Source organism: Ursus arctos, unplaced genomic scaffold, assembly GCF_023065955.2.
Source record: "Ursus arctos isolate Adak ecotype North America unplaced genomic scaffold, UrsArc2.0 scaffold_15, whole genome shotgun sequence".
Taxonomy (NCBI): domain Eukaryota; kingdom Metazoa; phylum Chordata; class Mammalia; order Carnivora; family Ursidae; genus Ursus; species Ursus arctos.
This window is the reverse complement of record NW_026622819.1, coordinates 51,175,928-51,248,016: the sequence shown is the minus strand read 5'-3', so window position 1 is coordinate 51,248,016 and position 72,089 is coordinate 51,175,928.

The window sequence follows — 72,089 nt, the reverse complement described above, 5'->3', positions numbered from 1 at the left end:
ACATATTGGCTTGATGGGACTAAGGGTGGGTTGGGGGGAGAAAAAAGTTGATGTCACCAGGATCTCTGCACACTTAAGAGTTCAGTATTATCATTATGTAGGAAAAGCTAGGTTTCGGTTTAGAAGAGAACATAGAGGAAGTGTTGCCAGAAAGGTTGAGTGAGAATGTGTGTCCAGTGGTTCAAAGAGCCCAGTGAAGGGTAACTAGGGGAGTCGAGGAGATGTGGGGAGGACGACTGAGCGGGAGAGAACACAAGTGCTAGCAGGCTGGAAGAAGGGGCTTTCTGGTCAATGTATCAAAATGAACAAGGCGGGGAATTACGGGAAGGGAAGAGGCTGTTTCCAGACTGAACTGCTTCCCAGGTTGTATTTACATACATGGGCTCCTTCATAATTCTGACTCTCAGTGCATGAGTCCTATGGTTGAAGGGAACTGAGGTGGCCATGGCAACCTGACAGACCTCAAACAATGTTACTATTCGCAAACATTTGGAGGCTGCAATTCTTTAAAAACAACAATCACATCAGCAGTGGCAGCGGCAACAACCGTAATAATTTGTAACTCTCCCCTCTGGAGAACCACAGAGATGCATATATTATTTTTTAATAATCAGTGACAAATTAACTAATTGCTACCATCCTTAAACCTGTTTTTCCCTGTAGCTTGTCATTATCTGCAGATGTCAAAACAAGTACAATAAATGCACTAGATTTCCTTCAGATGTTTGTTGATAATAACTGTTCCCCTAAAAAAAATTAAAATTGTAACAAGGCTGACATCTTCCTGGGTGTTACTTTACAAAGCTCCTTCCTGGGTTGTTACTTGACAATGCCTTTTTTATCTGTGAATTTCTGGTAGAGATTTTTTTTTTTTTTTAAGATTTTTATTTATTTATTTATTCGACAGAGATAGAGACAGCCAGCGAGAGAGGGAACGCAAGCAGGGGGAGTGGGAGAGAAAGAAGCAGACTCCCAGCGGAGGAGCCTGATGTGGGGGCCTCGATCCCAGGACTCTGGGATCACGTCCTGAGCCAAAGGCAGACGCTTAACAACTGAGCCACCCAGGTGCCTCTCTGGTAGAGATTGTTAGACTCTGCCTTGTTCCTTTTCTGAATCATCAAATACAATGGTTCACCTGGAGAACTAGTTAAAATTCCCTGTGGGAGCATAAGTAAAAATGCACATTGCCAGTCCCTACCTTAGAGATGTGGGTTCATGAGAGCGGGACTAGGGCCCAGGAATCTGCATTTTAAATGATTGCCTCCAGGTGATTCCGATACAGGGTTGCTAGGTAAGAATGTGAAAACAGCTCAAGTCTTCTTGGTGGACTGGGGCCTGGAGCTTAAATAGGGAGGCATGTGTCTCTGCTCTGAAAGTTGTTTCAGTTCTTTTCTCCAACCCTCATTACGTTCCTCTTCACCACAAATCTTTTGTCTTTGAGATACAGTATTATGAAAAACACTCAGGCACTGGAATAAGGTCTGGATTTGAATCCTGGGTGTGGTATTCACTAAAGATGGACTCTTGACAGAGGCAGGTAAATTCATTCTGTCTCATTTTTTCTGTCTGTGAGATTTTTTTTTAGAATTCTAGAGATGACGTTCAGAGAGTGCCTTATTTAATATCTAGTCCATAATAAGTGCTTACACATTTACTGTTATTATGACCTTGATTTCTACTTTGCACTAATTTATTGTACCTGCCTGTGGGCTTGCCCACTTATGTGAGCTAATGGAAGATCACATGGGATTGTGTATACACTACAACGATTTTTCTGTTCTTCTACTGCCTCCTTTTCCCTTTCACTTTGGCTCTGAAAAGACCCATCAGTGAATTGCTGAAGATTCTCAGAAACTCTCATGCGGGTGCTAAATAGAAAAAGCACAAGACAAGATAAAGGTATGGTGTCTGTCTACATTTGTGTTGTCTGCTGGGGGCACTGAGCAAAGAAAGTAGACCCAGCTATCTGTTTCATAGCTGTCTTTCCTTCTTGAAGTGGACAAGGTGGGGTCGGGTGGGGACAGAGTTTAGAAAAGGATTTTCTTGTTAGCGCTGTCCCTGCTGTGTCCCCTCTGTATACTGTAGACACAGAGACTTGATGAAATGTTGGAGTGAGAGGGCATTCTCTAAGTTCTGTGTGTATGGCTATGCATTCCACAAAACCTGTTACCTATCCACTCTTTTGGCATGATAGGACTTTTTAATTTCACAATAATCATTGGACAGGGATCCATGGATAGGAGTAGATGTTTTAATTCTTTGCTTCTGTTGTAGGAGATCGTTAAGAGGATGTAAACTCCAGTTGACCTGAGAGCTAGCTACATCTGGGTGATCAGAGCCTCCTCGGCCCGTCCCCTATACTTGGAATGCATACCCTGGCCACTGTTTCCTACAGCTGGAGCTGTTTTTCAAGGACCTGACCTTGAGAAGGCAATGTGTTGTTGAGGCCATTGTTGGTGTATGTGACTGAACCTAGTGAAGGCCTCTATATAAACTTTTAAGATTCTGGCAGGCCAGTGCAGAGATCTGCTCTTTTTCCAGCCTCCCCGATGAGCCTCATGTGTAAGTTCCCTTGCTTATTCAAATAGCCACTTACCAGTCTGGAGAGGTCTGCTTCTTTCTCTGGTCTCTCTTTGCCCTTAAGGTACAGGGGCCAGTTTGTGAACCAACAGCGTGGATCATAGGTCCCCAAAAGAGAATTTCTTGGAAATTCTTAATGTATTTCTTAATGCACCAGTGTCAAGGGGCTTTAATATTTTGTCATAGATTGCAAACTGGCAGCTCTGGGCAAACCACTTTAATAGGTGTGCTCCTATTTTATTTATTTATTTAGATTTTTTTTTTGACATGTGTGTTTTTGTTTTTATGACATTGACTTTTGAAGACTCCAAGAAAGGTATCTTGTATAACAGTCCATATTTAGGAGTTTTTGAAAGCATTTTAAAGGACATTACATTGGACCCTTTTATTTCCCAGCCTTTGGTGGGCAATCGTTTGTTGATTTGTGGTAATTAACTCCAGGTGAGAGTGAATGGAAGGTGTGACGCATTTGCCCAAGGCATGCTACTGGGGATTTGTCTCATGAATATTTATTTTGGGAAAATCAATATTAAATCCTTTTTCGTTCTGATCCTATAGGAAAGTTCAAACTTTGTCCAGCTTTAGACTTTAAAATAGAAGTAGAATATCTTGAGCAGCATACCTACTTTGCTTAAACTGTTATTTGTGTATGATAAGCCTTAAGCTAATATAATAGCAGTTAATTGATGAAGCAAAAATAGTTATTTTTGTCTTAAGACTTTTCTCTTCTTGTCCTGACTGGGGCGGGGGGGGGGGGTAAGTGGACTGTGAAATGTATGACTTCATGAACATGACTCCTTTTGACTAGTTCGTCCACTAAGGATGGTAAACTGTCTGGCATGAGTGCACTTTAGAAATATTGCCTCATATTGTAAGCTATTTAGGATTATATCCTCTTCCCATTTTACAAATGTACTTTGGAATTATAGAAGAAATACGTATTAGAAAACTCAGAAACCTTAAATGTAAGGACTTCTCTATTCTCTTTTTGCTCTTTTTAAAAATGTTATAAACTCCGTAGTTAAAATGAATCCTTGAAACAAATTAATAGATATTTAAGGTTTGATATTTAAAACCTGTTTCCCTGTCTCTTTCAGCTACTTAGCATAAAATTTACCCTAGTTTTATTCTAGAATGTGAAGAGCAAGAAATCAGAAAAAGCTTTTTTGTTTATTGGTATGGAATTTTAAAAATAAGCCGGTGCTCTTCATAACTCACACAGGTGACCTTGGAAACTGAAAATTGTCATTCTTTTTGGGATAGAAGCGTTTACAGCAAAGCCTTAAACTAAAAAGAATGGTCATAGATCACTAAGAGCAACCTCTTTCTATTGTAGGATGAATAAAATTTTTAAAATGGCAATAGGTTATAATATTCTATAGCTAGAATGAATATCAGATATTAAAAAAAAGAATAGCTAGCAAGATTGAGTGCTTTCCTATGTAACAGGAACTACTTTGCATGTCTTATTTCATTTCATTCTCTCAACAGCCCTGCCCTATGTACTATTATTTCCCCCATTTTAATGAGGAACTGAAAAGCTAGACAGGTTAAGGAACTTGATCAAGGTCATATACCTCATTTATTTAACACTCATCTTGGAAGTATGGGTTGATTAGATATCTCTCAAGGTCATGTGTAAGTAGCAATTTATTAGAAATTATTTTCGGACATCAGATTTAAAAAGCTAAAAATTTCTTGTTGTATAACCTTTTTGCATAAATTGTTGATTTTCAGGCTTTTCATGATTTAATCTGCCTCCTGAGAAATCGTTTTTCTTATTGCAAGGGTTCATAATATGTGCAGATTTCAGAGCTTGGCTTGAGTGCCCTGTAAGATGCTATTGACTGAACCATGGAAAATTCTATTATTAAAGAAAAATTAAGTGAGATCTTATGTGAATAAGTCTCATGTTAGTTGCTGAGGTAGTGGCTAATGCTTGTTGGTGGTTTTTAGCCCTCTGTATAGGTCATGTCTACGTTCTGGCAGCCGGCAAGAAAAGCAAAAGAGAGAATGTATGCGTAGGACAGATAATTTGTCAAACAATTTCCTCTAAGCATAGAAAGGCAATTAATTAAAGTAAATTATATCAAGTGTCCTGCATGTAATATGAGAACTTCATTAAAGGTAATAATTCTTTGACTAGCTTCCCCTCTAAAGAGAATGTTCTGTAGACAAAATGCAGGCTGTTTCTTGGCCTTAGCTCATGTTGCTTTTGGAGCCTGTTGATTGGTATTAATCATTCTCCTTAATGTAAAAATCCCATAGGCTGTAAGGGTTGTGAGGACTAGCACCCATGGATATGCTCAAGATTGAAGAAGCTTCCAAAATAGCAATATCACAAAAGGATTTCTGGTAAGAGAATAACAATAATAATAACTCATGTAATAGCTTTCTGTTTCACTTTGAATGATTACTTCAGTCCTCTAATAACTGCATTGGTTATAAAGTAAATGAAGGTGCTTCTCTGACAGGTAAGGAACTTGGTAAGCAACTCTGCTACCATGTGCAGAGATTGGATTAAACCCCAGGTCTGCCTAACCTCCAGTCCCTTCTCTGAAAAATTATGCCATATTGTGCTTTAAATAAAACATAAATGGTATATTGATTTGAATATTTTTTTTAAACAATAGTTTATTCTAATTTTCTAAGTCATAATCTGTCATTATGTAGAAGTTACAAGTTCATGAAAAATTATAAGTGCAAACAAATGGAAATTAAAGGTACATATTTTGCATTAGTAAGGATCTCAGCAGGACAGTGATGGCAACTCATAGTAGGTAATTTGAGAAGAATTTAATAAAGGGATTCTTATAAATGTATAGGCTAGTGTGTCTGCCCAGGCTGCCATCACAAAGTACCATAGACTGGGTGGTTTAGACAACAGAAATTTATTTTCTTACAGTTGTGGAGGCTGGAAGTCTGAGGTCAGGTGGCCAGCATGGTTGAGTTGTGGTAAGGGCTCTCTACCTGGCTTATACAGGGCTGCCTTCTCACTGGGTCCTAACATATGAATTTAGGGGAGCATGATTCAGTCCATAACCAGTTAGGGAAGCCACTGGATAGTGTAGTACCTGGGACTAGAAACATCAGGGGGTTACCACTCTTAGGCCAGAGGAACTAGGGAAGGTTTGACCACTACTCTAGGCAGAGAGAGAACGCATGTGACAGGAGTCATAGCCATAGCTGGGGATTGCACCCAACCAGCAGCATCCCCACCCCAAAAAGGAGTGAAGACTTAATTTTCCTGCCTTTCCCTGATTTAACCCATATGCTTCTCAGCAGTGAAACTAACTGGAAGCCAGAGGGGGAAAACAAGCCCATTGATGCAGTCTGTACATACATAGGGGAAGAAAAATAATGTTTCCTCTACCTTTTTGGGTTCTTAGCTGAGACCTCTGTAATAAAAGACAGATTAATAGGAGAAAAAAAACAGAAGTTTTTTTTGACACAAGTATCTTATGTATACATGGGAAATACCCATGAATATACTCCCTGAAGTGTCTTAGAATTCAGACTTAAACACTATCTTTATTGGGGACGGGGAGGGATGTGGGCCTCTTAGGGGAGAGTAAATGATTTTTAGGAAAGATGAATGGGCCCTTAGAAGAACAGAGGGGAGGTATGTTAGTCTGTGACAAAGTTGTTCTAGTTTTCTTTCTTGTGATAAGAGTCAGTCTTCTTTTGGTTTGAGTCTGAAGGCAGGAAAGAATCTATGTCCCAGCTCAAGGCAGTCAGGCAGGAGGGGTTCCCTCTTACTTGCAAAATGGGTAGGCTTTTTGTTCTATTTAGGCCTTCAACTGATTGGATGGGACCCACTTAGACTGCTTTTACTCCATCTACTGATTCAAATTCTAATCTTACCCAGAAAGATTGTCACAGACATACCCAGAATAATGTTTGACCAAATGCCTGGGCATTCTGTGGCCCAGTCATTTGACACATAAACTTACTGTCTTACCAGTCTACTATCTGCCTAAGGCTAGTCAGATGAGGTTTCCTGTCTGAGAACCTGTTTCTTCTCTAGGGAACTGAAACTAGCAGGATGTTTACCTGAGATTACCACCTGTATAATTCATGAGGGTGAGGCCTTAACCTAGCACAGATCTGCTAAATAGCTTACTCTTAAGGAGGACCCCCTTCTTCTCATCCTTCTCCTCTCATTTATCCAGACTCCCATCTCTCTTTCTTTCCCCTTAGCAGCCCCTGATCTATCGCTTCTTGATCCCTAACTTCTGACCCTGTGTCTTGAATTAAGGACCAATTCTCTACCAAGAATCCATTAACTCAATTACATGCTCATCCTAAACATTTGTATTTAAAGCCTGACCTTCATTATCTTATCCCAAAGATACTGTTATACCAACACTTTTCTCTTCCAGTCACAGCTATCCCCATGCCCCCACAACAATGGACTTATTTCAGGTCCTTCTTTGCGGAATTGGTATTTCAAAACCAAAAAAGAGGTCAATCTTCCCTGCATGATAAAACTCCTGGAAAGGAGATTTATGACAACTGAGTTCCTTTTGGAGGATCTGTCTTTAGGCAGATAAGGGGAGTTCAGAGAACATCTGTCCCTGAATTTGCTGTGTTTGAAGTGACTATAACTCAAACTAATCAATATATACCAAAGAGGCATATTTTGCTATCTTTCACATGTCAACTCTCAAAGCACAGAGCAGGGTGGAAAAGACAGAGTAGATCTTGAAGAGCAAAGGGAAGATATCAAATGCACCTATCGTTTATTTTATCTTGTAAAAAATCATCTTTTCATGATTTTTTTCCTCTTGCTTTCTTTTTATTTTTTTCCTCCAAATTTTTATTTAAATTCTAGTGAGTTAACATATAGTGTAATATTGGTTTCAGGAGTAGACTTCAGTGATTCATCACTTACATATTCTACCCAATGTTTATCATAACAAGTGCCCTTAATACCCATCTCCCACCCACCTTCCGACATCAACTCTTAGTTTGTTCTGCATTGTTGAGTCTGTCATGATTTGCTTGCCTCTCTTTTTTTCCCCTTTCCCAAATGTTCATCTGTTTTGTTTCCTAAATTCCACATATGAGTGAAATCTTGTGTAATTTGTCCTCTGACTGACTTATTTCACTTAACATAATACACTCTGGCTCCATCCACATTGCTGCAAATGGCAAGATTTCATTCTTTTTGATGGCTGAGTAATATTCCAGTGTGTGTGTGTGCGTGTGTGTGTGTGTGTGTGTGTGTGTAGCTATTTATATATATATACACCACTTCTTTATCCATTCATCAGTCGATGGACACTTGGGCTCTTTCCATAGTTCGGCTATTGTTGATAATGCTACTATAAACGTCAGGGTGCACGTATCCCTTTGAATCTATATTTTTGCATCCTTTAGGTAAATGCCTAGTAGTACAATTGCTGGATCATAGGGTAGTTCTATTTTTAACTTTTCAAGAAACCTCCACACTGTTTTCCAGAGTGACTGCACCAGTTTGCTTTCCCACCAGCAGTGTAAGAGGGTTTCCCTTTCTCCACATCTTTGACAATATCCGTTGTTTCCTGTGTTCATTTTAGCCATTCTGACAGGTGTGAGGTGATATCTCATTGTGCCTACCACATCTTTGGTTATCTCCTCTGTGTCACTTACTACAGTGAGAAGTTATCACCTCCATTTATTTCTGTATTTTGTATGTGTATGACTCCCTTCACTAGTTCTAAGTTTCTAAGGACAGGGACTTTTGTTGTTGTTGTTAAAAATTGTACTTCCCTTCTCCATTATGGTTGGGTGCAGTCATATGGTTTGTTTCAGCCAACAAGTTGTAAGAGATGTGAGAGACGTTTCTAGGCAGAAATCGTTAATCACTGGTACCATACAGTCTAGACCTAATTTTTTTCCCATTGTCAGAGTGACCAGCAACCTTTGAGATGGTTGCTGCTCTGTCACTTGGCACCAGGAATGAAAAGACCTGAAATGGCAGCTATGTGGTATGAGGGAGAAATAGACTTGTTTTTATAAATCAGTGATATTTTAGGATTGTTTGCCAGCAGAATATAACATAGCCCTATTCTGACAAATCCTTAATTGTGGAAAGAAGGAACAAACTTGTCTCTTTTAATTTGAGCTGATTTGTAGAGTCTGTGATTATCCAAGTAGCTAATTTACATAGTTTTGAAACTTTAGCTTGTCAATATGTCCTTGTTATGACCTTGAAATTCGCAAGTTTAATATTGTATTCTATCTCCCAGTAGAAGGATTTCTAAATATAACTCTCATTAACGCCAACGCTCCTTTGCATATTGGAATGACACTCTAGCCCTTGAAATTGTAAGTTTTAGTGAGAACGACACATGAAAGACAGATCAGAATCATGCAGGCTGTCTCTCCTGGGAGGACAGGACCTAATTTGAGTTTTGAATTTATCCTTTTGATGTTCTAATATTCCCAACAATAGTAAGTCATTTTAAAATGGAGAATTGGAGCTGTCTATGCCTGTTCTATTCTCTCATGTCTAGTCCACTCTTGTTATTCAAATGTGACTCTCGTTCATTACTTTTATTTCTTGACAAATAGGTCTGTAGACATGTACATGTTTTTGTCCTGAATGTTGAACAGGAAAAAGAAAAGGTTCCCAGCACAGCAAATTTACAAAAAATATAAAAAATTTGAAGTTGAGTGCATCTTAAGCCAAGACCATGCTTTAATTGCCTATTTTACTTTATCTTGCTTTGGGTAAAAAGATTATTTTATAGGTTTAAAGTTAAACCTAACTAATAAAAATATTAACCAACCACAACTGTTAATGTCTTTTGGAGAAGAGATACTTCGGGGGACATAGTAAAGGTATGATGAAGGTCATCTGTCTGTTTCAGTGAAAAACTTACAAACCCACTGCCGATCCCAGAGTAGGAAAAATGGGATCAGACATGAATGTGGACTGATAATTTCTCTATTTTGTCCAGTGTATCCAAGGACCATCATTTAAGTACTAAGCTCAAGAATCATGTGCAAGTGGCCAGAGATTTCAGAATAGGCTCTAGGATACATGAAATATAAAAAGACTTTTCTAAGTGATTACTGAAAATAATGAATATATGTCTCCAAAAATTAGAAGCAATTAGAGTCATACAAATTCCTGGGAATAAGTTATTTAAATGAAATTGGGATAAAGAGTTGTTAATTGTGTAGGGAGAAATCTGGGTGCTGTATAAAAGCTGGGTTCATGGTCTGATAAAGAGAAAGACGTCATATTTGTTTTGTCCGGTGGAGTTAGGGGAAAAGGGTTATGGGAGATGTTGCTCCTGAGGGGTTCATACATAGGAAACCGAATCAAGTAGATTCCTATGAATTAACCCTCATTATATTCAAGACTGACTGATTAGACTTTATATATTCTTAACCTTGCTTCACAGAAATTCACACCAACTGTTTACTCTTCTACCTCAGTCCCAGCCATACTTACAGAATGCTGTTAGGCAAATGGATGATTGAGTCAGGGACTAGGAACTGTAGATGGGATGGATATGAAAGGAATCTGTTGCTTCCCAGATAGCTCTGGATTGGGATTGAGTAGATAAGTGGGAGGGTTAATACAACCTTTTCTTATTGAATGTCCTCAATCAAATCCTCACTTAAGGGAAGTGTAAATGCTGGGCAAAGAAATATAATTTAGGTTTTTAAGCTTGAATTTGTCATATCTTTCAAGACCAAACAACTGTTATTGCTAAAGACTGCTGAATATTCTGTATCTGGGAGTACCAAAGCCAAGATGACTATACTATTACAATTAATTTCATCTGCTTTATGATATTGTGATTATTTGTGATAAGCTTCTGTTATTCTAGGTTAACAGAAAGGCATTTCTCTTGGTGACCCTGGTATACCTGATTGGTTGGACTTGTACGTGTTCTTTATCAATATGTACTACATCCATTTAATGGAGAACTCTAATAAATTATTTTCCATTTCCTTTTTAGAAGATGAAAAATACACAAACCTACTCCGATATGCACAGGACAGACTGATGTTGACCATCTGCATTTATAGTATAATATTATTTCTTTTTTAAAAGATTTATTTATTTGAGAGAGAGAAAGTAATAGAGAGAGAGAATGTGTGCAGGGGGAGGGAGGTAGAGCGAGAAGGAGAGAGAGTCCTAAGCAGACTCTGTGCTGATCACAGAGCCTGATGTGGGGCTCGCTCTCAGGGCACTGAGATCATGACCTGAGCCAAAACCAAGAGTCAGATGCTTAACTGACTATGCCATCCAGGCGCCCCTATAGCATAATAGTATTATTTCAGACCAAAGTTTTCTTAAAGCTTGATAAGATGCTGAGGCACCAAGAAAGATTAACTTATATATGTTTATTTAACTATACAGCTATAGATAGATATAGCGTGTGTGTGTGTTCAGAACTTGGTGAATTAAAGGATCTTTTGCCTTAATATTTAGTTAACCAAGCAATTAAATTAACCACAGTTTCTCAATACTTGAGCTTTCTGCATAGTGTGAAATGTTTAGATTAGCGATAAAATAGCTAATTAAAGTACAAAATGAAATTCAAGACCACAGCACAAAAAGTGTTTATCTAACCAGTTATTTATCATTAAAATTATGTTTAAAAATAGTTGTTAAAGGGGTGCCTGGGTAGTGCAGTCGTTAAGCGTCTGCCTTCGGCTCAGGGCGTGATCCCGGCGTTCCGGGATCAAGTCCCACATCAGGCTCCTCGGCTGGGAGCCTGCTTCTTCCTCTCCCACTCCCCCTGCTTGTGTTCCCTCTCTCGCTGGCTGTCTCTCTGTCACATAAATAAATAAAATCTTAAAAAAAAAAGTTGTTAAAATATACTTTTGTGACCAGTTTTAATTTTTGTATAATAAGGCAGCTAATGTGGGTAGGCATTCATTTAATTGCCTGAAGACAGCCTTGAAATACTGAATTTTGAATCTCTCAGTGTGTTAGTATTATAGACTGATTATGTCCTCCCCAAATTTATATGCTGAAGTTCTAAGCCCCAATGTGTTGGTATTTGGGGGTGAGGCTTTTGAGAGGTAATTAGGTTTAGATGAGGTCATGAAGGTGGGGGCTCCCATCATGGGATTGGTGTCCATATAAGAAGGGAGGAGAGACCAAAGCTCTCTCTGTGCCATATGAGGACACAGCAAGAAGATGGCTAACTGCAAACCAGGATGTCCTTACTACTAGGAAGTGAATAGGCTAGTACCCTTGATCTTGGACTTCTCAGCCTCCAGAACTGTGAGAGAGTAAATTTTTGTTGGTTAAGCCACTCAGTCCATGATATTTTGTTATGGAATCTTGAGTAGACTTATGAAGTTATCTTATTACCCTGGTGTTAGTGACCCAAATATCAAGATTCTATGGTGATTTTTTTGGAATATAAAAGCAGGTGTTATTTCACTTCTGACACTCTTTGGAAATTTGGTGGTCCTATTATATGAATTTCATGGCATGCACTTTGTCAAAGCTTACTTTGGAGGGGTAGTTGGAATGTGTGATGGTTTCTTGTTACTTTGTTAGGTACCCTGTAGAACATGTAGGAGATGAGTTCTTGGTGAGTTGTATTTGAACTAGAATTTAGAATAAAACTACTTTTAGTCAGGGAAATGAAACTGTCTGATACATTTGGTTTTTGAGCAGTTCTTTGCTTTTGGATAGGTCTGTCTCATATTAACTCTAAAAGAGAAGAGCTTCCTTGTGAGAAGACTTGAGTTAAATGGAGGCAGAAAGAAGTTGCAATCCAGGAATACTTATTTCACATGATGATTATTTGGAAAAAATTCAGACAGACAAGTTTTTGTCTACACATTAAAAAACATGACTTCGACAGAATTATTTTTGGATTGAGTAGACCAATCTTCCCATCTGGGTCCAAAATGAAGTAGAAGCATTGAGCTCATGTTGACAATAGAGAGAAATTATCACTTGGGAAGTAGTTTTGTTTCATCTGAAAATGAGTATTGGCTAGATTCTTTGTTTCCCTTTTCTCCCTGATGGACTGATATGTCCATCTATCAACCTGAGGTAAAAAAACTTGCATCTATAATAACTGCATAGCCATTTGACAACTATTGAATACAAGGGATATATTCTTTTAGATTCTTTTGGAAAAAGATGCCAAAAATTCCTACTTTTTGGAAAAAGATGCAAAAATCTTTGCTCATTATCATCTTCCTGTCCCCCCAAGAAAGTCAGGCATCAGTGGTACTTTTTTGTTGTTGTTTTTATGTAGCTCATGAATCTCTAAGAATAGAAACAAAATTATTTTTTTCTCTTTTCACTCCATATTGCTTTGTGGTAGATCTATGGTGTGCTACCTATATTCCCCACCTGCCCACTTCTTTTTCTCCAGCATCTTCTACCATCAGAATCAAGGCACCAAATTCACTTAGCTGTTATTGTAGAAGTTGAGTTAAGGTTTATAGTACACATGTTTAATTTGTCACAGTCTACTTTACTGATAGCTCACATTGGAGTGCCTACCTTACCTTCAGCAAAGGAGAAACTTTTTGCCCAAGATTATGACCCACCTTCAGGAAGAGCCCATATGCAAAGATTGGCCAATATAGGGCATAAGAGCTTGTCCTCTTGCTTCTGATTGGGACATACAGCTTCAGAATTCTCTATGGGATCAGCTGCAACCTCTGTTGGAACTACACCACAGTTTTATCTTGAAAGCCTTCTCTAATAAACTACTTGAATACAAATATCTTAGAATCTGTCTCCTGGGGATCCTGACCCAATGCAGTTAGAACCAGCAGACTAAAGGAGAAGTAGGCTCTATGATGAAATTTTGGAGCTGATTATTTCCTGGTCAGCTGGCAATGAAGACCCCAATCCTGATGGTAGGTGGAGAGTAGGTAGAGTGTGATATGATGTTAGTGAAATTATTCAGATTCTAATAGTGGTGAACCCAGAGCTGATGCTGGTAGAAGGAAATACACTAGAAGATTCAATAGCCAGGTATTTGAAAGGTTTAGGGGAAGTAGTAATCATAAAACTCGTGAAACTGGTTATCCTTGAGTGCCATGGAGGCATTGCAGAAAGATAATGAAAGTCTGTGGGTGATTGATCACTGATTTAAGTGTGAAAGTCAAAGGACCTCAATAATAAGATATAAAGAAACTCTTATTTCTCAAAGCCAGGAAATGGGAACACTGGGTATCAGGATCAGAATCAGGTTCCATAAGTGCAGAGTTGTAGAGAATTTGAATTCTCAAAGCCATCAATTCTGCTATCCAAGGTAAAGATCCTGGTTGGGAGGGAATGGGCTGCTGACTATTGGGATGGGGTATTTAAGTTAAAATACCCAAGAAGCTTAGAACTTAATATTTTCCTGAATCCTCTGAGCCTGTAGAAATGGCCCATTCCATCCTGTTAAAAGCTAGCACAGTCCGTTTGCTTGAAGATGATGCCAAAATTCATACACTCAACACAGCTTTCTTTTGATTAGTGTTATCAAAGTATCTTTTTTCATCCATCTAATTTTAATCTATTTGTATTTATATATTTAAAGTTCATTTCTTATAAGCAGCATGTAGTTGGATCTTACTTCCCTCCTCCAATCTCTGTCTTATTAGAATGTTTAGACCATTTGCATTTAATGTGATTATTGATATGGTTAAGTTTTTCTGTCCTCTTGATGCTCATCTACTATATGCCCATCTGTTCTTTGATTTCTTTTCCTCTTCTTATGCTTTCATTTGGATTAATTGTAGCTTTTTTGGGGCTCCATTTTATCTTTTCTATTGGCTTATTGGCTTTACTTTTTTGTTATTTTAGTGGCTGACTTAGGGTTTAAAGTGCACATGTTTAATTTATCACAATCTGTGTTCAAGTGGTAGTATACCACTTCATCTATAGTGTAAATCACATAAGAATCTTAAGATACTATCCTTTCATTTGTCTCCTTCCAACTTTATGCTATTGTTTCACACTTTCACATATGTTACAAATCCTGAAGTACACTGATACTCTTTTTATTCGGTCACTTGTTATAGTGATATTTAACTAATAAGAAAAAAATCACAAATACCTACCCATGTGGTTGCCATTTCTGCTCTTCTTAATTTCTTTGTATAGATCCATGTTTCCATAAGATATCATTCTACTACTGCCTCAGGGACTTCCTTTACCACTTTTTGTAGTGCAGGTCTTCTGTTGATGAATTCTTTCAGTTGTTATATGTTTGAAAGAGACTTTATTTCATCTTCAGTTTTAAAAGATATTGTAACTGGGTATATAATTTTGGGTTGACAGTTGCTTTCTTTCCATACTTTAAATATGGACTCTCAGCTGGATCTCTTTAACTCATTGCATCACTGCCATTTGCCTAATGTCTAATGTTTTGAAACTGTGGTTTCATATATTTTATCTTTTTTTAAAAAAAATTATTGCTTCAAGTGGGAGTATAAATTAAGTCTCTAACTTCATCTTGTCTGAAAGCTTTTGTATTATATATTAATATTTACCAGAGAACATTCATACAGAAGTGACACTAAAAAATTAAGTGGACAACAATGGTTTGGCCAGGAGATATCAACCAGCTTTTGTCATCACTACCTCAGTTCTGGGAGTAGCCATAATGGCAAGGATGGAGGCTCACATGAGCCCCAGTTTGGGATTTAACTCACCAGCTTAGTCTTACTCTGTTGCTGCTTAATGTCTAAACTGCCAGCAACAGAGATAATGCTGAGCCCTTGATATGGCACTGTTCCTTGAGGAGACCAACTAACCATTTGGTAATCATTACTATAAGTTGATTACATTGAACCCCTTACACCTTGGAATGAGAAGAGACTAATGTTGACTGGAATTGGAACATATTTGGGGTATGTTTTTTACTTTCGTACATATAGGGCTTTATCTAGCTCTACTATACAAAATGTTGGTAGCGTTTGATCCATGGATATAGGATTCCACATAACCCTGCATCAGATCTAGGGGCCCACTTAATAATGAAGGAGGTGCACATGAGCACATGACCATGTTACTCACTGTTTTATCCTATACCACACCACTGAGAAAATGTGGTCTGCCAGAATAATGAAGTGATGAGTGAACAACTTTTTAAGGGCATAGCACACCATATATACTCTTAATCATAATCATTTCATGATGCTATGTCCCCAGTAAGTAGACTATATAGGTCTGGGAAGCAAGGAGTGGTAGTAGGAGTTGACCTGCTTCCTATCATTCCCATTGACCCTCTTATGGAATTTGTCATTCATATTCCTACAAATGTGGGCTCTGCAGGTCTAGAGATTATGGTTTTCTAAGAAAGAATCCTTCCACCAGGGGACATAGTAAGTTCCCATTAAGTTCTAATCTATGGCTAAGTGTCCAGTCACTTTGGTAACCTTGTACCAAGAAACTAGAAGGCAGGGAAAGAAGGCACCATTCTGGCATGGGTAATTGACCATTATCATCAGGAGAAGATAGGATTGCTGTTATACAATAACACATCCCGATAATCCATTGGGTGTCTTTTGGTATACCTATGCCTGATTTTGACCACACACGGGCAAATGCAGTAACTAGTCTGAGAAGGGTATGGTGAACAGAGGCTTAAATCTTGGGGTATAGACTGATGGAGGTGCTAGTTGAGGTGGAGAGGAATCTAGAACTGGTAGTAGAGGAAGAAGATGATAAATATCTTTTGAGTCCCTAAGAACAGTTACAGTGGTAGAGAGGCTGTAGTTTATCCAACTAACTTTCCACTTGCAAGTTTTCCCAGGAAAAGAGACCAACCATAATCCTGGAGGAAGTTTTTCCAAATGAAGTGAACTAATTTACTACCAGTGGGTCTAGGTAGCACAAGGGGCAAACCCATGATTGTTCTGGTGTGCTGTCTAGATCATGTACATCAATATCATGGCCCTCATTCCCTGGCTCTTGGTAGGGTTATCTGTGGAAAGTGTACAACTGAGGCTCTCCCCAAAACTGCCCTCAGTGGAAGGCCGTTTTGTCCAAGGTTGTGTCCCCTCCCAGAAGCTTATATCCAATTACTGGACGATGTAGGGGAAAAAGGTCTGGTTCCCTGGTCTCAGTTCAGGAGAACTGAGAGTTTCCTCTGGGTTTGGCTGAGACCAACTTTTGCAGAGTTTAACTTTCTCCACTGCTCGATACTGCTTCCTTTACCCACTTATGAGTGTTGATGAATGCATATCCCAATGAACTTCGTGCATGCAATATTCATTTCAGAGTGTGCTTCCCAGGGAACTTGATCTATATAGCACCTTTTCTTGTTATTAGGTAGCTTTATGCTATAAAACCAACTCTCAGTCTTCAGTTAATAAAATTGAGCTTAGGGTTTAATATAAGACCTATATGGAACTGTCATGAATGACTATTGTTTCTGCCATTCAGAATCTGTAAAGCTTTCTTCTGGCAACTGTATACTGATTTTCCTGTGAGGATACACTTTGTTTTCCCGCTCATTTTGTATGCTTTGCATGACATAGACTCATGTCTAGCTTAAGGGATTGACTTGAGATTTATACCTAACCATTCAAAGTATCACTTTTCTCTGGCCAAAGTTCAGGAACAAGCACGTCACTCAATAAGAGCCAGTGAGGCAAAACAAAACAAATAAAAGCACTAAGGAAAAGGTATATGCACTTTTCCTACTGTACTTGAACCTGGAAGCATTTGGTCTGGAACTACTGGTTATTATTTTGTTCCCTGAGATTGAAGCCAACATTGAGGAGAGCCGAACCAGTAGGAGAAAAGGATCTGGGTCCTTATGTCATTATTTGAGCCCCTGGATCAAGACATACTTGAAGCAAACATATTCTTGGAATTTATGTTATGTGATCTCAATACTTCTCCTTTTTAGAATAAATTCTTTTGTGTTGAATTTACTGAAAATCTCTTGGTTGATGTAGTATCTTCCTGAACTAAGTTGTGGAAATGGAAAATTAAATTACTAAAAGCTCTTTATATGGAGGGAACAATTTGCATGAAGGAGCTTAGATCTGAAAAGAATAAAGTGCCATTTTGAGCATTTAAAATGCTCAAAGTTCTAAGTTGCTAGAAGTTCTAAGGAAAATTTAGGCTGATATTTCCCCCTTTTCTTACAGTATGTTCTATTCTTGTTACCATGATAATTACTGTAATCATATCAGCATGGTATAAAAAGGTCCTGCTGTTAATTATGGAGAAAACAGGAACACTTTGTTATATTTTCTCTAATTATTAAATTTTGTATTGCAAATCCAGCATCTTCCTTCAGATGAAGAAAAATGCCCCATTTATTTTTCAATGTCATCTGTCTAGGGACAGTCTATTATAACCTCTTTAAACCTCCATTCTCTGATCTGTGCAATGGGAAAAATTCCTCCCATCTAACAACAAATTGTAATGATAAAATAAGATGATGTACCTGTAGGTGCTTTGTAAACTATAAATGACTGAATAATTGCCAATGGCTTTTATTGGTGGGAACTATTCAGCAATAAACAAACAAACAAGCAAACAAATAAAGAAATGATGTAACCCTGAATCTTTTAATTTCTTCATAGTAAGCTAAAATACAACATGGTGTTGACATGGATATTGACCTTCTACATCGTAAGTAAAATAATGTATTAAAGAATTATTAAGGCCTCCATGGCCTCTTCAGTGTATTTTAAAAATTGGGCTTATTTTTAGTTAAATGGATGAGTCTCCATTCCTAGAGATTAATAACTTGGAGTCTAGGAACAAACATCATCCAGACTTCCCTTCTGGAACTCCTCTTCACTGTTCTTATAGCCTCTTGATGCTTCAATTACTGTACTTATCTCAGGATATTGAAACAATTAATATGTCAAGTGCTTCTACTAAACGGAGAACTCCTTGAGGCCAGGGCTTATATTTGTTTTAAGAATCTCTCAATGCTAAGCAACTCATGGGGATTGCTACATTGTTAGTATTAAATGAATGTTTGTTGAATTCAAATTGAGGCTATTCATTGTTTGATTTTTATATTTCTTCTAACAATTTTTTTGTGCTTTCCTTTATTTTTTAAAGTTGGCAGTAATTTTTCTATGTGATTAATTTGTATTGATGGAAGAGGTCTTGATTATTAAATCAAACTTCTAGGGCTGTATCTGGACAAAATCAGAAAGATAGATATCAAATCTATTGGTAACGATTCAAAATACCTTTAATCACAAAAGTAATGTATGTGTGATGGAGATTTTTAAATAATTTAAGGGCTAGATTGGTGATGGGTATTAAGGAAGGCACTTATGATGGGCACTGTGCAATGTTGTATAAATGATGAACCACTGAATTCTACTCCTGATATTGCACTGTATGTTAACCAGCTAGAATTTATTTATTTACTCTTAAAGATTTTATTTATTTACTTGAGAGAGAGAGAGAGAGAGAGAGAATGAGTGCAGGGGTGGGGAGAGGGAGAGGGAGAGGGAGAAGCAGACTCCCCGCTGAATGGGGAACATGATGTGGGGCTCCATCCCAGGACCCTGAGATCATGACCTGAACTGAAGGCAGATGCTTAACTGACTGAGCCACCCAGGTGCCCCTAACTAACTAGAATTTAAATAAAAATTTGAAAAAAAAGAGAAGCAGATACTGAGACTCTGATGGCTTCCTTTCTGGAACACTTTTCCAAGTAACTTCTGGACTCTCTTCTAAGTACTGAATACTTCAGGGCTTCTAAAACTCTTATAACAAGAAAGACCTAGGGGAAGGGGGTCTTCAAGAATGGACTCTGACAGAGCTCCTGTTGCTGAAGTCTTAAATGAATGTTTGAAAGTGTAGATAAAAATGTAAACAACTGGATGACTTAGGAAAAAATTATTTTAAAATAATTAGTAAATAGGGTATAAAAATTGTTAATTCCCTTCTTGTTCACCTTTTCCCAATTTCATCTCTTTTCCCAGGGAGAATTCCTATCATTTCTTTGATATATATCTTTCCATATATTTTTCTTTGCATTTGGAATCACTTGTGTGCATGTGTATGCACAAATACACCCTATCTATATGAAGAATGTTTACATAAACAAAATCATAGAACAAACAAAATCATTTTCTGTACCCCCCCCTTTTCAATTAGTATACCTGGGACCACTTTGCAAATCAGCCTATAGAAATTATTTCATGATTTAAAATGGCTGTATTTCATCTGTAGCATATTGTAATCGTAATTAATGTGTGTTTTTCCCTGTTGATAAAATTCTTATTTGTTTTTGATTGCAAAAAAGAGGCAGTAGTATTTTTGAACGTGTTGTTTTGAACATGTCAGGGTTCTGTAGCATGGATTCATAGAAGTAGAATCACTGAGTGAAAAGATAAGCACATAAAATAGATGCCAAATTGCCCTCTAAAAGGGTTGTACCAATTTATGCATCTATCAGTATGAGAGTATTTCTCTTCATGCCACTGGCAACAATGGATATTTTATATATATATGTAAATATCTCCAGCTAATATGTGAAAAATGTTATTTCCTTGTTATTTTATTTACATTTCCCTAATTACCAGTGACATTTTTGTGAAGGATGAAAACTCTTCTAACTTTCTCAACAAAGTCTGTAAGCTGTGGTATTTCTGTTAACATTTGAATCATTATTTAAAAAATCCAGACATTATGAAAAAGAATGAAGTTTTGACATTTGCAATGACATGGATGGAGCTAGAGAGTATTTTGCTAAGTGAAATAAGTCACTCAGAGAAAGACAAATACCATACGATTTCAGTCATATGTGGAATTTAAGAAGCAATGAACATAGGGGAAAAAAAAAGAGGCAAGCCAGGAAACAGACTCTTAACTACATTGAAGAAATTGGAGGGGAGGTGAGTGGGAGGATGGGTTAAATGGGTGATGGGTATTAAGGAGGGCATTTGTGGTGAGCACTGGGTGTTGTATGTAAGTGATGAATCACTAAATTCTACATGTAAAACTAATATTACACTGTATGTTAACTAACTGGAATTTAAATAAAAACTTGAAGAAAAAAATCCAGGCATTACAAAATTACATTATTTTTCTAGTAGAGGATGTAAGAATAGTTGTTTAAATCATTGTTTAAATTGTTGAATTATTTAACTGTAATTTACTTGAAAATCTAAATGTTATTTCCAGGCACTTTCTCCATTTTTAAGCCAATTTCCATTTTCTGAACATTCTGCTCACTCAGTCTCTGCTCATTCTGTTCACTTCACTGGTTGGCCATTATGATGTGGTGCATTTAAAACAAGGTGGTTCTTTCTGCTAGAAAATTTTGAGAACTGGATGTAATAGTTATAACCATTAAAAATTAATAGCCATTATCCTTTACTGAGCCCCTATTAATTTGAACGCACTTAGCAAGCATTATTGCATTTAGTTTCCCAAAGCCTCACAATTAGTAGGTGTCTGACACCAGAGCTATGATGATCGTATGGTTTCTTTATAATTTCTTAACCTAGTTTGTTTGTCTCTAGTTCATACCCCACAGACACTTCTTGATGTTCAAAGTTCAGGACAGAGAGTAGGGCTTTTATAGGTCCTTTCAAGAAAATATGACTGAGTCATAGTCCCTCAATCCCCTATCTCACAGCTTTTGTTAGAGAAAATTTTTGAGAAAATTAAGGTGTATAGAAAATCCTCAGTTCTCCTAAGGATAGTATGTTAGTACCCATCTAGATGCATAGGAGATAAGTTAATTCATTATATATGACAAATGTCTTGAGCCATTAGGGTTTAATGCTCTCATGGAATGAATCCTGGTTGAGAAAGGCTGGTAGACTGTCATCTTCCATGAGTTTCTGTCACTTGAACAGTCTTGTTAAACACACAGGAGTCTTCGTGCCTGTGACATAACATTTCTTGTGACTTTTTGATACCTAGTTATCATTCAAGTGACAAGTCTATTTAGGAATAAACTTTACTTTGATGAATTACCTGTATGTTGATAATTTCAGTTGGCAAATATGTTAAGAAAGCTTTATTTTATTTTCAGCCCCCACCCCACATCAAAATGTAGACTTCCTTAGAAATTTTTAAAAAACCCAGCAGAACAGATCAACAAAACTTGGAGCTGGTTCTTTGAAAGAATTAATAAGATATATAAACTGCTAGCCAGACTTACCAAAAAGAAAAGAGAAAGGACACAAATAAATAATATCATAAATGAAAGAGGAGGGATCACAACCAGCACAGAAGAAATACAAACAATTTTAAGAGCATATTATGAGCAACTATACGCCAAAAATTAGGCAATCTGGAAGAAATGGGTGCATTCCTAGAAACATATAAACTACCAAACTGAAGCAGGAAGAAATAGAAAATTTGAACAGACCCATAACCAGCAAAGAAATTGAAGCAGTAATAGAAAAATCTCCCAAAAAACAAGGGTCCAGGGCTGGTTGGCTTCCCAGGGTAATTCTATTTAACTTTTAAAGAACAATTTATACCTATTCTTCTTAAACTGTTCCACAAAATAGAAATGGAAGGTAAGCTTCCAAACTCATTCTATGAGGCTAGCATAACTTTGATTCCAAAACCAGACAATGACCCCACTAAAAAGGAGAATGACAGACCAGTATCCCTGATGAACACGAATGCAAAAATTTTCACCAAGATACTAGGTAATCAAATCCAACAGTACATTAAAAGGGTTATTCACCATGATCAAGTGGGATTTATTCCTGGGCTATAAGGGTGGTTCAGCATCAGCAAAACAATCAATGTGATACACCACACTAATACAAGAAATGACAAGAACCATATGATCCTCTCAATAGATGCAGGAAAAGCATTTGACAAAATACAACATTCTCTCTTGATTAAAACTCTCTGCAGTATAGGGATAGAGGGAACATGCTTCAATATCATAAAAGCCGTATACGAAAAACCCACAGTGAATATCATCCTCAATGGGGAAGAACACAGAACATTTTCCCTAAAGTCAGGAACACAGCAGGGATGTCCACTCTCGCCACTGTTCTTCAACATAGTACTGGAAGTCTTAGCCTCAGCAATCAGACAACAAAAAGAAATAAAAGGCATCCAAACTGGCAAAGGAGAAGTCAAACTCTCACTCTTTCAGATAACATGACACTCCATGTTGAAAACTCAAAGACTCTACCCCAAAATTGCTAGAACTCATACAGAAATTCAGCAAATGGCAGGATATAAAGTCAAGGCCCAGAAGTCAATTGCATTTGTATACACTAACAATGAGACAAAAGAAAGAGAAATCAAGGAATCAATCCCATTTACAATTGCACCCAAATCCATAAGAACCAAAGAGGTAAAGGATCTGTAGTCTGAAAACTATAGAACAATCATGAAAAAAATTGAGGAAGACACAGAGAAATGGAAACCATTCCATGCACATGGGTTGGAAGAATAAATGTTGTTAAAATGTCTATGCTACCCAGAACAATCTACACATTCAGTGCAATCCCTATCAAACACTATCGACATTTTTCACAGAGCTGGAACAAACAATCCTAAAATTTGTATCAACCAGAAAAGACCCTGAATAGCCAGGGGAATTTTGATAAAGAAAACCAAAGCTGGGAGCATGACAATGCCTGACTTCAATCTATATTACAAAGCAGTGATCATCAAAACAGTATGGTACTGGCACAAAAACAGACGCATAGATCAATGGAACAGAATAGAGAGCCCAGAAATGGACATTTAACTCTACGGTCAACTAATCTTGGACAAAGCAGAAAATAATGGAAAAAAGACAGTCTCTTCAACAAGTAGTGTTGGGAAAATTGGACAGCCACATGCAGAAGAATGAAACTGGACCATTTTCCTACACCATACACAAAATCAGACTCAAAATGGATGGATAAAAAACCTAAATGTGAGACAGGAATCCATCAAAATCCTAGAGGAGAACATAGGCAGTAACCTCTTTGACATCAGGCACAGCAACTTCTTTCAAGACACGTCTCCAAAGGTAAGGGAAACAAAAGCAAAAGTGTACTTTTGGGACTTCATCAAGATAAAAAGCTTCTGCACAGCAAAGGAAACAGCTGACAAAACTAAAAAACAACCTATAGAATGGGAGAAGATATTTGCAAATGTCTTATCAGATAAAAATCTTACCAAACTCAACACCCCAAAACCAAAAAATCCGGTCAAGAAATGGGCAGAAGACATGAACAGACATTTCTCCAAGGAAGACTTGCAAATGGCTAACAGACACATGAAGAAATGCTCAACATCACTCAGCATCAGGGAAATACAAATCAAAATTACAATGAGATATCACCTCACACTAGTCAGAATGGCTAAAGTTAACAAGTAAGGAAACGACAGATGTTGGCAATGATGAGGACAAAGGAGAACCCTCTTAAACTGTTGGGAATGCAAGTTGGTGTAGCCACTCTGGAAAATAGTATGGAGTTTCCTCAAAAATTTAATAGAGCTACTCTACAACCCAGCAATTACACTACTAGGTATTTATCCAAAGGATACAAGCATAGTGATTTGAAGGGGCCCCTGCACCCTAATGTTTATAGCAGCACTGTCCACAATAGCTAAACTATGGAAAGAGCCCAGATCTCCATTGACAGGTGAAAGTCTAAGGAAGATGAGACACACACACACACACACACACACACACACACACACACAGTGGAATGTTACTCAGCCATCGAAAAGGATGAAATCTTACCATTTACATTGACAGGGATGTAACTAGAGGGTACTAGGTTAAGCAAAATAAGTCAGTCAGAGAAAGACAAATATCATATGATTTCACTCATATGTGGAAATTAAGAAACAAAACAGATGAACATAGGGGAAAAATGAAATAGATGAAATCAGAGGGATTGATAAGAGACTCTATAGGAAGCAAACTGAGGGTTGTTGGAGGGGAGGTGGGGGGATGGGGTAACTGGATAATGGATATTAATGAGGGCACTTGATGTAATGAGCACTGGATGTTTTATGCAACCAATGAATCACTGACCTCTACTTCTGAAAGTAATAATACACCATATGTTAATTAATTGATTTTAAATAATAAAAAATCACACAAAATGTAGACATTCCAAGAAATTCCACTAGAACATATCCATGACATATTCTTTTGGAATTTTTGTCAGAGACTTGGTAGTTAACAGCTAGTTTATTTGTTTTTTTTTTTCCCCTACTCATAATTTCTTCTCTTAGTTGGTTAAATTTGAATGCTTAAGCTTGACATTACCTACAAAACTAAATGGGTTTTGATACCGATTTTGCTGTATGTGCCTGTATAGTGAGCTCTACTCTCAGGAGGAGTAGATAAACTTTTCCTGTAAAGGCCCAGATAGTAAAGATTTTTGGCTTTACAGGTCATAAATTTCTGTCACACCTACTTAACTCTGCCTTTGCAGTGCAAAAGCAGTCATAGTATGTAAATGACTGGATGTGCTGCGTTCTAATAAGATTTTATTTGCAGAAACAGGTGATAGATTGGGTTGTCTCTTTGCCGATAGTGTGTTCACACCTGCCTGTAGAAGAGACAGTAAGAACTGAAAACTCTTAATGTAATGCAATTTTTCTAAAATTTTAATTTTTCCAGAACACATGAATTAGAATTACAGGAGCCAGGCAATTCCTAAAGATCAAACATTCAGCTTTGATTTTGAAAATATCTCTTTATTTGTCTTACTGAATGTGCTCTCTCAGTCAGGCTCTATCATAAACAGTTTATATATGCTATTTCTTTAAATCATCTCTCTAGCCCTGTAGATAGGGTATCATCACTATCCTCCAGAGGCTCAGAGAGACTAAGGAAATTGCCCCAGTGTTCATAGCTGGTTAGTGACAAAGTCTAGACTTCTACTTAAGTCTGTTGACCTTAAAGTTCTTTGCATTAGAACATTATTTTTCAAGGTAACATTGAAAAAGTTTGAAATAAGTGCAGAAACCTTATTGTCATCTTAATGATGGCTAGCTTCATGATTTGACAAAAAACAACTCTCAAAAGCAGTGGTAATATCAACATCAACAACTAAAAAGTAAACACCAACTAAAAAGTAAATGAAAACACCAGACTGTAATCTGCTGTAGTGAAAAAATAATTTCTGAATGTTCATGAAATATGAACTGGGTATTATCTAGGAGAGTGAACAAAGAAGTTTGCTTCTCTTTCCTTGTGAAAAGGAGAACTACTCTCATTGAGAAATATGAGGTCATTATGAGAGATGCCCTATGGACACTCTCCTTACTCCTGGCTGCTTGTAACATTGATGATGCAGGTTTGAGCTCTGTACCTTCAAAATGTAGAATAGCAAACCAGGAATGCTGCTTTTATTCCCTATGCAGAACCATTTTAAAAGTTTAATCCGTGCTGACAGCCCCATATCTGTCTTAAATTGAATGTGACTAAGAATTTTTCTTTTATAATTTCTCACTGCTTTTTAGTTTCATTCTGAAAAACAGGAAAATGCCACTTTTTCTTACAAAATCAGGAATCAAACTCTAGTGTTAAAGATCTTTGTATTTCGCTTAGCATTATCTCCTCCAGTCCTGTCCATGTTGCAGCAAATGTTGAGAAATCATTCTTTTTGATGGCTGAGTAATATTCCATTGTATATATGGACCACATCTTCTTAATCCAGTCATCTGTTGAAGGGCATCTCGGCTCCTTCCACAGAGAAAGACAATTATCATATGGTTTCACTCGTTTATGGAACATAAGAAGTAGGAAGTTCAGTAGGAAAAGAAAGGGAAGAAGAAAGGCTGGGGGGTAAACAGAAGGGGGAATGAACCATGAGAGTCTATGGACTCTGGGAAACAAACTGAGGGCTTCGGGCTGGGGGGAATGGGATAGGCTGGTGATAGGTAGTAAGGAGGGCACATATTGCATGGTGCACTGGGTGTTATACGCAAGTAATGAATCATGGAACTTTACATCAAAAACTAGGGATGTACTGTATGGTGACTAACATAATATAATAAAAAAATTAAAATAAATATTAGATTTGGAAAAAAAAAAGATCTTTGTAATCTCTCAGACCTGTTAAAGAAGGTCCATTTGTTGCTAAATACCATGATACTCCCCCTGTAACTGAAGCTCGTAAGAATCCTGGGTAAACCAAGGCAAAAACAGAGTTAAGACTGGCTTTCATGGGGCACCTGGGTGGCGCAGTCGTTAAGCGTCTGCCTTCGGCTCAGGGAGTGATCCCAGAGTCCTGGGATCGAGCCCCCACATCGGGTTCCCTGCTGGGAGACTGCTTCTTCCTCTCCCACTCCCCCTGCTTGTGTTCCCTCTCTCGCTGGTTGTCTCTCTCTCTGTCAAATAAAGAAATAAAATCTTAAAAAAATAATAAAAACCTCACAGTTGATCGATTTTTTGGCTAGGACAGAGAGAAAGATGCAAAGTGTGAATATTTAAATTTTCTGACTTTTCTCCTGAGAGTTTCAATTATTCACTCATATTCTTTTTGATGTTAGCACTAGGACCCAGAGATATCCACATTCATGGTTTCATCCATTTATCATCTGCTTTGCATATTATTTAAGTGGAGTGACATGAGATTTGGTGTTCAGTGACCTACATGTGATCTTGATCTTATTATGTCGTGTGTTGTGACTTAGTTTTTTATTCTTTCAAACCTCTTGCTCGTTTATCTCCTTTATTCAGTTCAGTTCCCAAATTTCCTCCCAAATCATGATTTGAAATTGATAGAGGACTGATTGAACCATCCCCTACTGTAAGGGATATGAAGAAATGGTAGAAGTTGTTTTACATTTCTATACGTAATTTTAGTGCATATTATTTGCAAGTGGCATGAATTATGTTTCCAGTCACTTAACTTTTTTTATCTATCTAATCTATCATCTATCTATCTATCAATCATCTATCATCTATCTATCTATCATCTATCTATCATCTAGCATCTATCTAGCATCTTATCTAGCCTCTTATTTATTTTAGTAGCTTTATTGAAGTAAAATTTACATACCATAACATTCACTAGTTTAAATATAAAATATAATGGTGTTAGTCAATTTATAGAGTTGTGCCATAATCATCATAATCCAGTTTTAGAACATTTGTATCAACTCTAAAAGATTCCTGTGCCTACTGACAGTCAGTTTCTGCTCCCACTTCCAGCATCAGGTGACCCTTGATCTGCTATTTCTATAATTTTTCTGTTCTGGACATTATATATAAATCGATTTATACAATACATGATCTTTTGCATCTTTTGTGTAATGTTTTTGAGCATATTGTAGCACGGACAAGTAGTTCATTTCTTTTTATTTCAGAATAGCATTCCATTGAGTGGATATAGTACAATTTCTTGATCCATTCTCTAGTTGGTAGGCATTTTTTCTAGTTTTTGACTATCGTTAATAATACTGCCATGAACATTTGTGTATAAGTCTTTATGTGGGTATGTTTTTGTTTCTCTTAGGTAGGAACAAGCTTATTGGGTCATATAGTAAGTTTACTGTTTAACTTTTTAAGAAGCTGACAAATTGTTTTCCAGTGTCTGTGCCATTTTACATTCTCACCAGTGATGCATGAGAATTCTAGTTTCTCCACATACTTGTCAACACTTGTGATTGTCTGCTTTGGAATATACTCATTTTAGTGGGTCTAGAGGGGTATCTTATTGTGTTTTTAATTCACATTTCACAAATGGCTAATAATATTGAACACATTTTCATGTGATTATTAGATATTTGTATGTTGTTAGTGAAATATCTATTCAGATCTTTTGCTCATTTTTAAATTAGTTGTTTGCATTTGAAATTTTGAGTTGTAAGTTTTTCTTTTTTTCTCTTTTAGATACAAGAGGTTCATCAGATACATGATTATTTTCTCCCAATTGGTGCCTTAAAATTTTTTTTTTCTTAATGGAGTCTTTTGAGGTATAAAAGTTTTACGTTTTGATGAAATTAAATTAACCAAATCATGCTTTGGTGTTTAAGAACACTTGGCAGAAACTGATGTCACAATGATCTTCCCTATGCTTTTTTAATTCAAGTTTTATAATTTTAGGTCTTACATTTAATTAATTAATTAATTAATTAATTTTTGAGAGAGAGACGGAGAGCGTGCATGCACAAGGAAGGGCAGAGGTACAGGGAGAGAGAGAATCCCAAGCAAGCTCGATGCTCAGTGTGGAGTCCCATGTGGGGCTCAGTCTCACAACCCTGAGATCATGATTAGGTCTTATGTTTAAATCTCTTATTCACTTTAAATTAATCTTTGTATGGTGTAGAGAAAGGATCTCAATTCATCATTTTACTTATTGGTATCAAATTGTCCCGCTAGTATCCTTTCCTATTCTTGACAACTTTATTGAAAACCATAATGTAAAGATTTGTCTCTGGACTCTCAATTCTGTTCCACTGATCTGTATGTCTCCCCTTATGCCTGTACCATACAGTCTTAATTGCTGCAGTTTTATTGTATGCTTCAAAATTAGAATAAGTAAGTCCTCCCACTCTTTTTTTTTTTTTTTCAAATTGTCTTGGTTATTCTGGATCCTTTGTTTATCTGTATAAATTTTAGGGTCAACCTGTTAAATTCTGCAAGAAATCCTACTGAAATGTTGATAGAGATTGTATTAAAACTAAAGATAAAGGGGGTGCCTGGGTGGCTCAGTCAGTTTAGCGTCTGACTCTTTGATTTTGGCTCAGGTCATGATCTCAGGGTTCTGACATCCAACCTGGCATCAGGCGTCCTGCTTGAAGATTCTCTCTCTCCCTCTCCCTCTGCCCTTCACTCTTCCCCCCATTCTCTTTTTCTTTATTTCTAAAAAACAAAAACAAAAACAAAAACAAAAACAAAAAAAAAGCCCTAAAGTTAAGTTTGGGAAAAATTACCATCTAAACACTATTGAACCTTTTAATCCATTAATATAGGTTGTCCCTCCATTTATATAGATAATTTTTCTTAGCTGTGTTTTGTAGCTTTCAGGAAACTAGTCTTGCACTTCTTTTGTTAAATTTATTTCCAAGTATTTTATTCTTTTTTGATGCTATTATAGATGGAATTTCTTTCTTATTTGCTTTTCTGATTGCTAATTATTAGTGTATAAAATGCAATGAATTATTAAATATTAATCTTGTATTCTGTGAGCTTGCTGATTTTATTTGTTTTAGCAATAATTTTGTAGATTCCTTAGGATTTTCTACAAGATTTTATTGTCTGTAGGTAAAAAAAAGCTTTACAGCTTTATTTCTTCTTTACCTTTCTTTTTATTCTTATAAATATAATAATAATAATTATTTGCTTTATTGCACTGTCCAGAGCCTCCAGTACAATGCTGAATAGAAGTGGTGACAGCAGAGCAGACAGTGACAGTCTTGCTTTGTTCCCAAACTTAGGAAGAAAGCAAAGTCTAGTTTGATGTTAGCTATAGATTTTCTTAAATACTCTATCAAGTTGAAGAAGGTTCCCTTCTTGAGAGTTTAGATAATGAGTATGTTGAATTTTTGTCAGATGCCTTTTCTATGTTTATTAAGATGATCATGTGATTTTTTTTGTCCTTTAGTCTAATAAACATGTTACATTAATTGATCTTGAAATGTTAAACCAAATTTACATTTCTGGGACGAATCCCACTTGGTCATGGTATATAATCATCATCATCAATCATCATCATCATCATCATCATCATCATTACTGGATTTGGCTTAGTAGGATTTTGTGGAGGAATTTTTCATCTATATTCATAAGGGATATTGGTCTGCAACTTTTTTTTTGTTTGTGTCTTTGTTTGGCCCTGGTAGTACTGGCCTCATGAAATAAGTTACATGGAAAAGTTAGTAAAAAATACTATTTTTTTTCTAGAGTCAGATTTAGTCATTGAGTCAGTTATTATACATTTCAACTCGAATTTCCAATTAAAAAATTTCTTTTGAAATTCTCTATTTAATATATAATTGTCATAATTTCCTTTAATTTTTTAAAGCATGGTTCTTTTAGTATTTTGAACATATTTATGATAGTTGTTTTGTAGTCTTTTTCTGCCAAGTCCACTATCTGGGAACCCTCAGAAACCGTTCCAATTGTCTGACTTTTTTCTTTCCCCAGTAGGAATCAAACTTTCCTATTTCTTTTCAGAGCTCATTTTTTTTTTTTTTTTTTTTTTTTTTTGGCCTGCTGCTATTTGTTTCTTTGCTTAGTAAGTTGCCTGGACTAGTTCTGTGAAGTATACCTCTCCTTTGATGTGTAGCCACTGATGTCTCCTCAGTGTTTTTGTTGTTTTTTTCTTAATTCTTTTTATTTTAAAATCTGGTTTCCTAGAGGTCATCCTTGAGTCAGCATGACTTGGTGTTCTGCCAGTGATTGGTCAGAGGTTGTGTCTGTAGGGGCGGAAGACAAATTTTTCCTCTGTTCATCTTAGGTTCTTGGCTGGGGTTCTGTAATAAAAGACAGATTAGCAAGACAAAAACAAACAGAAATTTGTTAACCTGCATATATATGAGGAACTCAGGGAAGAGTAACTCAAAGAGGTGGTTTAGAATTCAGGTTTGTATAGCATATTTAACAAAGTACAATAAATTTGTAAGGAAATGACAGGACATGGTGCTCCTGGGTGGCTCTGTCGGGTAAGCATCTGCCTTTAGCTCAGGTCATGATCCCAGGGTCCTGGGATCGAGCCCTACATCGGGCTCTCTGCTCAGCTGAGAGCCTGCTTCTCCTTCTCCCTCTTCTGCTCCCCCTGCTTGTGCTCTCTCTCTCTGTGTGTGTCAAATAAATAAAATCTCATTAAAAAAAAAACAAAAACGGAAATGACAGAACAAAGGAAAGCCATTTTAGACTTCTGAGACCAGCAAACTATGGGAAGGTAAAATAGATGAAAAATTACTGGTAGGTGAAGGCTACTAGGCTATTATGATCTATAGTTGTCACCAGTGATTAGCTTTTGTCCTTCCTGGTGGAAAGGGGAGGAGGAACACCTTTGAAATTTTATGTCCTGCTTTCAGACAAATAGGGAGAAGGCAAGTAACTTTTCTTATATCTACTTCTCAAATGCCTTCAGCTTAAAATAATCCTTGTGCTAAAGTAGCATATTTTGGTGTGACATATTTTGATTTCCTTCATGTTCAAAGACCACAAGCCAATAACATTTCCACCCTTTGCCCATGGATATATGTGTGGTTTGGGGAATACATTCAATGTACCATCAGTTTACAAGTCTTCCCTGACTTTACTTGCCCTCTTGTTTCATCTTTACGTAGGTGCATGGCTTCATGATCACCAGGGATTAGGTGAATTGGTCCCTAGTCTCACTTTGTACTAGTGTGCAGCCTCGAAGTTTACCAAAGGGATATGTAATCTCTTATCAAGGCCTCATATGTATGTCTCATTCTCTCAATCTCCTTGTTAAATTTCTAGCTAGTCAGCCAGTTTATTACTAGATCCAACTGTCGTCACCTTAGGCCAGCTGTGACCTTGGTCTTCCCCATTCTCTTAACATCAAGATAGCTACTCTTTCTGACAGTGCCCAGGAGCATGGGCTTTTTCTGACCTTTCCTCCAAAACAAGACATCCCTCTCAGGCAATAAAACTGCTGGTTTTCACAGCTCACCTCACCCCAGTAGAGCTAGGAAACTGGTGGTGCTGGTTGGGGGGGGTTGAAAGCAGCTCCAGGCTAAAACACCATGGACTCCCAATATTATTACCCAAAATTTAGGATTTTTCTTCTTGAATAAACATTTCTCCATTTGTTGTATGCCTTTGGTCCATTTACAATGAAATTGTATCTTTGGTCCATTTCAGAATTCTGAAATATTAGTTTTTGACAATTTCATTCCATTTTATCATTGCTTTTTGAGAAGGTCTGTTGAGATCCTTACTCCGGCATTCCAAAAGTCCTGCTCACGTCACTTTTTAGCAGTTGTTCTTCGTCCATAAAGATAAGGTTACAGAGGCTGTTTACTTAAGATTTTTTGAAAATTTTTGTAATTAAACAAAAGTGGTTTGTTCATTTTTCTAGGCATTCGGCACATAGTTGCCTACTAATAATCATCTTCTCCTTGTTTAGAATTTGCTGGCAGTTACTCAAAATAGTTGTAGGGTGTGATGACATTTCATTTAACATTTTCCTTATCAACTGCTAATTGAATAACCTTATATTGGTTAGTAAAGTGAATATTTTCATTGAATTCTAGTATTTAGTTCTCTCTTTGACTTACACCTACCTGATTCTTTGTAGATAGTGATGTGCTGTCTTTGTGAATGTGGAGATTATTGAGTGACAATTCTCTGAGGCTCTCTTTCCCTTTCTGCTCTTCCATTCATCTCTGTGGTTAATGGCTTTCCCGAGTCTCCCTTCTCAAGGACATCTTTTCTGCCAGTTTCAGATCTAGATCATTTGTGTTCAGTCCTGCCTTGTACATCTTTCTTTTTTTTCTTATTTATGGTTGTCTTCCTTTGTGGTGGAGAGACTTAATCCTGCCTTGAACAATAACTTTTAAATCTTTAAAAATCTCTCACTTAAGTGGAATGGCAGAATAGAAGTTCAGGCCTAGAAAATATGGATTTCATTCTGATTCTCCTCATCTGTAAAATGAAGAGGTTGGGCTAGTTCAATTCTAAGCTTACCTCGGTCTCCATTGCTCTGTGATCCTGTGGATTTGAATTCCCATATTAACTGTGAAATATGCCTATTTAATGGATTTGGTCTTATACATTAAAACCCAATTAACATACTTGTGCAACTAATAAGAAAGACAGGTATGTGTTAATTAATTGCTCATTTAATAAAATTGTCCTGGGATGTGAGGTGAAATTTAAAGATTGAAATAAACCTTCTTCCTTTTCATGTCATGTACTCAAACTCAGGCTGTCTTTTGGACGTGATTAGGGCCCAGCAGTTCCTTCTTTTGCATATGAGGAAAGCATTGAGAAGTTAATAGACTGGCAGGCAAGGTCACAGAGGAGGTTAGTGTGAGAGCCAGAAATGAGATTTCAAATTCTAAATAGCCTTCCATCCCCTGCTCATCCATAAGCCTTTGCTGCTGCCTTCTCCTTCTTCTGTTTTTAGAAACACATTTAGCCCATTTTGAGTTGTGCTAATTATTCAGTGTGTATTAAATATCAATGTGAATATTGAGACTGAAAAATTTGCCACATATTTATTACATCTACACACTCTGAGCACACGTTCGATTTGTAAATGAGTCATTGTATTACTTTACCATTTAACAATACATTGATACTTAAATAGTTGCTATTTTATAAGTTCATGCTAATTTTTATTTGAAATAGTTCAAAACAAATATGGTTGTTTATTTACTCCCTGTTAGAGAAAGTACACTTTATTTTTTATCATATCTTTTCAACTCTCTATTTCCTTTTGGTTGAGATTTAGAATTAATCTTGGCTCCTTTACCTCACCTAAGTAATAAAAAATACCTTTTCCTGAACATCTACTATCTGACCAGCTCCGTGCTATGTGCTTTACAAAGAGGACATCTAATTCTTGAAATAATCCTGGAAATGAGAACTTACTTCACAGATGGGAAGACTGGCTTAGAGAGATGGCTTAGGCACTCACTGCTAGTAGATGGTAGGAACAGTTTTCAAAGACAGAACTCTGGCTGCAAAACATGCATCCTTTTCATTACCCCACCTATATCTTCCCTGCCTACCACTGCTATTGGATCCTTTAAGGCATATTTGTGGATGTTGGCTGTTTTATTTTATTTGTTTTTTGGTCTGTTCTGCATCTGTTTTATGTTTTGTTTTGTTTTGTTTTAGAACTGTCTTTTCCCCCCATACCCTGCAATCCTGAAAATGTTCTTAATTATATGGCCCTGAGTTTCCTGTCAAAAGCATGGGCATATAACCCAAATTGGGATGACACAATTAAGAAGCTGACATAGACATTCAAAGGCATTCTTTTTGTTGAATTTGAGGTCCACATACATTATCTCTGCCTTTATATAGTGAGGGTTATCTGGGAGAGCAGACATAAGGGAAAGATTGAGAGACATGATAACACTGTGTGAAACCCTCAACCATCTGTGCTTGCCTGAGACCAGTCCATCCCTCTGTAACTTCCAGGTTAAGCGTAACAATATATTCCTGCTGTTGCTTAAACCAGCTTCAGTTGGATTTCTAATACTTGCAACTAAACAATCCTAATTGAGAATTCCTAACACATACTTACTCGACTTGAACAGTATTGTGAAGCTTGTCAGTGATAACTTTATCCCATGCAACACTGAGTATTTGATGGTTACATGCTGTTCCAGGTGACCAGCCCAAGCTCCTCATTCTGGAGCCCCATTGAAGACAACCGTTTGCCTCTTCACTCAGGTATGTAAAATTCATGCTGGCTGGGTAGAGATGCCCACTCATCTTCCACAGTTGGGAAGGGAAGTCTGGGGGGAAAAGATGCAAATGACTTAAAAATGATAAGCTCTTCTTAAGGTTGCATTTAATTTGATGTGCTGAAGCTTCTGTTCTTGGTGCTGAATATTCATGTTTAGTGAGGAGTCCCAGAGGCTTTGCAACAGTGTCATTTTCTACAATTTTAGAGGGAAGAGAAATGTGCCTTTTGCTGATAATGTACCTGAAGAGTGATGAAGGTGAGTTGTGGAATCTTTTTTAACCATTTACATTCTGACAAGTCATTTTATAAAAAGCTCACAATTCAGAAAATATTGAGAGCGCTATGAGAGCTTTTGCTTAATTCCTGGTAAACTTGTTTTTAAAGGAGGATACGTGGAGGGCATAAAGGCATAAGTAACCCATCTTTTAATAAACCTTGGTTAAACTCAGTGTGAGATGCATGCATTATTTCAAAGTTATTAACTTCTTGACTCAGTTTAAATTGCCATAAATTACATCTGCACCAATGACTTAGCCACCCTCTCCCCCCAGTAGTACAAAATGTCATGGGATGATAACAGGGTTAGAAGTAAATTGAAGTCAGAATGAATTCTTAATTCATGCAGGTTGATAGGATTTCTTATCACTACTCACTGTTAAAATGCAAAGACTTGCTGTCTTTTTACTTGCCAGCATTTGCCATCATGCTACAGGGAGATTTCTTAATAAATACTATTCTGAGGCATTTGCCTTCAGGTAAGCAGAGTTAACAGGAGAAAGTGAAATGTGGTTAGGTTAAAAAAACAGAAGCAGGCTTCTTACCTGAAGCAATTAGGAACAATGGATGATAGGTTAATTGAAAAAGTCATTTAGAGAGGGAATCATAAAAAATGAAATGTGCACACTTAAATATTTTATTTTAATGTAAAACATTTTGGTATATATTCATTTGCCGATTTCATCAACATAATCTGAAGCTTTCTTTGAGGGGTGCTCCACTACTTGAAGTTCTATATCTATTTTCTTGACTAAACTGCATTCATGAGGCTGTATCTCTCATATTCTGTTTCCAGGTTCCATTTCTTTAGAAAGAACCAGAATTTAAAAATATTTATGAGGCTGCCTATTTCCAGATTCCATCTGGATTTTTATGATTTCCCCATTTCATTGACACTAATTCAATAGCAATTTTTGATAGTGGTCCTTTTTTGAACATCTTTTCATAACATTCAACTTGGTTTTCATGGAAAAATACCTTTCATTGTTTTTGAACTCATATTTCAGGGGTTTATGCTAGAACTCATTTTAATTACCTTGATGACTTTAGCTGGTATGAACAGGGTAGGGACAAACACAATTGACTCTTAATAAAGGTACAGCCCAACTGGTGAGCCCATAATTGGGTGGAGGGCTAGGAAGATGCTTCTAAGTTTATCTTGCCCTGAATGTTAGTTCAGTGAGTTTATCAGATGGAAGAACACAGGTCTGTTAATCTAGTGAATAGTTTAGATGAAGGTTAATTAGAGACTTTCTAAAGTGAAATGCTTTCAGAGAAGGAACTAGATGGGACCTTGTACTCAACAGACTTTTTTTTTTTTTTTTTTAGATTGCTGATCTTTGCCTCAATGAACAAGGAAAAAAACCCCACAAGAAACTTGAACCTCATTAAAAGTAAACTTTCTTTCTCTGTGTGTGTGTTTTCAGTGAATAAGCCAATTAGAAGTGAACTCTGGTTTCCAATGTAACCACCAGGAGTGGGATGGAAAGGTGATAGGTGGATCCCTGCTGTGGCTGAAAGAAGTGCGGGTAAGACTATAACCAGACTGGGATTGCTGGGATACACACTTGTTTAAATTCTGCTTTGAGACCTGACTCAATCCCAAAGACAATCTCCAGTGAACTAGTTATCTCACAAATGTCATTGCCTTATTCCCTGTGGCCTTATAGGGAGGAATGTCAAAGTGATAAACTGGAAAGTGTATGCTGCCCTTGACCGGCTGCTGTAAACATGTATCTAGCTTTCCCTTTATCAAAATCCCATAGCACTTGTTTGCAATCATGTTCCATCCCCATATCCTAGCAAGGGAACTTGAAAAATGACAGGATTGTAATTATAAACATTTGGTAGCTTGGGGTAGGCTATAGGTCTTTGATCATAAGTGCCATCTTTTTCCAACTAAACTATGTTGCCTTTAAAATTTATAAAAACCAGTTTGTAATGCATTACTGATTAATGGGGGAACAATACAATTATACCTTTTAATGAAAAATACTGCTGTGTGTGTTTCGGCCTATGAAATTATTGAATATGTCATCTACTGAATATCTATAGGCTATAACCTTATTGGAGCGTAGAGTAAAGGCAAGAGGGAAAGGAATTATGTTCATATTTTGGTAGATACTAAGCAATATCTTGCTCTGACCCTGTATGCCATGTGTGAACAATCACCAGGGCTTTATTGCAATGGATGTTACAAGCTGTTGTCAGTATTCATACCACAAACGGACACTCAAAAGCATTTCCATTTATTCTGCTTTCTGAATGTTGCCTTAATAGGAACATGAATCATAAATAATGAAATCTAAGCCATGCAGTTCTCAAGAGCTGTGGGACTGAGCTCCTCCTAATGGAAAAGGCAGATTCCAGATAAACAGGCCTTGTTCTGATGTGTGATCAATGCTGAGAATTCTGCACCCTCCACCCACTCCCCAACAACAAACAGGGCATGAGGAGTGAAGAAAGAGGGTCTGAACTCAAAAGAAATGTTTCTAGAATTAGTGAAAAGCTTTTGACTTATGCTATTAACTTTGTATAGTATTAGATGACATTATGGGGACAGAACTGTTTTCTATTAATATGGATAAGGAGATGAGGTACTTTTTTTTTTCTTTAACTTTTTTTCAAAGGCTTCTTGACTCATTTCCCTCCTTGCTTTCTTTTGAGTTCCAGCTCTGACTCACCTGTGAAGTTTATAGTTAGGAAAAAAGTGAGAATAGCTAGATTTGGTCCCATAGGTAGAAAACCATGATTAGAAACATTTATGTGGTTATTTTATGATATTTAACATGTGGAATTACATATCAGGTAATTATAGTGGGCATAATTATATTTCCAGTTATTTCTGCTGCAGTCCTTTATGACACAGTTATTTAAAAATGCTAAAATGACCTTTTTTGATATCTTTGGAGATTAATAAAAATAAATTGGTTAATGTCACAAAATCTGCACTGTGTATTTGGTCTTTAGTATCAGAATGTGATTGTGGGTACATATATAAAACAAGACATATTCTTATTTAGGTAAACAGAAGTGTTATTGTAGCCACTAAAAAGACTATTATAAATCTTCTCATGATGCCTTCAGTGAAAAATAAAAATTGTGTCCTAAATAATTGAAGATATATTAATGTTTCATACATGTTAGATCACTTGAAAAGCTCAACTTGTCCTTTAAGGCACCATCTCTACTGATTGCCAGGTGCTTTCATTTTTTCAAATATTTCCTGTGCTTTTCTAATGTCATATACGTTGTGCAGATTTGTGTATTTATTAATGACTCATCAAGTAATGCACAAAAGGTGACAATATTGCATATTACATAATTACATTTCTTTTTTTCAGAGCTAAGTAGTTTATATTCTCAGCTGTAGTGAAGGATAGAAAACTATATGGTGGGTAAAGTTTAGGTTCGATTTATAAGAGTGTTCAATATTTGGAGATTTAACAATTTAATTTTGTACTGCAAAAATGAAAAATTGGTCTGCTTTTAGGGTGACCCTGGGTCTGCTAATTTGGAAAGAGACAGAAGCAATATAACACTTACCTCAGAAGCAGAAGAATGACTGATTTCTAACAACTCATGGGAATAAAGTAATTGTGAGCCTTGGCTTAGACATAATTTTTGGATCCAATGTGAAAAGCTTTTGGTTCTGTATGTAAATATCAGATATTTTCAAATAGAGCAAAGATGTTTTTGCATTTAGAGGTGCTATTATTAAGCTATTGAATATTGAAAATATGTTGCATATACTTGTGATCTATGGAAAAATCAGCTTAAAGTTTAAGACTGTGTAGTTTCATTATTGTTTTTTTGTTAGCTCATCAGAATGAGAAATGTAAACCTCAATTGTTTTCAAGGGCTTAGCGGCCAACCTTGTTCAATTTTTCCTATATCATTGATTTATTTTGGACATTTATCAAGTCTGACCCTGATCTAAGAAGTGATGTTTCAGCATTCCAGGGGCTTTGTCCTGAAGTGGGGTAGTAGGCAAAGCTAATCACCTTTGAATCTCATCCAGATATGAACCCTTTCAGTGTATTATGTTTCCATAGGCTTTTAAAATATCATTTCAATAACAAATTTACCATGACCCAGGGACTCCTCAGTCAAATTGCATTAGAAAGTTGAAAGAAATATGTCATTATTGACTAAGTCAGGCCACAACTGATTGCCTCATCCTGGACAAACTATAGTCAGAATGAAATGATATATTATTGAGTTATGTTGTTATTAATTGTATGGATAACATGAAAAATAGTAAGAGTGGTATACTCAAGTGGAAGAAGGCCTTTAAACTTTGTTCCTTCCTTCCTTCATTATTAGGAAACATTCGGAGGCAATATAGTTTTGATTGACTACATATCTGAATATTACATTTTTTTGTAGTTTCTTTGCGGCTAATTGAGTTAGAATACCTCTGTAAAACTATATTCATTCAGAATTTGAATTCAATTAAAATTATCTAATAAAGGCCATTGGTGGAAGAATAGAATAATGGCCCTCCTTTCTTGTCAAATGAAAGGTGGACTTTGAGGATTTTTGAGGTCTGGTATGGGGTACCATTCAATGCTACCACATGTATGAGCCCAAATACACTGGTACCCACTTATCCTGCCTTTCCTTCTGTTACTATGGAAGACTATCTATTTTTCTACTTAAGACCAACACTTCCCCCTTGGCCCCATTTTCCTGTGCTTTTTCAAGAATTCTAGCAATTCTCTTTTTCCTATAAGCAATTTTCCCACTATGATTTTTATCAGTATCATGGTATGATGGAATATTATCCACTAAAAAGGAAATCTCTTGTATTTACTTTCTCTTCTAGCTCCCATCCCATTCCTTAGCTTCTCTATAACAAAACTTCCAGAAAAACAATCTATTATCACCTGTGAGCAATCTCTTTCCTCTGATTCTTTTCTGGCATTTCTCCCCTCATTCCATCAAAGTTTTGTCAAAGTCATCAATGACTGCTTTTGCTCATCTAATGACCAATCCCTAGTTCCTATCTTACTTATCCTTTCAGATCGTTTGACACAGGTGTTTATTCCCTAATTTTCAATTTAGTTTTGGGAATACCATCCTTCCTTGATTCTTCTACCTCACTGGATATTTTTTATGTCTTCAATAGCTTCTTCTCATCTTCCTAACCTCTTTAGGATACCTCAGGGCTATCTATACCCTTAGACCATGCCTTTTCTTTACTCACAGTCTTTCACTTTGTGATTTCATCAGACCTCATGGCTTTAATACCTTCTGAATATTAACAATTCCAAAATTTCTCTCTAACCTTGACCTTCTTACCTGAACTCTGAACTCATAGATTCAAATGCCTACTTGTCATTTCCACTTCATTGTATTGCAAACTTCCCAAACTTAATAGTATATGTCCCAAACTGCACTCCAATTTCTGCCTTTTGCTCCCTAACATTACTATTTTAATAAAGGGAAACTCCTTTCTTCCAGTTGCTCAGGCAAAAGTTTAAAAAAAGGAAAAAAGAAGCAAAACTAAGGAACAAAAACCAAAACCAGAGTTTTCCTTTGCTCTATTTTTCCCAAACCCCACTTCTAATCTTTCAGGAAATCCTATTGGCTCTACTGTCAACATACATACAGAATTAATCCATTTGTTATGATTTTCATTGTGATCATCTTAGTTCAACCTGCCAAATATTTTGTCCACATTACTGTCTTGGTCATTTAACTGGTCTCCCTACTTCCACACTTGCTTCTCCGATGATTTATACTCAACATATCATTTTTTTGTTGTGTTGGTCTATACTCAACAGAATAATTTTTTTAAAGCATAAATTATATCATGCTCTTCTCTTCAGAATCACCAATTGTCATCCCATTTCAGTCAGAATAAATATCACAGACTTTTCAATGGCCTAATAAGTTTTTCAGTCTTTCACTACTTTTTAAACCTCATTTTCTACTTCTCTTCCTTTGTCTTAACTTCCCTGTCTGGTGTCCTTCCTGTTCCTTAAACATTCCATTTAAGCTTCTGCTCCAGAGCGTTCCCTGATCCCTCTTCTTGGAACATTCTTTCCCCAGATACCCCATGAGTCACTTCCTTCCTTTTGTCAGATCTTGCTCAAATGCCATCTTATTAGTGGAACATTCTTGGTTACTGGATATAAAATAACACCACCTGCCCTAAATTTTTATTACCGTGATTTATTTTTCTGTAGAGTATTTATCATTATTTACCATAGTAGGCATTTATTTGTTAATTTGTTTGTTGTCTACATGGAAAATATATGTTCTATGAGGCCAGCATTACTGAACATATGACATAATATCCATGTAACACAGAGTAGTGCTTCCTAAACCTGAAGGATCATTACAGTCATCTGAACAGCCTTTTAAAAATGAAAAATTTCAGATTTTTTTTTGCTTAGTCACTGTAGCATTCAAATGGCTGATAGAACAAATTTTGCTGCATAGCAAATGCTCAATAATTATTTGTCGAATGAATGAAGGACTGCATGTGTGAATAACCACAAAGATTCCCTCCCCACTCTTTAGGGGTGAAATGTGTGATTTTATTTTCCTTTTTACTAATGCATTTCTTACTGTTTAACACTTGGTAAAACGCACCAAAGCCTTTTTTTTTTTTTTAAGATTTTATTTATTTATTTGAGAGAGAGAGACACAGAGAGACAGAGAGAGCATAAGCAGGGGGAGCAGCAGGCAGAGGGACAGGGAGAAGCAGACTCTCCGCTGAACAGGGAGCCCAATGTGGGACTCAATCCCAGGGCCCCCAGGATCATGACCTGAGCCAAAGTCAGATGCTTAACTGACTGAGTCATTCAGACACCACTAGAAAGATAGATTATATTTCACTTTATTTTGTTTGTTTGTTTTTAGTTAATTAAAGGGATTGCTGTCACGGTTAATAAAATTAAGCCTATGTACCACAGTCTCACAGAGCAATCAATCTTCCTCAGTCTTCAACCATTTGAGTTATACCTACCCCCTTTTTTACATATCATTTTTGCTTAAATTAACATTATATATAATGAGTAGAAGGTATATATAAGTTCTGAGGAATTCTTGGTGTCTGATGGAACAAGATGATTTTCATAGAACTCTTTTTTAAATTTAGTTTTTTGTAGATAATTTTACCCCTACTACTTCTTAAAGGCTGTCTTGAAATTATATTTCAGGTCACATCTTTAAGATAAGTATACCACATTATTCCATTTCATATAATGCTCCACCTAAAATAGTCTCTAGACCTACCACGGACTTGTTCTATGCTTTGAATTATACTGTCTCAGAAGAACAAAGGAAATATACCAGAAAAACTAAGACACATCACCTAAGCCTTAGTTTCTGCCCTCTAGAGGCTTACAAATCTGGTTTATGGGGTTAGATAATGAACATATGAACTAAGAATCAATGTGATATGTACCAGTACTTCCTAAATTTAGAGGATTACCACGGTTATTCTAGTAGTTTGGTAAAAATGCAAATTTCCAGATTTCTTTCAAAGACTGATTTAGTAAGTCTGAAGTAGAAGCTGGGAAGCCAAATGTTTAACAAGTTCCTCAGATGATTCTAATGGGCAATGAACTGTTTGCACCCCTACTTTGGATAATAAAGGAACTAGAATGAGAGCAGGGCTATCTTTCCTTGGAATGAGATTGTCAGGTGTTGAAAATTCCATTGGACTTTGAATAATATAGGTTAGGTTCAGGTAGACAAACACAGCTGGAGTGGGGAAGAGCACATTTATGGAACAGTATAGTTAGATGTATAATAGTCACAGTGCTGTCCTCTCTAACAATATACAACTAAAATAATCTGAAATCATAGGGATATTTAACAAGAATTCTGGATATGGGGCAGATTTTAGGATTTGCTAATTTAGCAGGTCAATGATGCCATCAAAGGATGACACTTTTCTAGCCATGAATGAACCACTATTTTTGGTGGTTTGACTTTTCATTGTTAGGATTACTGCTTCATGGTTGCTACATGGCTACTCTATCTCTAGACATTGAGATGTATGCATATGTAAGAGGAAATATGGGGAATTTCTCCTTTCATACCTTTTGGTTAGGAAGGAAAACTATTCCCAAAGCCTCTTAGCCTAATTCCCCAGATGGTGTCACATGCCCAAGTCTGAACGTCAAAGCATCTGATAAGCCGAGTTTCTGATGGTTTCGGCTTTTATAATGCAAGGCAGACTGTGCCAGGAAATAAGGAAACAGGGCTAATTCCTGGTAGATGGGCAACCAGAAGTGCCGGAACAAACATGGTGAATACCTAGTATAAAAATAGAGGAGTGTGTAATTTTTTTAAAATTTGTAAACACCGTTCTCCCTTTCAACCCTTCTTTCTCTGGATCGCAGGAGTATGGAGGAACATTTTTGTGAGTAAAAGAATAAAGATAAGAATGTGATTTTGAGGAGTAATTGCTTTGGTATCCCTAACCTTAAATGAGTTTTGGTAGTCTTTTTCTTTTATACCTATTTGGAAGTGTTATAGAACTAGGGTTTTTGATGATATATGTAAGATCTTGTTCATGAGTGGTCATTGAAAATATTCATTTGTTTTTTTTTTTTTAAGTAGGCTTCATGCCCAGTGTGGAGCCTAATGCAGGGCTCAAACTCACAACCCTGAGATATCTGAACTGAGATCAAGAGTTGATGCTTAACCAACTAAGCCACCCAGGTGCCCCTAATTATTAATATTATTTTTAAAGATTTTATTTATTTGAGAGAGAGAAAGCAAGAGACAGAGCATGAGTTGAGAGGGAGTGGCAGAGGGAGAGGGAGAAGCAGACTCCCTGCCCAGCAGGGACCCTGATGTGGGGCTCTATTGATCTCAGGACCCTGGGATCATGACCTGAGCTGAAAGCAGATGCTTAACCTACTGAGCCACCCAGGCGTTCCTCCCCGGCAACCAAATATTTTTTGAAGTAAGCTTTTAACCTTAGAATAATCAGATTTACAGAATATTTGTGAAAACAGTATGGAGAGTTCCTTATATCCTACACTCAACTTCCTCTGTTATTAATATCTAAGTATCACACATTTGTTGCAATTCATGGATCAATATTGATACATTGGTATTAACTAAAGTCCATACTTTATTCAGATTTTTCTTTGTTTTACCCTAATGTCTTTTTGTTGGCATTGTTCCAGGACCCCACCTAGCATACCACATTAATTTTTATGTCTCCTCAGGTACTTTTGGCCATTAAAGTTTCTTGGACTTTCCTTGTTTTTAGTGTTTTACAGCTTTAAGGAGTACTGGTCAGGTACTTTGTAGAAATCCCTCAGTTGGGATTTGTCTGATGTTTTGCTCATGATTGGCCTGGAGGGTTGTGCTCTTGGGAAAAAGAACACAGAGGAAAAGTTTGATTCTCATCACATCATATCAAGGGAACACTATCAACATGAGTTATCACTGTTTGATATTTACCTTGGTCACCTGGCACAGTCAGTGTTCCTCAGGTTTCTCCAATATAAAATTATCCTTTTTCCCTCTTGTCATACTCTGCTCTTTGGGAAACAGCCACTATGAATAGCTTACAGAGTGGGCAGTTAGTGTTCATCTCCTTGAGGGAACAATAGCCATATAAACTATGTGGAATTCTGAACAGATTTCTCTCTTCTCCATTTGTTTATTTAACCATTTATTAATATCAGTATGGACTGGTGAATATGCATTTTATACTTTGGGTTATAATTCAGTATTACTTTAGTTTGCTCAGATCTTTCTAGCTTCAGCCACTGGGCGCTCTTTTAGTTGGTCCTGTTCCCTTGGACATACTTCCATTATTGTGTATGTGTGTGTGTGTGTGTGTGTGTGTGTGTGTGTGTGTAGCCCTTGCTTTCAGGCACTACAAGGTGCTCCAGGTTCATCTTGTATATTTCCTGCCATATTCTTAGAGTCATGTCATTTCTCTAAGGGGCCCTATTCCTATCATTGAGAATGGTGTTAGAAGCCAAAATCTGCATGCTAGCTACCATGGCCTCCAGGCTCTCTCAGCCAACAGACCAAGGAAATATATATGTGTATATACATATCTATAAATATTTCTATATTGTAATAATCTCTTATTAAACTAAACTTGAGCTCATATGGTATCTTCAACTCTATTACTGCATGGATCACGCTAGTCTCTCCTATTGCTTGTCTTTAATATCCCATTCTAACAAGGAAAAACCTGGCTCCTACTATCCACCTTCCATTTACTTAATTTTTCCATTACAGTGTAATTTCAAAATTGTTAGCTTATAGTCCTGTAAGAAGCTACTTTATCAACTGGAGTACAGTGCTTGTGTATAGGTCCCTTCACCTTTTGTATTTCAAATTCCACTCATTTTTAAAGTTCTAAAGTTGGCACTTTTCCCCCAGTCCTTTTCAGTGAGGTTGTTTCATATCTTTGTAATATTGTTGGATTCTTGTGTCACATACAGTTTCCATCCTGTGATCCCTGACCTCCTAAATGATTTTTCCTAAAGTTTGCATACATTAAGGTTCACACTTGGTGCTACACAGTTCTGTGGGTTTTGACAAATGCACTGAGTCATGTATCTGCCATTACAGTATCATACACAGTAGTTCTATTGCCCTAAAAATCCCATGTGTTCCACCTATTAATCCCTCCTTCCCTCCCTACCCTCCCAGACCTCTGGCAACCACTGTTTTTTATTAAACAACTGATATTTCTTATGATATCTATAGTTTTGCTTTTACCACAATGTCATATAGCTAGCATCACACAGTCTGTAGCCTTTCCAGACTGGCTTCTTTCACTTAGAAATATGCATATTTTTCCCCCCTTTGGCTTCTTTTAATATTTTCTCTCTGTTTCTACTTTTCTGTGGTTTGAACATGATATGACTAAGTATGGATATTTTATTTTTGTTTTCATTTATTTATTTAGATTTTGGGGAGGGGATAAGGGATATTTATCCTGCTTATTGTTCTCTGAGTTTCCTGGATATGTGGTTTGGTGTCTCATTAATTTGGACAGTTCTTGGTCATTATTATTTCAAATATTTCTTCTGTCCTATTATCTCTTTCTTCTCTTCTGGTATCCCAATAATATGTATGTTACATCTTTTATAGTTGTGCCTCAGTTCTTGGATGTTCTATTGTTTTTCTTCTTCTTCTTTTTCTTTTTTCTTTTTGCAGTATATATTAGGCTGTATTCAAGGTCACTGATTCTTTTGTTGGCTATGTTGAGTCAATCGATGAGACATCAAAGGCATTCTTCATTTCTATTATTGTGTTTTTGACTTCGAGCATTTCTTTTAGATTCTTTCTAGAGTATTCATTTCTCTGTTTACCCATCTTTTCTTATATGTACTATATTTTTCCATAAAACTTTTTCTTAGGTTTTTCGCGTCGCCAGTGAAATCAAGACTGCAAGGCAAACGTGGTTCAAGGGATGAACTTTATTGCAAGCACCCTCAGGCGAGGTTCCATGACTCAGGAAAGAGCGGTGAGTCGGGGAAGTCGCGCCCAGGGCAAGGCAGCGAGGGTTTTTATTGAGTACTGCTGGGGGTGGGGAAAGTCTGGCTTGGAGAGTCACAGCAGGTTTTTATTGGGTACTGCTGGGGGGTGAGGAAAGTCAGTAGGACGGGTTTCGGTTTCCCGCCTAGGTTTTGGTTTAAATCTTGGAGGGAGAGTTGGCCATCTTGGGTGTCTTGGCCCCTTTTTCTCGGCCAGCCCAACATTCCGACCTTTTGTTTTATATAATGGTATCGGGGGCATCGACTCCATTCTGGCTACTTCCTGCTGACGGTCGGGCGTCCGTCATAGTCGGAAGTGGGCAGGCGAGAATGGGGCTGTAGGAGCAGTTGGTTGACTGACACCCGAGTTACTTCCCGCAAGCGTTCCTGTATGTACCGAATAAGGCAGGGGGCAACCGAAATTAGCAGGAGGATTAAGCAGAGGGGTCCTGCTAAAGGGAGAAGCCACGTTACCCATGTATGGGGGTCTAGGCCCCATATGGAGGTATCTTGGCGCCTTGCTCGGATCCGGTCCTTGAGTTCCTGGATCTTGGAGGTGACTATACCCGACTGGTTGACAAAATAACAGCACTCCTCATTTAGATAGAGGCAGGTTCCTCCCTTTTCGGCAGTCAGGAGGTCCAAGGCGCGTCGGTTTTGTAAGGCAATGGCAGCCAAACTGGTGACCTGGGTCTGTAAGGCAGTAAGGGAGTCGGCGATCCGTTCCATGTCATTGTTGAGTGCTTGGGAGAGTTTATAGTAGAAATTTATTGATGTCCCAAGTCCAGCGGCTCCAGTCACCACCCTGGTGGTTAAGCCCACCCCTATCAGCAGGGGAAGGAATACAGCCCTTTTTTCTCGGCTCTGGGGGAATAGTATGGACAGGAGTTGGGAATGGGAGTAGATGTTGGTAGATGGGGATAGTAGGATAAATATACAGTCTAGGGAGTCATTAGTAGTCAGGCAGCGATAGATTTCCTTGGGGCACAAGAGGAACACCCCCAAGGGAGTGCAGTAAGGAAGGGAGGAGGTGATGTTGGCGGTGCGAGGGGTGAGGGTGTCGATGGTGGAGGAAAGATTAAGGATTGGTATGGTCCCTCCAATGGGTCCGATGTGGAATGTCTTATTGTTGATGGTGGAACTGGGGAGGGGCCACCGGGTTGGAATGGGTATCCCCACAATGTTAGAGAGAGTAGAGAAGGGGAAACAGATCCAGCAGTCGCGGTCCTGAGAGATGTTCCGCCACAGGTTATAGCTGGAGTTTAAAAGGGCCACTGTCAGTTGCTCAGTGGTGGGAACCTTCTGGATGCTGTCGAGATTGATTCCCTTGTAGGTGGGATAGGCCTGGGCTTGTAGTTGCTCATGTAACCTCCTATTTGCTGGGTTTGGTTACAGCCGGCCTGGTCCTGGACCCTCCTCCGTCGGAGAGTCCTATCTGGGCCAGATATGTCCAGCAGACCTTCCCTGTCTTGGGGTAAGTGTCGCAAGGGTGACTGTACCTTTCAGTGAGGTCAGACATCCAGAAGGTTCTTCCTGGGGCGTGGACAGATGTGCAAGTATATGGGGACTTTCCTGCAGAGCATTTACTAGGCATATAGGTGAATGACTGGAAGTACCTTGTGTGTCCGCTGCCACGCATGCATTCACATTCTGTTGCTTGGGTCAGGGGGCTCAGGAGGACCAGAGGGAGGAGCCCGTACCAAGCGAAGTTTGTTAGGGCCCACCATCTGAGAGGTCCAGGCATTACCTGTAGGTGCCCGTTTGAGGTTGTTGATGTGTACCCACGCCTGGTGCCCCAGCAGTTTTGCCACGGTTGGGGTGGTAAGGATGACAGTATGAGGCCCTGTCCATCGCGTCTGCAAGGAGCCTGGGTGCAGATTTCTGAGGAGGACCTGGTCCCCTGGGAATAGCCCTTGAGGAGAGCCCGCAGGAGGGTAAGGTAAGGCAGGTAGGACAGGAGGGGTGGGGGAACGGCTGGGAGGTTATGGCTTATAAGGAAGGGTTGGCCGTACAGCAGCTCAAATGGGCTCAACCCCGAGGGTCGGCGAGGGGTTGCCCTAAGCCTGGTGAGGGCCGGGGCAAGAGTGTGGGCCACGAAAGACGGGTTTCTAAGGTCAGTTCGGTGAGCTGTGCCTTGAGGAACCCGTTGGCTTTTTCTACCTTACCCGACGATTGAGGGTGGTAGGGGATGTGGAGTTTCCAGGTGGTGTTGAGACTCTCTGCCACCTGTTGGGTTATACTGGAGATGAAAGCAGGTCCATTGTCTGACTACAGAGTTCAGGGTAGTCCGAATCTCGGAACGATGTGCTCAATGAGAATTGTGGCCACTGTATCCGCTGTCTCTTGGGCCGTGGGATATGCCTCGATCCAGCCTGTGAATGTATCGACCAGAGTTAACAGGTATCAGAAGGTTCTGTGGCGGGGCATATGAGTGAAGTCCAGTTGCCAGTCTTCTCCTGGCTGATGGCCACGGAGTTGATGGTTGGGCCCTGGTCTGCGGATTCCGCCCTGTGCATTTACGGCCGAACAGGTTTTACAGGCTCTGTGAACTGTCTCAATTACCCGAGATAGGGAAGGGTGGTGAAAAAGAGGTTGCAGGAACTGGTGGAGGGCCTTTGGGCCAATGTGGAGAGACTGGTGAATGTCTGTGATTAGGGTGTGAGCCAGGTTTTCCGGCAGGGCAATTTTATTCTGGATGTAGATCCATCCCTTGTCTCCGGGTTTTCCCCCTAGGCCTTAGAGGGTTTGCACCTCCTTTTCAGAGTAAGAAGGCCGGTGGGGGGTGTTGAGGAAGAGGATCGGAGCCAAAGAGGTGTTCAGGGCTGTTTGGCCACTAAGTCCGCCCTGTTATTGCCTTGGGAGACCGGGTACTTGGAGGTCTGGTGGCCGCGGCAGTGGACTACTGCTACCTCGGTGGGCAAGCTAAGGGCCTCGAGTAATTTGGCAATGAGAGGCCCGTTAACTATAGGAGTGCCCTTGGTGGTTAGGAACCCCTGCTCCTGCCAAAGGACGGAGTGGGTGTGAGTTATGAGATAGGCGTACTTGGAGTCTGTGTATATAGTGACTCGCTGTCCCTTAGACAGGTGTAGCGCCCGGGTGAGAGCTATAAGCTCAGCCTTCTGGGAGGTGGTCATGATAGGAAGGGGAGCTGTTTCTATTACTGCCTCCAAGGTGACTACAGCATAGGCGGCGCGTCTTTGGCAGTCTGAGGCCAGGAGGGAGCTGCCGTCCACGAGGAGCACGCGGTCAGGGTTAGGCAACGGCTGATCAGAGAGCCCTGGGTGAGAGGGAGTGAGGTCCTCCAGGAGTTGCGGGCAAGAATGAATGGGTTCAGGGGTGAGTGAGGGTGCAGGCAACAAAGTAGCAGGGTTTAAGCGAGGGGAGGCAGAGAGGGAAATTTGCGGATTTTCGACGAATAGCAGATGGTACAGTTGCAGGCGGGAGGGGGTTAACTGGGCCAGGGATCGGTGGCTGAGGAGATCCATGAGTCGGTGGGGAGAGTAGACTACGAGGGGCTGTCCCAGAGTAAGTTTGAGGGCCTCCTTGGTCAGAGAGGCGGCGGCCACCAGTGCTTGGAGGCAGGGCTGCCATCCTCGGGTGGTGGTGTCTAACTGTTTAGATAGGTAGGCCACGGCCCTGTATGTGAGCCCCGCTGGTTGGGCTAGGAGGCCAGTGGCTGAGCCGGAGCGCTCATCGGTGAACAGATGGAAGGGTTTAGAGTGGTCAGGTAGCACCAGGACTGGTCTGGCGGTGAGGTAGTCCCGCAGCTTGGAGAACAAGTGCCGGACTGAAATTGGGGTCAGTGAGAGGACCCTGGGGGGTCTCCTTGGCCGCTTGGTATAAAGGTTGGGCCAGGATCGAGAAATTTAGAATCCAATGTCTGAAAAAGCCTACAAGCCCAAGAAAGGAGAGAATTTCCTCCGCGGTTCGAGGAGGCTGGAGTTCCCGGAGGAGGTGGATGCGGTCCCCGGTAAGGGACTTAGAGGTGGGAGTCAGGAAGATACCTAGGTATGTGACTGAGGGGGTGCACAGTTGGGCTTTTGAAGGGGTGACCCGGTACCCTTTGCCCCCAGGAAATTGAGTAGGGTAGAGGTGTCTTCCTGGGATAAGGAGAGAGAGGGGCTGCAGAGGAGGAGATCGTCCACATATTGTAGCAGGGTACTGGCCTTAAAGGCGCACTGCTGCAGGTCAGTGGCCAACGCCTGACCAAAAATATGGGGACTGTCTCGGAATCCCCGAGGCAGGACTGTCCAGGTCAGCTGCCCGGAGACATGTGTGTCTGGGTCCTCCCAGGTAAAGGCAAAGAGGAAGTAGGAGTCAGGGTGCAAGGGGATAGTAAAGAAGGCATCCTTTAAATCTAATACAGTAAAGTGAGAAGTGTTAGACGGGACATGAGACAATAGGGTATACGGGTTGGGGACGACTGGATGAAGTGGGACTACAGCCTCATTAAGGAGCTGCAGGTCCTGCACCAGTCGGTAGGCCCCCGAGGGTTTACGGACTGGCAGGATAGGGATGTTACGGGGGGGGCTGATGGGGATCAGGAGCCCCTGCTGTCTCAGCTGGTCTATGATAGGCTTGAGACCCTGATGGTGAGTCAGGGAAATGGGAAACTGTGCTCGGGAGGGGAACTTGGAGTTATCTTTTAGCTGTATTTTAACAGGGGTATGGTGGGATGCAATGATGGGTTTAGAAGTGTCCCAGACCTGGGGATCCACTGCAGGAAGTTTATCTGGGGTGGGGGTCGGATGGGCAGGAAGGAGGGGTAAGACGAGGCATTCTGAGGTCGAGGGGGAGGGAGAGAGACCAATGGTGGCCTGCAGTATTTGGAGGATATCCCTTCCCAGTAGGGGGACCAGACAAGAGTGGGAGAAGGGGAAACCATCCAGGCTGCAAGTAAGGGGAAGGGTCACCCTGGGAGAGGAGGAGGTCCCATCGATCCCCGTGACAGTGACTGGTGAGGTTCGTGTAGGTCCCGAGTAGGATGGCAGAACTGAGTAGGTAGCCCCTGTGTCCAGCAGAAAGGAGATGGACTTACCCGCTACCTGGAGTGTGACCCTGGGCTCGGACTGGGTGAGAGGGGTGTCCGAGTCTGGGCTCCGTCAGTCGTCCTCCAACCCGAGTAGCTGGAAGGCCGGACTTACCGTCTCGGGCCCCCCCGCCCCGTAGAGGCGCCGAGGATCCCCAGAGGTTAGGGCAGTCCAATATCCAATGCCCCATCATGTGGCATTGAGGACACAGTTGGGTGGGTGCCTTTGGGTTGGGACATTGACAAGCCCAGTGTCCCTCGGCTCCGCATTTGAAGCATGCCCCTGATGGGGTACGGTTGGCTGCCCCCCTCTGCTGGCTCCCAGAGCCGGCTGGCCGCAGGGCCGCTACCAAGGCCTGGGTCTGTAGCTGAACCTTCTGCTGGAGCCTGGCCTGCCGTTTAAGCTCAGCCGCCTCCTCTCGGGAATTAAAGACCTTAAATGCCATTTTCACCAGGTCGGAAATGGGGGTCTGGGGGCCCTCCTCGGCCTTTTTAAATTTTTTCCGAATATCTGGTGCCGACTGGGAGATAAAGTGAGTGGCTGGGACCGTGGCCCCCGCCGGAGAGGACGGATCTAGACGGGTGAATTGGGTCAAGGCCTCGGTTAGCCGGTTAAGGAATACAGCGGGGTTCTCGTCAGGGGTCTGAATGATTTCCCTGATCTTATCATAATTTACAGCTTTATTGGAGGCCGCCCTCATCCCGGCGATGAGGCATTGGATCATGCGGTCGTGGTGTCGGCGGCCATCTTGTCCGTTCTGATAGTCCCAGCCTGGTTCTACAGCTGGGACTGCCTGAGCGCCGACCGACATGGTGGCGTCAGTAAGATGAACCTGGTCGGCATGCTCTCGGGCGGAAGCCTGGATACGTTCCCTCTCCTCAGTGGTGAGGGTGGTGGTCTGGACAACATGTAAGTCGTGCCAGGTAAGGTCGTAGGCCTGGGCCAAATATTGGAATTCTTTGATGAAATTATCTGGGTTGGCTGAAAAAGAGCCCAGGCGCTTTTTGGGAGAGGTTCTGCAGGGAGAAGGGCACATGGACTCAGACGACCCCTTCAGCCCCGGGGACCTCCCTCAGGGGACAAACCAGGTCGGGGGAAGGATTCCGGGACTGGGTACGAGCGGAGATGGGAGGGGAAGAGAGAGAGTCGGGGGGTGAGCGGGGCTCGGTGGCGGTCCCGAGGGGTGGAACTTCAGGAGCCGTTGGAGTAGCCGGAGCTGGGGACGGCTCTAGGGTCTGCGGGGGATTAGGGGGTACAGGCGGCTGAGGAACGGGATGGTAAGAGAGGGGTGTTAGTATGAAGGGGGTCCTTACGGGGGCCCCGAGAGGTTCTCAGGAGATTCCGGGAGAGGAAAGAGAGAGGGTAGATCGGGGTCCTTGGGAGCAGTAGGCGGAAGGGTTGGAGGGGAGAGCGGGCGAGGAGGACCTGAGAGGTCGAGCAGCGAGAGCATAGTGAAGGCTGAGAGTGTAAGGCCCAGAAAGCCTGGGCGTAGGGGACCTCGGACCATTTGCCTTGGCGTCCACAGAGGTTGTCAAGATCCATGAGCACCTGATAATCGATGGTGCCTTTGGGGGGCCGTTGTGATTGGTTGTCCAATTGATATTGGGGCCAAGCGACAGTACAGTAATGTATGAGGCGTCGCCTTCGTAGGTCCTGATCCAATTTTAGGGTTCGAAGATTGGCCAGGAGACAGCCCAGGGGCGTTTTAGGGTCGAATTTGGACTGGGAGGTTCCCATGGCCCCTTCGCCTATCAACCCAGGGCACGGAGAAAGGCGTCCCTTTGTCTGTGTGCTGAGTCGTGGTTCGGAGGGGAGGGTAGTTGCCGGGGAATGGGGACGTCTCCGGATTCCTCGGAGCTACGGGGGCCACCAGGTGGCCGGAGCGGGGCTCGCCCTGACGCGGCCGCGATTAGGACAGGGCGTCCCGGAGGAGGATCGGGGCCCAGGGAACACTCACCACAGCAAGTTCCGGGAGATGTTTGGAGAGGGAGAGAGGGGTCCCGGTCCGCTTGAGAGGAGGAGAGAGCTTCCGTGCCGAAGCAGGGGCTCGATCTCCTCCTGGGTTTTGGCACCAAATGTTAGGTTTTTCTCGTCACCAATGAAATCAAGACTGCAAGGCAAACGTGGTTCAAGGGATGAACTTTATTGCAAGCACCCTCGGGCGAGGTTCCATGACTCAGGAAAGAGCGGTGAGTCGGGGAAATCGCGCCCGGGGCAAGGCAGCGAGGGTTTTTATTGAGTACTGCTGGGGGTGGGGAAAGTCTGGCTTGGAGAGTCGCGGCAGGTTTTTATTGGGTACTGCTGGGGGGTGAGGAAAGTCAGTAGGACGGGTTTCGATTTCCCATGTAGGTTTTGGTTTAAATCTTGGCGGGAGAGTCGGCCATCTTGGGTGTCTTGGCCCCTTTTTCTCGGCCAGCCCAACACTTTTAATGTATTAATCATAATTATTTAAAAATTTCTGTCTGATAATTCCAGCAGCTATGTCATATATGAAACTGGCTCAGATGATTGCTTTGTCTCTTCAGGCTGTGTTTTTTCCAGCTTTAAGTATGCTAGTCATATTTGGTTGAAAGCTATTGTATCAAGCAATAGAAACTGAGGTAAATAGGCTTCTAGGATGAGGATTTATAGTGATCTGGCTAGGACTTGGGCTGTATCTAATGATTGCTATAGCTATAGATGCCAGAGATTTCAAATTCCTTTGGGTCTTTGCTTTCATCTCTTCTCTTGATTTTGAGCTTCCCTCAGTGTCTTATGGCTTTCGCAGCTGTAATCCATAGTTTACGCTGGAGACTTTTTGGTGTGGTGGTAGGGTATGGGAGGACGAGGGGCGTTCTATAATCTTCTAATTAAATTTTACTTTCTTAGTGGCCTTGTGTCATGACATCATGACGTTTACAACTGTTTTTCCAGTAATATACCTTTTATCCTCACTGTCCCCTACTTTTTTCTCTGGCTGCAACATTCCCAATTTATTTCCTAGAAGCTTTGAGCCCTGTTGATTGTGATGGTTCCCCCCTTAGGTGGGAGAGTAAGGCTGGAGTGAGAGGAATGCCATCCTGCAACTAGGTTAAGGCTCCAAAAAAGACTTTTGCTCTGGAGAAAAGGTCTTTGCTATGGAGAAGACTCTGGGTATATTCTATACTGATTACTGTTTCTCTTTCCTGCCAGAACCAAGAGGAGATTTTTCTTAGATCTTCACTATAAGCACCTGGTGGGATTCTTGGAAGTAAAGCCCATAAATGCATCTTTTTGCCTTAAGACTACAGCCTCAGGAGTTTCTTACTCTTATACCTGACCACACTTAGTCTCCTGACAAAACTGGATTTTGTACTGGATTGAATTGTGTCCCCCCAAAAAGATGAGCTCAGGTCCTTGAGGACCAAAAACTTATGTGTGATTTTTCAGGCCTAACAGTAGGCAGTTTACAAAGGCTTTACCTGCCAAACCTCATGAAGAAAAGCTGTGTTCCCTCCACCAGACTTGGTTCACAGTCAGTGAACTGAAGTCTCTGAAGGAGGCTGCAGTCAAGAATTTAGGCCCTTCTGGCCAACCATTCTCTTGCACATGTCTGAATTCCTAGCCTAGGCACTTGCATTCAAAAGCCTTTTTTTTTGGGGGGGGGGCGCTCTTCAGGTACATTTGCTAAAACCTCCTTACTCAGGGAAAAGTGCCTTGAAGATACTTTTTCTGTACTCTGTGTCAGTACTCAGTACTTTTCCATTCCTAGCCCTTCCCCTCATCCTTCCTCTGGCCCCCAGGCCAAAAAAGCTGCAGGAACTTCTTGTTGGGGGCTCCCTCAGCAGTGAGAAATCTCCCTATGGCTATGCTGATCCATCTGGCCCTCCACAAATACTATCCCATGGGGAGCAATAGAGCAGAGGGTAGTCAGTGCTTTCTCTGGTGTGGGCTCTTGCTTATACTATGGCAGTAAGAGATTAAGGGCTTGCCTGTTACTTTCATTGGTTTGTTTCAATTGGCTACTCCAAATCCTGGCAGCTCATTTCTTTTCAGCACACCTCAGTTCTTTCCAGTCCTAACCCATGTAGTTGTAAATGAGACAGTATTTGGAAATAAGGTCTTTGTAGATGCAGTCAAGTTACGATGAGATCAAACTGGGTTAGGGTAGGCCATAAATCTAATGACTGGTATCTTTCTAGAGGAAAGAGAAGGAAACTTGAATACAGAGACACAGATACATACAAAAAGGAGCAGCCATGTGAAGACAGAGGCAGAAATTAGAGTGATGCAGCTGCAAGCCAAAAAATGCCAAGAATGTCTGGCAACCACCAAAAGATAGAAAGAGAAAAGGAAAGTATCTTCCCCGGAGTTTTCAGGGAAAATATGGCCATGTTGACACCTTGAATTCAGATTTCTTGTCTCCAGAACTGTGACAGAATAACTTTCTGTTGTTTTACATTGCCAGTTTGGGATTTTTTTTTTTTTTTTTTTTTTAATGGCAACCCTAAGAATCTAGTGCAGATTTTGGTACTGGCAAGTGGATGCTGCTGTAATACATTAAAAAAAAAAAAAAAAAAAAAAAAAAAAAAAAAAAAAAAAAAAAAAAAAAAAGAAAGAAAGAAAAGAAAAGAAAAAAAAAAAGTAGAAGTAGATTTGGAATTGGATAATGGTAGAGGCTGAAAGACCTTGAGGCACATGATAGAAAAAGCCTCACTTGCCTTAAAGAGACTTGATGGAAATGTGGAGGTTAAAGGTGTTTCTATTGAGGTCTCAGGTGGAAGTGAAGAGCATATTCCTGCAAACTGGAGGAAAAGTCATCCTTGTTATAAAGTAGCAGGAAACTTGGCTGAATTGTGTTTAACTTTTGGAGATAAAATAGAACTTGGAAGCAATGAACTTAGATGTTTAGCTGAGGATATGTACACACAAAATATTGAAGGCATGGCCTGGTTTTTCCTTGCTAATTGGAGTAAAATGTGAGGAAAGAGATGAATTGAGGAGGCAAGTGTTAAGTGAAAAGATCAGAATTTGATGATTTAGAAAAATTTCAGCCTATGTATATTGCAAAATATACTAAAACATGTTCTGGGTAGAGTGACAAGGGTGTATTTGGGCAACCATTTGGGTGGGGGATGCCTACCTTATGCCTGTTGCACTATTGTATTTTGGAAGCAAATAACATAGTTTCATATGTGCATAGGTAGAGAGAAATTTTGCCCTGGGAGGGATTATACCAAGTCTCAGTCATACCTGATTTAGAGTTTTTAGATGATGAGACTTGGGACTTTCTTCTTTCTTTCTTTCTTTCTTTCTTTCTTTCTTTCTTTCTTTCTTTCTTTCTTTTTTAAGATTTTATTTATTTGGGAGAGAGAGAGAGAGAACATAAGCAGTGGTGGGGAGGGGCAGAGGGAGAAGTAGACTCTGCACTGAGCAGGGAGCCCAATGTGGGGCCCAATGCCAGGACCCTGAGATCATGACCTGAGCCGAAGGCAGATGCTTAACCAACTGAGCCCCCTAGGTGCCCTGAGGCTTGGGACTTTTTAAGTTGATGATATTTAGATGAGATTTTGGACTTATATTTGATGCTGAATAGGGTTAAGACTTTCAGGGGTATTGGGATGGGGTAGATATATTTTGCATGTGGGGAAGCCATAAATTTTGGGGGCCAGAGGGCAGTCTGTACTGGGATGAGTTGTGGCCCCCCCAAAAAAAAGATAGGTTTATATCCTAAACCCCATTACCTGTGAAAGTGATGTTATTTGGAAATAGGGTCTTTGCAGATCTAATCATGTTAAGATGAGGTTATGCTGGGTGACTGGCATCTTCATAAGAGAAAAAAAGGGAGATTTTTGATTATAGTAAAATGTGAGAGGAGAGAGATAAATTGAGAAAGAAATTACGAAGCAAAAGAAACCAGAACTTGATGATTTGGAAAAATCTCAGCCTACCTATATTTCACAGAGGCAGCGCACAGAAGGAGAACCTGGAGAAACACCGCCATGTGAAGACGGAGAAAGAGACTGGAGTGATGCAGTCATAAGCCAAAGAATGTCAAGGTTTGCTGGCAACCACCAGAAGGTAGGAAGAGGCAAGAAAGGATTCTTCCCCAGAGGCTGCAAAGGAGAGTGGCCCTGCCCACACCTTGATTTTGGACTTCTAGCTTCCAGAACTGTGAGATAATAAATTTCTGTTGTTTTAAGCCACCAAGTTTGTGATAATATGGGTTATAGCAGCCTAAGGAGGGCATGTATTGCATGGTGCACTGGGTGTTATATGCAAGTAATGAATCATGGGACTTTACATCAAAAACTAGGGATGTACTGTATGGAGACTAACATAACATAATAAAAATTATTATAAAAAAAGGAAGTAATATATCATTTAAATTAATGGCTTTAGCAGCTTTTGTCCAGATCCTGGCTTTCTCTTTCTCTGAATGAGCCGGTCTCTTGAGATTTTGGGCTGGTGATTAACCCTGCAAGCTCAGTTTGCTAATAAGTCCAAGAAAAGTAATTGATTTGGTCATGTGTTCAGCTTTTCTTCCCCCCTCCTTTGGAAGGAAATGATGACTTCCAAACTCTTTACATGTCAGAGCTAAACCTGAAGATCTCCCTGTTAAGTTTCTTTTGATCCTCTTTTTTCCCCTCCTGTTCGGCATTTCTTTCTACCTTTACCTAAATGTTCAATGGAAGATGTGAGTTTGTTTACTGTAAGACCTCTATCATCAAATATTCTTTTACCCTTTAAGCTTCTGACAATATTATACTTATGCTTAGTCCTAGATCAGAATGTCAGCCACGCTGTGAAATCTCAGGTGTCCCCTCTTGACTGGTTAGAACAAGTCTTTCACCATGAAGCTCTTGGAATGTTTCTTGGTCATAGTGCTTATCAATTATATTATAGTTATTTATTTATTCAAAAATAAGTGCCCTTAGCATCTTTTTCATATTTGATGCTCTTAATTGTAATCGAACAACTTTTTAAGTTTGTTGTTGAATACTTGTTTTTCACTTTAAAATATTACTTTCATACGTGAAAGAGGTATGTTCTTATTGTTCAACACTAAATCTCCATTTATTGAACAAATATTTTTGAATGTTTTCTCAGTGTAAGGCTATTAGAGAAGGAATTGGGGGATATTAGTAACAAGAAAAATGTATTGTCATCCCTTTTATAGTCTACCAGTAGAGGAAAAACCACATCCTCCCATGATTATATAAATTGTAATAAATACCATTAAGAAAATAAATGGGACATTGTGAATTAAGACTAACTCTCTGTGTTAGGAGCCAGGCAGAATAGACTTCTTTTCAGAGGTGACATTTAGGCGAGATATGAAGGGTAAAAAGGAATGAGACACCAGAGGATAGTAGAATTGTGTCCAGCTTTTCAGTTTGAGAAATCATACTGTATGGCCCTAAAGTAGAAAGGATTTGAATTTTTTTTTACACTGAGAACTCCTGAATCAACAATTATGCCCCATATCTTTGTGTTTATAATATATATTATATTATATCCAGTAGGAGGAGAGGTTGCCTTCAAGGCAGAGGGGTTTATGAGTAGGTTGACATGTTAGTTGCCTACTAGCTGTCAAACACTGAGAATGGATCACATGTTATTTAATTTAATTTAATTATTTAATTTAATTTAATTTAATTGTTCAATTTAATTTAATTCTACAACAGCCTTGAAAGGCGTTACCATTTTTTATGTAGAAGAGAAAACAGAGCCTCAGAAGAGCCAGATTTCTAACCCAAGGCCATGGAACTAGTAAGAGGGAGAGAGAAGATATGAACCTAGGAGTTTATGGTAACAAAATGACTATTGAGTAAATGAATAAATTAAGGCTGAAAAACCTGCTAAATATGGACATGTAAATCACTGTTATACTATAGTAATCTTAGAATTTTATCTTAAGTATTTTTGGTTGGGTACTTTAAGTAATCTAAATTTTATGTGGATGTATCATTCTATCTCTCTTTTACGATAGTGTACTTATTGCTATGACAACAATTTGTAATAAACCACTGTTTACTAGGCCTAAGGTGGTCAGAAGTTCAGGTTTTCAATCTGGATATATATATCTTAGGAGTGAAAGCATAAACCATTAAACAATGGGGTTTATAACCTAACCCAATATTGGAATATATAGTGTTCAAATGAATAAAACAAAATTTGTTTTGGGAACAATTTGGAGACATTGTATATTCAATGGATTCTAAAATGTAAGACCCCTTTCACCTATAGCCTCTGCAGCTGATAGCCTTCTGTTCACCAGCATGGAAAAATATGTTTCATATTAAGTGATGGCAGAAGCATCTGTTTCTGTCAATTTGACTGCACATCAACTTTGTTTCACATATGCAGATGATACAAGCTCTTTACAAAGGAGCCCCAGAGTGTAATTGACTTTGTATTAAGGATTGTAAAATTTGTTATTCTCCCAGACCTTGATTTAACCCATGGGGAAACTTTGAGTGCAATTCACGTCCAGAGATATGGAATATCTGATCAATTTAGGAAAGACCAAAGCCAGATTGCAGATGTGTAGAAAGATGGGAAGTATAAGTTTTGGTGTCAAATAGAGGAGATGGTTAATTTAGTGGATAGAGCCCTGGGATAGGGTGAGAAAATATGGTTCCAAATATTGGGCTACCCTGGACAGATGTGTGAACCTGAGCAATATGCTTAGTCTTCGTGGAGTGAGATGTGTGAGGGCTTAACTATTTAGTGAAGGGCATCCCAACATGCCATAGGTTAACTACTGATGATGTATGATGATTTTAAGTAGTCTAATGGCATGGCTTTCAATAATCTTGAATCTCATAAGTAAAAAAGTTAATTTCTTCTTGATTACTTTGATTTACTCAGAAGGACAAAGTCTGAGCTTGGTGTTGGTGTGTATTTATGACCTCTCCAATATCTTATAATCTCCTTTTTTTTTTCTTAACAGAAGGAGGCCCAAACTCAGTCTTTGATAGAATAATAACTAACTAAAATGCCATAATACTATTTTGTTTTCAATATATTCATTTGTCAGATTACCTTCGATTTGTGGCAAATGCTACTGTGAATTGGTTACTTGCATTGTTTTCCATTCAAATTACAGCCATTTAAGTAACAAAGACATTCAATTTTTTTCTCACATATTTATTTATTTAAAAAAATATTTTTTATTTTAATGTTTTATTATTATATTATGTTAGTCACCATACAGTACATCCCTGGTTTCTGATGTAAACTTTGATGATTCATTAGTTGCGTATAACACCCAGTGCACCATGCAATAAGTGCCCTCCTTACTACCCATCACCAGTCTATCCCATTCCCCCAGCCCTTCCCTCTGAAGCCCTCAGTTTGTTTCTCAGAGTCCACAGTCTCCCATGCTTCACTCCTCCTTCTGATTACCCCCCCTTTCTTTATCCCTTTCTTCCCCTACCGATCTTCCTAGTTCTTATGTTCCATAGATGAGAGAAATCATATGATAATTGTCTTTCTCTGCTTGACTTATTTCACTTAGCATTATCTCCTCCAGTGCCATCCATGTTGCAGCAAATGTTGAGAACTTTTTCTTTCTGATAGCTGAGTAATATTCCATTGTATATGTGGACCACAGCTTCTTAATTCACTCACCTGTTGAAGAGCATCTTGGTTCCTTCCACGATTTAGCTATTGTGGACAATGCTGCTATGAACATTGGGGTGCATATGGCCCTTCTCTTCACTATGTCTGTATCTTTGGGGTAAATACCCAGTATCTCAGTGGCTGGGTCATAGGGTAGCTCAATTTTTAACTTTTTAAGGGACCTCCACACTGTTTTCCAGAGTGGCTGTACCAACTTGCATTCCCACCAACAATGTAGGAGGGATCCCCTTTCTCCACATCCTCTCCAGCAATTGTTGTTTCTTGCCTTGTCTATTTTTGCCATTCTAACTGGCATAAGGTGGTATCTCAGTGTGGTTTTGATTTGAATTTCCCTGATGGCTAATGATTTTGAACATTTTTTCATGTGTCTGTTAGCCATTTGTATGTCATCATTGGAAAAGTGTCTATTCATATCTTCTGCCCATTTTTTGATTTGTTTATTTGTTTCTCGCATATTGAGTTTAAGAAGTTCTTTGTAGATCTTGGATACCAGTCTTTTATCTGTAGCGTCATTTGCAAATATCTTCTCCCATTCCGTGGGCTGCCTCTTAGTTTTTTTGACTGTTTCCTTGGCTGTGCAGAAGCTTTTTATCTTGAGGAAGTCCCACAAGTTCATTTTATCTTTTGTTTCTCTTGCCTTTGGAGATGTGTCATGAAAAAGGTTGCGTTGGCCGATGTCGTAGAGGTTGCTGCCTATGTTCTCCTCTAGGATTTTGATGGATTCCTGTCTCACATCGAGGACTTTCCTCCATTTGGAGTTTATCTTTGTGTATGGCGTGAGAGAGTGGTCAAGTTTCATTCTTTTGCATGTAGCTGTCCAATTTTCCCAGCACCATTTATTGAAGACTGTCTTTTTTCCACCGGATGTTTTTTCTTGCTTTGTCAAAGATTAGTTGCCCAAAGAGCCGAGGGTCCATTTCTGGGTTCTCTATTCTGTTCCATTGGTCTATGTCCCTGTTTTTGTACCAGTACCATGCTGTCTTTGTGATCACAGCTTTGTAGTACAGCTAAAAATCTGGCATTGTGATGCCCCCAGCTTTGTTTTTCCTTTTCAACAGTTCCTTGGCAATTCAGGGCCTTTTCTGGTTCCATACAAATTTAAGGACTATTTGTTCCAGTTCTTTGAAAAACGTCATCGGTTTTTGATCGGGATAGCATTGAAAGTGTAGATTGCTTTGGGTAGCATGGACATTTTAACTATGTTATTCTTTCGATCCATGAACATGGAGTATTTTTCCATCTTTTTGTGTCTTCTTCAATGTCTTTCAAGAGTGATTTATAGTTTCTAGAATATAGATCCTTTGCGTCTCTGGTTAAGTTAATTCCAAGGTAACATATGGTTTTTGGTGCTATTGTAAATGAGATGGATTCCCTAATTACTCTTTCTTCAGTCTCATGATTCGTGTATAGAAATGCAACTGATTTCTGAGCATTGATTTTGTTTCCCGCCACGTTACTGAATTGCTCTATAACTTCTAATAGTTTGGGAGTGGATTCTTTTGGGTTTTCCATATAGAGTATCATGTCATCTGCGAAGGGAGACATTTTGACTTCTTCTTTGCCGATTTGGATACCTTTTATCCCTTTTTGTTGTCTGATTGCTGTTGCAAGGACTTCTAGTACTATGTTGAATAATAGTGGCGAGAGTGGGCATCCTTGTCGTGTTCCTGATCTTAAGGGAAAGGCTTCCAGCTTTTCCCCACTGAGAATGATATTTGCTCTAGGCTTTTCATAGATGGTTTTTATGAGATTGAGGAATGTACCCTCTATTCCTACACTCTGAAGGGTTTTAATCAGGAAAGGATGCTCTATTTTGTCAAATGCTTTTTCTGCATCTATTGAGAGAATCATATGATTTTTTAATTTTTCTTTCTGGATAAAATCTAAGACACTAATAGATTTGCAAATGTTGAACCACCCTTGCATCCCAGGGATGAATCCCACTTGGTCATGATGGATAATCCTTTTAATGTACTGTTGGATTCGATTAGCTAGGATCTTGTTGAGGATTTTGGCGTCCATATTCAATAGGGAAATCGGTCTGTAATTCTCCTTTTTGATGGGGTCTTTGCCTGGTTTGGGGATCAAGGTAATATTGGCCTCATAGAATGAGTTTGGTAGCTTTCCTTCTGTTTCTATTTTTTGAAATAGCTTTAGGAGAATAGGTATTATTTCTTCTTTGAATGTTTGGTAGAATTCCCCAGGAAAACCATCCGGGCCTGGAGTTTTGTTTTTTGGAAGGTTGTTTATCACTGACTCAATCTCTTCATAATTAATTGTCCTGTTTAAAAAATCAATTTCTTCCTGTTTTAGTCTTGGTAGTTTATAGGTTTCCAGGAAGGCCTCCATCTCTTCCAGATTGCTTAATTTATTGGCATAAAGCTGTTGATAAAAGTTTCTAATCATCCTTCCAATATCATTGTTGTTGGTTGTGACCTCTCCTTTTTCATTCATAATTTTATTAATTTGGGTCCTTTCTCTGTTCTTTTGGATAAATCTTGCCAATGGTCTGTCAATTTTATTAATTCTCTCAAAGAACCAGCTTCTAGTTCTATTGATCTGCTCTACTGTACTCCTGGTTTCTAATTCATTGATTTCTGCTCTAATCTTGGTCAACTGCTTCCTCGTGCATGGATTAGGTCTGTCCCTCTGTTGCTGTTCCAGCTTCTTGAGGTGAGAATATAAAAACTGCATTTTAGATTTTTCTATTCTTTTGAGTGAGGCTTGGATGGCTATGTATTTCCCCCTTAGGACTGCCTTTGCAGTATCCCGTAGGTTTTGGACCGTTGTGTTTTCATTCTCGTTGGTCTCCATAAATTGTTTAAATTGATTTTTGATTTCCTGGTTTATCGACTCATTCTTGAGCAGGATGGTTCTTGTCTCCAAGTGTTTGAGTTTCTTCCAAATATTTCCTTGTGGTTGAGTTCCAATTTCAGAGCGTTGTGGTCTGAGAATATGCAGGGAATAATTTCAGTCTTTTGGTATCGGTTGAGACCTGTTTTGTGTCCCAGAACATGGTCTATTCTTGAGAATGTTCCATGGGCATTAGAATAGAATGAGTATTCTTTGGTTCTGGGGTGTAGTGTTCTATATATATCTATGAGGTCCAACTCGTCGAGTATGGCATTCAAAGCTCTTGTTTCTTTGCTGATTTCTTGCTTAGGTGTTCTGTCTATTGCTGATAGTGGAGTGTTGAGGTCCCCTATTAGTGTATTTTTATCTATATGTCTCTTTATTGTGGTTAAGAGTTGGCTTGTGTATCTTGCTGCTCCCCTGTTGGGGGCATATATATTTATAATTGTCATCTCCACTTGTTGGATACATCCTTTAAGAATAATATAGTGCCCTTCTGTGTCTCTGACTATAGTCTTTAGTTTAAAATCCAATCTGTCTGATATAAGAATTGCTACCCCAGCTTTCTTTTGAGGTCCATTGGCATGAAAGATGGTATTCCATCCCTTTACTTTCAGTCTGAATGCATCTTTGGGTTCAAAATGAGTCTCTTGTAGACAGCAAATGGATGGGTCATGTCTTTTTATCCAATCTGCAACCTTGTGGCATTTATGGGACCATTTAGGCCACTTACACTGAGACTGAATATTAAGAGATATGAATTTAATGATGCCATGTTGCCAGTAAAGTCTTTGTTTCTATAGATTGTGACTTTCTGTTCTTTATCACTCTTGGGGCCTTTTTACCTTTATAGAACCCCCCTTAATATCTCCTGTAGGGCTGGTTTCACAGTTACAAAATTGGTTAATGACTGGCGATTCTGGAATGTCTTTATTTCGCCATCAATTCTGAATGACAGCCTTGCTGGATGAAGGATCCTTGGCTGCATGTTTTTCTCTGAAAGAGCTTTAAAAATGGCCCCCCCCCCCAACCCTTTCTCTCATTCCAGGTCTGTGTAGACAGGTCTGACGTAATTCTGATACCTTTGCCTTGGTACGTGAGAGATTTCTTTGCCCTGGCCGCTTTCAAAACTGTATCCTTGGATCTAATATTTGCGAAATGCACTATGACATGACGTGGTGTAGGTTTGTCATGGTTGAGCTTGGGAGGGGTCCTCTCTGCCTCTTGGACATGAATGTTTCCCTTGCTAGATTAGGGAAGTTTTCCCTTGCTAGATTAGGGAAGATTAGGGTATGCCGATGATTCTGACATTGGAACGTTTCATTGAGTCAGTAATCTCCCATAATCTACATTCCTGTGCATGAATTTTTTTGTGTCTAGATCTATTTTAGCTTTTTCTTCTACTAACCCACCCTCCAATTCGCTGATACGTTCTTCTGCCTCATTTACCCTGGCCGTCAGAGCCTCTAGTTTTGACTGCATTTGGCTCATAGAATTTTTAATTTCTGCCAGATTCGCTCTCATTTCCACCCTTAGAGATTCTATATTCTCATTAACATTTTCATTAATATTTTTTTCAAGTCTACACATCATCTTGACCATTGTTACTCTGAATTCCATTTCTGATAATTTGGTTATATCCATATCCATTAGTTCTGTGGCAGAGGCCACAGACTCATTGTCTTTTCTTTGCTGGGGGGGATTTCTCCTTCTCGTCATTCTGATGAGGAGAGGTTGTGGGGTTGTCCAGAGCCCAAGTTATTGACCGGGACTCAGGCCGTGTGCCCTTTTTTTATAGGGATCTTAGGGATGTAGGCTTCTTGATTTTTCATCCTGCCTTCTGGGGGAGGGGCCTGCCGTGCCGATACTCAGGCAACCCTGTTTGGGTAGAGTCTCCCTGTCCCCTGCGAGGGGAGATGGGGATGGGCACGCTGTGAGCTGGTACTTCCAGGCTTTTGTTCTCTGGCGGCTTTCCCTGGCGGTCTGCTTGCCTCTTTTGAGAGTCAGAGCAGCAGCGGCTGAATTTCAGCCTCTGTCACAGAACAGAGGGATTGCGGCCCTTTCTCCACTGATGTTCTGGCCACAATAACTCTGTTTCTGTTGGTGCTGCTCAACCCTGCAGCATCCCGGGATGTGTGCCCCACACCTGACGTCCCAGCCCTCACTTCCAGGGCCGACCTGTCTCTGTCCTTAGTGTTTCTAACACCGCTAGCCACCAGCCGCCAGCCGCCCCCGCGTGCTCCCAGAGCTCCCGGTCTCAGTCTGGTTCCAGTGAACACACCGGAGCTCCTTTTCAGTCTGGTTGTACGTTCCCCGGCTCACGGTCACAGTCTGTTTTCTCGCGGGTGCCGTCCGCGAGCCTGCCTGCTCCCCCGTGCAGGTGGCTACTGCTTCCCGGCGCCCGAATGCGGTAGCTCCCTCCCCCTTCCATTTATCTTCCCATATCTGTGTGCCGGTTTCATGGCTCCCCGCTTTGTACCTCAATACTCGGAGCTGGAGATGTTCATTTGTAGAGATCCAGATGTATCTTCCTGCGTCTCAGGCTGATTCCATGGATGTTCAGTCTGGTCTGGTGTGTATCCAACTTGACTCAGGGGACCGGCTGAACAAGGGGTCCCCTACTCCTCCACCATCTTAACTCCCTCCACCTTATTTATTTATTTAAATTCAATTAGAGAAGTTATAGTACATCGTTAGTTTGTGATATAATGTTCAATGATATTAGTGGGGTATAACATCCAGTTCTCATCATATCATGTGCCCTCTTTAATTCAATTTAGATAAAATTTAGTAACCAATAGTAAAAATGGTATATCAACATGGTAATATCATTCATTCATTCAACAAGTATTGAGTATATACTAGTGCCAGTCTCTATTCCAGACATCGGAGGAAATAATGATAAATAAGATAGATATGATCCCCTTTAGCAATTATACAACTTAGAAGGGAAAGAAAATAAGGAAAAAAATGAATGAATATAAAATATTAAATGGTGATTTCAGTGCTCTAGGTGAGGAACAATGGTGGATTGGCTGCAAAGTGCAGTTGTGCAGGTTGAAAATCAAATCAGAGCTGAAATATAGCTAGAGCTATGCTTCTTGAGCTTTGTGTCCTGGCACAGAGTTGTTTTCACTTAGAGGAGGGAAAGCCCTTTTCTAATCTTTGCAAGGTCATCTGCTCTCAAGCCATGTGCACGCAGAAGGGGTGTAGTTTTCTAAATCTCACAGATGCCCCTTTTTTTCATCCAGTTATATGTCTGACCAAAATATGTACCTTTTAAAATGTTACACATTGACAATTTTAGGCCAGTAGCATCCTCACTTCTACTATGGTTGTGATGATGGCCGTGGGAGAAGACAATAGATTCAAGGTAAGTGTCAAGAGCTTAATCGGGGAAACTTGCTAATAAATTAGATGTGTGGGTTGAAGAAAAGAGAGAAGTCAAGAAGGTGTCCCAAGGCTTTTGACTTGAATGACTGGGTGAGAGGTATTATCACTTAGTGAGATTAAAGAGGGTAGATTTTGTTAAAGGGCTTTATTTTGGACATGTTAAAAGTGAGATACCTATTAGACATCTAAGTGGTGATATTTAATAAGAAGTAGAGTTTATTAATCTGAAGTGCAAATGAAAGGTTACAAAGGGGTATATATTTGAGTGTATCTGTAGAGATAACATTTAAAATTGAATGTGTGACTAGTGAATGAATGTAGATTGAAAGAGAAATGAGCTGAGGATTGAGCCCTAGAGCACTGTGACTTTTAGAAATCAGAAGAAGAAACCAACAAGAAGACTGAGAAGGAGCAGCCAGTGAGGTAGGAGAAAAACCCAGGATAGTGTGGTATCATAGAAGCCAGGTTAAGCATGTATTTCAAGAAGGGTAGAGTGATCAACTATGTTAAATGCTGGTAATAGCTTTGGTCAAATGAGAACTGAGAATTGATCATAGGATTTGGCAAAATGGAGATAATTTGTTACCTTGGTAAACATGTCTTACTAGTGTGCAAGAAACAAAAATGGCTGGTTAGAATGTGTTGAGAAAAAACATGGAAATAAAGAAATAGATCTAGAAAGAATAGAAAAATTTTTTAAAATAATTTTAAGTTTTTATTTTAATTCCAGTTAGTTAACAAACAGTATTATATAGGTTTCAGGTATACAATATAGTGATTCAACACTTCCATATATCACCTTGTGCTCATGATGACAAATGCGCTTCTTAATCCCCATCACCAAATTAACACATCCCTCCAGCTGCCTCCCCTCTGGTAACCATCAGTTTGTTCTTTATAATTAAGAGTCCGTTTCTTAATTTCTTTCTCTCTTATTTTGGAAAAAAAAATTTTGAGCAGCCTCACCATAAAGGGAATGAGAAAAATGGAGTGGTAGATGGAAGGTGATGTGGGGTTTGGGTGATGGTGGTATCGCTACTTATCTATATGCTGATGGGAGTGATTCAGTAGGTGAATCATGAAGATGGGAAGTGAGTAAGTTTTGAAGGACCCCCCCCCCCCAATTTTAATATTCTTATGTTTGTAGATAGGATCTTGCAATTTAGGAGATTAAATGAGTTACCCCAAATCACACTACTAGCTAGTAGACTAAGCTTTCAGATTCCTAGTCCAGAACTACCTTTACCACCTACATTGTTTTAATATGTCTAATCTCTGGGCTAGGGTACTTGGGAAAGCATATAGAAATTACCATAGTCTGTTTTCATATTGTCTTGAAGGAGCTTAAAGACGAGAAAAATTTCAGGATACAATATACCATACCAAAATCTTAAATAACTGAATTTTTGGAACAGGCATTAATTTTTTTTGGCATACGAGGAAGGTATGGTTATGAATGAGTCATTGGTAGAAAGTATTTTGGGTTAAAGAAACACATAAAAGCAGACATTCAAGAATGATTCTGGTATCTTCACAAGGTAGTAAAGTGCACAAATTGGTTAGAATCAGGACAAGGGGTGGGGAGCAACTGCAATGAGGTCGGTAGATAAAATGATTCCAACATGTTGTTAAAGGATGTGAAGGGAAAAATTTCAGCCAATTGTGGTAGAAAATGGGGAGCTACTGAAATTTTCTGAGGGGGGAATCTGGATGACATCACACTAATTTTATTTGTGGAAATGGATGGGTAAATCCCTAAAAATCTGAGTTTTTAAGTCTGAGTAGGCAACTAAGGTGATAGAAACAGAAATTAGTGAAAGAGAAAAAGATTGTAGGAGTTGTTCAGTTCAGTTTGAGTTATGGCCAAATATACACCAATGGTCAAGAGACGTTTGGCATCAAAAGCTTGGAGCTAGGATAAATGGGAGGAATTAAAGGTAGAATTTTCTGAGGCCATCATATAAAGTGGAGTGTTGAATCTGTGATGATGTGGTACAAGAGGAATTTTGGGTAATGGAAGAACAGGGGGTCAAGACAAAGTTATTGCAAATATTCCACTCTGATTTCTTTGAGCTTCCATTTCTCCTACTCTGAACCGTGGTTGATATTATATGCCCCATATCATATTCACAGTGGTTGTGAGGTTTTTGTGAAGTGAGAGATGTGAACATTCTTTGAAAATATGTGGTGTTATTTCAGATGCAGGGTGAAATTGCAATGACAGATGATATAAACACGATCAAATAAGACAGCATTTCAAGTTATCTAAAAATAATGAGAACATGGAAAGGTAAAATTATGTATCAATAACAGTGACTTTAATAGGTTTTGTCAGGACTGGCTGTTGGATTCGTCTGCGCATGAGTTCCAAACTTTCAATTCCAAACTTGAGTTTGAAAATGTAAAACAACTGCTACAGAAGAGAATTTTTTAAAAATTCAAATTGAGAGAAGCGAAGTTGTATAACTGTTGCTTTAAAGAAGCAGCTGGTAGCATATGTCAGGACAATTTGCAGCTATTATCACCTCTTTAAGATACTGAGAAAATTGAATTGCTGACTAATGTAGTTGGGGGTGAAGGTCACCTTTCAAGAACCCAGTGACTGCAGTATGATCCTATTTTAAAAATCCATCTTGCAAAGTTGCATTTGGAAGAGAGCTTTCCTCTTACAACAAGTTATATTTTATTTTAAGATACATCAAGTTCGACTATATATATTTTTATATCTATCTATCTATTTATATATATACATCTACATAGTATATATTTGCATCACGGGAAGAAATGTCCATCCTCCTTACTTTTTCTATCCTTCTTTTGCTATAGAAACCAGTTGTGGGGAAGTAGGATTAAGGGGAGTTTGGATGATGGTAAAAGGGAAAACAACAAGAGAAATTAACATTTTAAATATGTATTTTTAAGTCATTTTGTATCTAGGGCTGGTGATGTGAGACAGATGTTTATGTTGCTCATGCATGCACTGTTCTCTGTTAGTTTCTGAGGCAAAGATAGAACCTGACTTGGTGTGAACAAGAGAGAAACTGCTCTGCATTAAAATGTAAAATGCTGTCTCCACTGTTGGCAGGAAAAGATTTTGCAGATGAATTTACATTTGGGAAAATACTGTTTTTCCATGGGAGTGTGTTTGCATGTATGTGTGTGTATGTATTGTGCTCTCATAGTTGAAAGGGGTATATCTTTACCTTACCACTGGTGGTGATGCTTCAAAATGCATAGTGCCTGGCATATAGTAGGGACATGATAAATACTGTATGGGCTGGTATAACAAATACCATAGACAGGGTGGCTTATCAACAGCAGACATTTATTTTTCACGGTTCTAGAGGCCAGAAGTCTGAGATTAGGTCTCCAGCATGGCACATTGCATCCTCACATGGTAGAGAGGAGAGAGAAAGCAAGCTCTCTTGTGTCTGTTTTATAAGGACACTAATCTTATTCTGAAGGCTCCACCCTCACAGCCTAATTACCTCTCAAAGGCCACATCTCCTAATACTATCATACTGGGGGTTAGAATATTTCAATGTGAATTTTGAAGGGGCACAAACATCCAGCCCATAGTATTTGAAGAACTACTGATGAAAAAACCAAATATATTAAAAGCCATCGAGATCAACTAGAGTTGGAGTGTCAAAACTCTCTTTCACTGTGCAGTGTTTTGCCGGAGCCCTCCATCACCGTTTTCTAGAATGAATGAACTTCTCAAAATATACTGGAGTGCTTAATTGTGTTTCACTGCAAGCCTTGACTAGGGGAAGGCAACGGATCCTATGATAAGTTTCAGGATTTCTTCCAAATGGAGATGGGGACTTGTATTTTTTTTAATTTAAAGATTTTTATTTATTTATTTGTCAGAGAGAGAAAGAGAAAGAGCGCACAAGCAGGGGCAGTTTCCCTGCTGAGGAAGGAGCCTGATGCGGAACTCGATCCCAGGACCCTGGGATCTTGACCTGAGCTGAAGACGGATGCTTAACCAACTGAGCCACCCAGGCATCCCAGGGTTTGTATTTTGAAGGGACTCATTTCTGAGGATTGAGAAGAGGACAGACTTACAGAGAAATAAAGCTAGAGACTGTAGATCAGTCTAAGAGAGCCCCCTGTAAATAGTTAACTTTTATTTTATAATTTTTTCCCTCAGACGATGAAAAAAATTGTATTTAGTATACAGGTCTAATTTTTTTTTCTTCACTGTAGCTTACTTTATTTTAATTGTGTCCTGAACTTCAGAAAAATCTGACAAAACCACACAGACTTTTGTTAGAGTTTTGGGGGAATTTGCATGTGGTGATGGTAGGGATATAGAGAGAGCCCATGGACAACCTAACATGACTAGTTCAACTACTCTTTTCTTGACTTTTATGTTTTTGAAATAAAATGCAGCCCAGCAGTTAGGAAAAGAAAGTCATGACAAAGTTGTCTGGCAACATTTCAGACAAATTGGCTTTGCTGAAATCTTTTGTGTGTTAGGATTTTGGCTTTGCCGTTAATAAGTTTGGAGACAGAAAGACATTTAATGTCCAATAAGAAGGCAACCCATTTAGACCATTTAGCCGAAGCAATGGATAATTTTTTGTGCCAACCTGACTGGGCCACAGTGTCC